General features: G+C 46.0%; 3 long non-coding RNA genes across 3 annotated transcripts; 2 read left to right on the forward strand and 1 right to left on the reverse strand.

Moving 5' to 3' along the window:
* Positions 1–1,277: 1,277 nt before the first annotated feature.
* Positions 1,278–3,167, reverse strand: LOC131807721 (uncharacterized). Its single transcript, XR_009344583.1, has 3 exons — positions 2,961–3,167; positions 2,706–2,869; positions 1,278–1,500 (listed from the first exon to the last, which is right to left on the reverse strand). It is a non-coding gene; the product is annotated as an uncharacterized LOC131807721 (long non-coding RNA).
* Positions 3,168–20,166: 16,999 nt separating this feature from the next.
* LOC131807705 (uncharacterized) lies at positions 20,167–25,477 on the forward strand. The gene is made up of 3 exons (XR_009344580.1): positions 20,167–21,369; positions 21,553–21,636; positions 22,005–25,477. It is a non-coding gene; the product is annotated as an uncharacterized LOC131807705 (long non-coding RNA).
* A 188-nt stretch (positions 25,478–25,665) lies between these two features.
* Positions 25,666–43,370, forward strand: LOC131807706 (uncharacterized). Its single transcript, XR_009344581.1, has 3 exons — positions 25,666–29,704; positions 30,556–30,648; positions 33,783–43,370. It is a non-coding gene; the product is annotated as an uncharacterized LOC131807706 (long non-coding RNA).
* Positions 43,371–72,089: the final 28,719 nt, after the last annotated feature.

Below are 72,089 nucleotides of genomic sequence, written 5' to 3' on the forward strand. Positions count from 1 at the left end.
TGTGTGTGTGTGTGTTCAAGATCTCATTTCATTCAATGCAAATGCTGAAAAAAAATCCCACCCTTTTTGGTAACCCTCTTTTTTGGCAATTCTTCATTTTTATTTCCTGAGATGCCAGAAGCCTCATCAACTAGGCACCACCCGGGCCTCTCTCTGCTTCTGTGCGGTCCTGGGCCCTCTCCCTGTTTAGTGTCTGCATTCTTCCAGATAGATCCCCAACCTGCCTCCTGCCTGGGGGCACGCAGCTCTCTGGAAGATGGAGAGAGGGAGAGTCTTGTAAGGCACAAGCTCTAACAGGAGGAAAGGGTTGTGCAACGAGCTTACAAAATTTTCCTTTTGCATCTCTAGGCGGCTCAGCTCTGTCCCCAGTTGCACGCTGTCTTGGGGGTGACTTGGCAAGGAGCATTATCGCTACGAGCAAAACAAGTTCCAGGCTTCTGCCCCTTATGGCGAAATCCCCGCTCACTCAATGGGCAGCCACGAGAAAGGGGTACCTGGGGATACCGAGGTCATGGGACTCCGGGGCCACAGCCCCCACGCCCGAGCCTTACACAGAGGCTCATTAAGGACAGAGGTCTGGGAGTAGGTGCTTGTCATAAACTTAACATGCAAGCCAGGAGCCATCTCAAAGGGAGGGGGAAGAACTATTAGCCAACCAGTGACTCAGAGGGAGAGAGTGGGTTTCCACTTCTGTATAAAAACTAATGATTAAAGAAATGCTTTGAACTCATCACAGATACCAATATTTGGTAGCATGGACTGATCCCAGATTATGCCATAAATGCTTCTTCAATAGCAATTAGAATAGATTATGTTTCCCCTTGGAAAAAGCATCAACCGCTGAAGCAGACCGATTCCTTAAAATCAAAGTCTACCCTTGAGCATAGATGAGAGGAAGCACTTGAGTCTTGGATTAGAGGATTTTTCTCCTGCAAAGTGTGGTCATTAACCAAGATGAGTATTTACCTGTCTACTTAGAGTTCACATCGGAAGAGGGTTGACGTCATAGCCAAGACTACCTGTGTGGCAAGTGACAGCGACATAAATCAACTTGGTTTAAGAATTACAAAGGGGGGCACCTGGGTGGCTCAGTGGGTTAACACGCTCTGTCTTCAGCTCAGGTCATGGTCTCAGGATCCTGGGATCAAGCCCTGCATGGAGCTCTCTGCTCAGCAGGGAGCCTGCTTCCCCCTCTCTCTCTGCCTGCCTCTCTGCCTACTTGTGATCTCTCTCTCTCTATGAAATCTTAAAAAAAAAAAAAAAAAGAAGAAGAAGAATTACAAAGGAAATTATCATCTTATGTAATCGAAGCATCCAAATTTACTGCTGACTTCAGGCATAGCTGGATCCGGGGTGTAATGCAGTTAGCAGGAGCACACCGTTCTCCATTTCTTGGCTTTCTTTTCCTTTATGTTGGCATTATTTCCAGGTACGCTCTCTCCATATGAGTACAGTGAAGCTGTCATCTGTAGCTTCAGGCGGAGATGAATCTCACGGACTCTGAGGCCAAAGGAAACACACATACACACAAACACTGTTTTTCCCTTTGGTCCTAACAAAAGTCCCAGGTACGAATGCCACTGACTATGCTTGGGGTCCATACGCAACCTAGAATGCATTCTAGGATTATAAACCAGGCTGCCGTGACAGCTCTTCTCTACGTTTCCCTAGGCATTCGTGTCAGGTCATTCTGGAACACAGAGATGACTATTACTTTGAACACCAGGTACACTAGTTGGTGTACATTTACGCACCCTGAAAAAAACATGAATTTGTAGACCGTGTTTCCGCACTAGGGAATAAGAGGGTTCTCCCTCCTAAGGAAGGAGCAGGCATGCCCTCCCAGCTCAAGCTCTTTGGAGAACTGACAGGCATTGCCAGCATCGCCAGCATGATTGTTTTTCTCTCTCTCCTGTTACCCCTGGCCACGCCTGGGACTGCGGAGTTGGGTGTCATGTAAATTCAATGTGCAAATGAGACACTGGTGAGAAAAATTGAGAGGAGAGGCAAAAAAGAGAAAAGTCCTGAGTGAGCTCCAAAGTCACCCCCCACCGCCACCCCAGTCGCTGGGCCTCACATGGTGGGAGGAGTGAATCCACATTCCCGGCCCCTCCCTCCCCAGCCCCACCCCCCAGCCTGTGGGAGGGCGGCCCTCCCTGAGTTGCGAGGAGAGTGTCGACCTATAGAGACCTCAGCCAGGAACAGGGAGCCCAAATGGCCTTTACACTCTGCCCCTTTTCTTCCTTTAGAAGGAAATCTGCCCTGACGTGGGTTCTCCGTCTCCATAAATCACAGGCCACGAGTTGAGGCCTGGAGAAAAATCTTAACACTGGCTAATATGACCAGCAATAACAAAATTTCTTGGAACTTACAAAAAAAAAAGTTTTTTATGGCTTCCCATTTTGATTCTTGCCCCTTTTTCCTTTTAGCCTCAAATGAATTTTTGTAAGCAATAACACATACAACTTCTAAAAAGCAGACAGTGAAGCATTTCTCAAGATTTTGCCCAGTCTATTTTTTTTTTTTTTTTTTACATCTCCAAGAGTCAGAATAGCCTTGCAAAGTTAGGCTGTTCCTCCAAAGCAAATCCCACATCTCTTCACCCTGAGTCAGACGCAGGCTGAACCCCTGCCCTCCTTCTAGTTACGGGCTTTCTGACCCAACGCAAGGCACGGCTTCAAAATCGCTGTGGAATTTGAACTCACAGACATTCGTCCTGACTCCGCCGCTCTGAGCTCTGCTCTGCCATCAGGACCCAGGCATCTCCTTCTCTCGTTTCCCCAGAATCTGCCTGGGAGTGTCCGGGGGAAGGTTGTCACCAACAGACTTGCAATAAAAGTAATTGAATAAATGGAGAGCGCGTCTATGTCTGGAATTAGATTTTTGCGAGAGTAAAGAGATCAAATGAGCTGAGGGGCAGGGAGAAGGCGGGTGAATCCAATCTGACCATGTCCACTTACTTGAATTTCACTCCTCGGGGACTCATCGCTACTAACAATGGCCCTTTTAGCTATGGAACACAGAATGACTAACCTTTTTCTAGCCCGTCAGTGAGAACTACCACCATAGACTGGTGAGTATTTCCGTACAAAATCCACTTGGAAAGGATATTGTTTCAAGCCTGGACAAAGCTTATATTGTCGCGTTCCAGGTCCAGTTATTTTAGGCAAGGAAGGGGGATTTCCACTGCTCCCTGTAATCAGTCGTGAGCGCTCCGCTCTGAGTAACCACTTCCTTGTAATCTGTCAGAGCCTGAGATATTTAAAAGGGGGGGAAAAATCCCCTGATATTATGCATGAAATTCCTAGCCAAGAAAGCCACTATAGGAACAAGCCATGAGCTCACGCAGGAGCAAAGATGTGACCTCATTCAGTGGAGGGAATGCCAAAAAGTTGATTCTAAAAGGAAGGAATGAAACGGGTTAATGCAAGTTCTCGGGTAGGATACAGAACTAGCAGCCGTTCAATGTCAGTGTTAATGGTGTAAATAGGTCTCATTTACGGCAAACCTGATGTGTGCTAGGCACTAGTTCACCCGAAACATTGTCACACGGGTCTTCTGTGTAAGTGTATAGTGTTTCAAGGGTTTTTATTTTTTTAAGAGACAGTTCATGTATATTATATGCGTAATAGGACAGGTGGTAACAGATATGGCAAAAATCCGAAGTCACACACTGGACAGGGAGCCCACCAGAACACGCTGCTTCTTGAAAAACAAAAACCAAAAAACCAGAAACAAAAATGAAACAAACAAAACACACCACCACAACAACGTGAAAAAGAAAATTAAAAAAAAAAAAGTTACCCTGTAGTAAACATTCATTTGTACTAAGTATTTTATAAACATTAACTCTAATCCTCACAAAACCCCTCTGAATTAAGACACAGTCCCACTCCCATTTTATAGATAAGGAAACTAAAAGCTGAGGGCGGCTGAGTCATCGGCTCAGGGTCCCATGAGCCAAGTGGCAGAGCCAGAATCGGACGCCACTCCCACAAGAGGCCAAAACCCCCGGCAGGTGCTAACCGTAACGTTAGGGCCACCGTGCCAAGCCCAGCACTGGGGCATCTGCATGAGGCCAATCACTCCTCTGGGCAAAGGAAATGCCACAGGTCACCGGGAAAGCAGCCATTTCCTGCGCCTACAGAATGAGAACATCACCGCCAAGGTCCTCGCCATTCCTGGGCTCAGCCTCTAAGCTAAACACTTTGTCCCTGGAGTGACAGATGATGACGTAGCCAGCTTGGCCCTGCCCTCCTCCCTCATTCTAGAAGCCAGCGACCCTTCCTGGGTGGCTTAGGGCATGACCTCAGAACACAGAGACTTCTGCATAACCTGAGCTCCTCACCCTTCATGAGGACAGTCAGTAACCCACTGTCCCGAGTGTGCAAGGCCGGCCCCTTGGCTACAGGTAAGGCTGACGCTGTGGTACCATAGATGTTCCAGAGCTCCCCGTGGGGTCAGGCCAAAGCTGGACTCCGCTGAAGAAAAAGCTCCACATAGCGTCCTCCCTGCCCTGTTTCCCCGCTCCCCCTCTCCTGGCTGCTTTCCCTGGCTAAACCATGGACCCCCGACCCTCGTGCCCACTCCTGCTCTGAGACACCCTACAAGACAGTCCCCCACGAGGTGCCAAGGCACGGGCACTGGGATCCCACACCCACCATGTGTGTAGGCGACGTATTAAATGAAATGAATGGAGGCGCCTGGGTGGCTCCGTCCGTCAAGCGTCTGCCTTCAGCTCAGCTCAAGATTCCCGGGTCCCGGGATCGAGGCCCTCATCGTGCTCCCTGCTCACTGGGGAAGCCTGCTTCTCCCTCTGCCTCTGCTTCTCCCCCTGCTTGTGCTCTCTCTTTCTCTCTCTCTGACGAATTAATAAATAAAATCTGAATAAATAAATAAAATGTACTTCAGGAGATGGTGGCTTTTGGAGGAAACATTTACACAAACATAAATACCAGGGGATAAAGACCTTAGCAAAATTATTTTTTCTTCTCCTGCACTGATTACAAAACTTCTGTGTGCCTAGGCCCACACTCAACGTTATTCAGGCATTGTTCTATTGTATTCTGAGAACAAATTCATAAGGTACATACTCCAATTAACTGCTTTTCGGGGTCAGGAAAAGCGGTGTTGGAAAAAGTCAATTAACTTGCCTGGGGTTAAACGGCCTGTAGGGGGTTCGAACCCACATCTCCTATTTCTTAACGCTGCTTCAGGGGTCAGCAAGTCACAATCCCTGAGCACTGTCTGGTTTTGTAAATAAAGTTTTATTGAAACACAGCTGTGCACTTTATTTACGCACTGTGAATGACTACTTTTGGCCAACAAAGGCGGAGCTCAAACAAGCTTTGTTGAGCTTTGAGCTCAACAAAGGCGGAGCTCAAAGGCTGTAGGGCCACACAGCCAAAAACATTTATGATTTGTCTCTTCACAGGAAAAAAAAAAAAAAAAAACGAGCTTTTTGTTGGTGCTGGGCTGGTGTTCAGTCTCAGATAAAAATGTGAGTCTTCTTCCCTTCAAATCCAGGTTCTCCACTCAACTGCGACTTACAGCAGGCGCTGTGTGCACTCATTCACCTCCTGAGGAAGGGAGACTCTTACCGGTTCTGCTAAGTTCTCATGCAACACCCTCCTGAGAACAAAATCCCATTATCTGATGGGCCGGCATTCCCTTGCTGGTTTACCTACTAACTCTTGTAAAGGAATTCTATCATTTCCTTGACAGATTATTCTTCTTGAGAATCACAGGGAAGTTTCCTCTGGAGATTTCACTGTGGAATTCGCATTGTTCAAGTAGATCTCATTACCCTGTGAAGCCCTGCCCCTCACCAGAAGTTCCTCTCTTCCCCTTTTATTTACTGAATGTCCATGCTTGGAAATGGTGATACCCCACCCCCACCTTCCAGGGGTTTCTACAGCATGGCTTTCAGACCCTGAGCTCTTTTCCCTTTTCCCATAAGTCAGTCACTTCTTAATTATGTTTTGCCATTCAGTCTTTGAATGGTATCCAATCGGTTTGCATTCTGGGATGATTAAAATACAATGAGTACCATGGGACTGACTGAGAGGAAGTACGTCTGATCCACTCATGCTCAAATAGCAAGTAGAAGTTGAACCCAATCAACTATATTCTCCACTTTCTGAAGGCCTCTTCCAGTTACAGAATTTTCTAGAAGTGTTATTGCTAGCTTGAACTAGCTCTGTTATTCAACACCTTAAGACGCCTGACTTTTAAATGTAAACGCTTACACCAAGTACGACTGGGACAACCTTTCTGCAAAGAAATTTCACCATGTACGTCAAAGCTGACTTTTAAGTGTGTACCCCTTTGATTCAATCTCCTCGCCTCTAGAATGAACCCCAAGCCTTAGAATCTAATGGAATAATCAGACATGTGGATGTAAGGCTATCCATCATGGTATTTTTTTTAAAATAACAGGAAAAAATGGGGGGAAATCTATTTTAATAGAAAGGAATGGCTAGGGACACCTGGGTGGCTCAGTCGGTTAAGTGTGTGCCTTCTGCTCAGGTCATGATCCCGGGGTCCTGGGATCAAGCCCCACAACTGGTTCCTTGTTCAGTGGGGAGCCTGCTTTTCCTTCTCCCTCTGCCTGCCGCTCCCCTCGGATAAATAAATAAATCTTAAAAAAAATAAAAATAAAAAGAAAGAAATAGCTAAAAAAAATGTATACCTCTTTCTCAAAAATGTATTTCAGGCATAATACTCATGTGTTTGAAGAATTTTTGATAGTATCGCAAACTGTTTATGAAGCAGTTTTAAGTAAAAAGCTATATAGTGATAAATACCACATTTTTAAAACACATATATCTGCTCATGCGTATATATTTTATAAATGCAAAGTAAACACTAATTTTTTTATTGTTTTGTTTATTGCTCTATGCCCAGAACCTGGACCAAGGTTTCTCAGTCATGGCCCTATTGACATTTGGGCTTGGGGCATTCTCTGTTGTGGGGTCCTCCACTAGGGAGGACTTCTAGGGAGGACTTCTCCTCAAAAGATGCCAGTAATGCCCCTCCCCCCACCCACTCCCCAGTTATGACCAAAATGTCTCCAGTTACTGCCAAATGTCCCTTGGGTGACAAAATCACCTCTAACTGAGAACCATTAGCCGGGAGCATCTAATAGGTGTTTGATAATATTCTTGAATAATTCAATAAATTAGAAAAGATCCGTAGAAGGGCACCTGGATGGCTCGGTTGGTTAAACTTTTAACTCTTGATTTCGGCTCAGGTCGTGATCTTGAGGTCTTGAGGTCCAGCTCTGGGTCAGGCTTTGAACTCAGTGCGGGAAACTTCTGCTTTCTCTCTCCCTTTCCCTCTGCTCCATCTCCCTTCCCATGCGTGTTTTCTCTCTCTTGCTCTAAAATAAATAAATTAATTTTTTTAAAAAAAGGGTACATGGAAATTTCAGTAGTTATCTTTTATAAACATGATTATTTTTAGTACTTGACTGTGTTTTTCCAAATTTTCTACTATACCATGTGCAGGTCTCATTCATAATCCCTCACCTGCAATTTCAGAATCCACAAGGCTTACTTGATGGTAAATCTGGACTCCTCTGGGTGTATGGGAGGCTCTTAATGATCTCAGATGTTGAGAATTTTCATGGAACTCTCTGAAGTATTAAATGGTTAATTTTATATTCAGTATAAATAAAACACTTCTAAAATCTGAAAAAAAAAAATCTGGCTTGCAAAACGCATCTGGCCCTTAAGCTTTGAGACATTAAGATTTCGAGCCTGGGTTACTTTTACAATCAGCAAACAAACAGAAACATATGAAAATGATCACAACACCCTCTACTCAACAGAATGAAATGAATTAAGGAGGTATTCTTACCTAAACCCTCACCCAAAAAATTCTCTCCACAAAGTAAATGATGGAGAAAAAAGAAGTTATGTGTAGTTGTAGTAATCTTATTTTACAGATGAGGAAACAGATTCTCAGAAGATTTTATACCAAAGGTCCCAGGGCTGGAGCACGCTGGCCATGGACGTTGGTCCCAGGTCTGCGTGGCTGAGCCCATCTGAGCATCACACATGACAGCTTTCTTGTTTCTGGACTCATGGCCCAGCTCCTGGCATAGAGCGGGCATCGATGACGCTTCCAAGATGTCAGTTAGGGGACTGAATGAATCAGCACCTTGCGGAAATGAGGTTAATTTCATAGAAGGTGACAGTCATCTGAATTCCATCTCAAAGAGGAAATAAAGCAAGGTGTGGCTTGGCAGGGGCTAGATAAGACCTGGGGCCGATTGGGCAGTGTTCAGTTGCAGTGGGGAAACCGTCACAGGCGATGACATAAACCGCCACGCCATCTGTCCGATGCCTTTATCGGTTGTGCAGACGCGGGCTCCGCAGCCAGACCCGTTGGGTTCCAATCCAGCTTCACCACTTACCAGTTCCAAGCTAATCAAAGGTTCTGTGCCTCAACATTCTCATTTGTAAAATGGGAACCGTAATAAGACCTCCATCACAAGTCAGCTATGAAGAGGAGATGAATTAACACAGAAAGAGTATTTGGAGGGAGTCTGGTCCGTGCTAAGTGCCAAGTAAATATCCTCCCCTCCTTTCCTCCAGTGCATCTTCTTAAGCATTTGCTATTTTGATTGTTCCCCGCCCCATGGATGGAGGCTAGCCCACAGAGTTGTGCACAGTTTTGTGCCCCAGTCAAGGGTTTGGACTCAGATGGGCTCCGGCTCACATTCCTGCTCTTCCAGGCAGGAGACGGGTAACTGGGCAAAGTCACTTCCTCTCTCTGTGACTTGGTTTCCTCATAGATACAACCTCAATAACAATACATCATTATGGGAACTTCGTGGGAATTAAATGAGATTCTGTATACCCTGCTGGGCTCAGGCATTTCTCAATCATGCTGACTTTTTGTATGAGCAGCCCATCTCAATGGTCAGAAACGGCAAAGCTGAGAGCTTAGGCATCAAGCATCCAAACCTGCAGAATCCTCCATTTCTTCCATGAGAATGACGTCTCCCAAACTATTTGATGCCAACCACAGGAAGGATACAGAATAGCAGGAAGAGGTGTATGGACAAATCATGTATTACTTTTAATAGTCAATGTATCCATTCTTAGTTTCTTTCTATCCCTGGCCAGCAAATCAGTTTTCCATGAACACAGTGACACAAAGTTTCCATTTTATATAAACGTGGTTAAGTATAAGTAGTGGATTGCTTTAAAGAAAAACACGAAGGGAATACTAGACCAGCCAGGGCCAGATGTGGCGCAAAAGGCAAAGTTCATATGTGGACAGCTCTGTGGGACACGTGCTATGCTAGACCACATCTGGTGACTGAACTAGCCCCGCAGGACGCCGAGGGCCTCTTCCAGGGCTGCAGGCAGTGATGGGATGAGTGATTCACCCTTGCGCTCTTTATTACTGAGCCCTGCCTTTCTCCGAGTACACGCTGACCTCGTCCTTCATGGATTTCCTAATCATGAATTAGAACCATGTTATCTACTGTCTCAGGCTCCAGTTTGGAATCCTTCCTAATTTCCCACTTTATATCATTAACTGCTGTGTGTGTGTGTGTGTGTGTGTGTGTGTGTGTGAGAGAGAGAGAGAGAGAGAGAGAGAGAGAGAGATCCTTGTGAACAAAGGTCATACTTTCCCCACTGGTACCACCTGCTTCAGTAATGGACTCGCAGGAGTGGCTCAGTCATGAGAGTTTACCTTGTGTGGTGTGCATCCCTGATTGATGGATGCTCCCAATAGCTTGGTATGGTAGATATAATTCCATGTCGATTTTTACCAATGGGAAAGGTTTATAGAGGTGACAAGGGCCCACGCAGAAGCAGCTAAAACTACAAGTTGAACCCAGATAGCCTAAATGTCAAGCCTAGATCTTCACTATTACACCAGATTGCATCCACTTTAAAAGATGCCATGGGTGGATGGAAGGAAGAAAGGAAGGAAGGAAGGAAGGAAGGAAGGAAGGAACAGGAGAGGCATAAAGAGGCAACAAGACCATCTTTGAGCTACTTATAAAAGTTCCGTGGTTGGGGTTCTCTTATGGGCTGAGCATTGGACAGATGTTCTCTTTAATCCTCATATTATTTATACTGCCCAGGTCTGCTTCCCCATCTATAAAGGGGATAAGGATATCAGTCTACTCCTTCGGGGTGCTAGAAGGATCAAGTGAGACCGTGTGTCCCCTGTGCCTGCTTTCTGGCATTTTCTCCATGTGTGGACCACATGTGGTCAGCATCATTATCCATAGACCTTGTAAATCTCAGAACCAAACTATCAGTCCAGGTCCATTTTACAAGGTGAGGAGGTTGTGAGTTACTGTTGGGCTGGGACATCGGGGAGAGGCGATGGCAGCACAATGGCTCCCTTGAGGCGGTTGCTCTCCTAACCAGAGAGCCTGGGCATCGGTGACCCAGAATGCCAAGGGGCATTGAGAGTAAGGAACTAAGCTTGTTCTCAGCTGATTTTAAAGAGGGAGATGATCCTGGGTTATCCAGGTGGGCTCTATGTCGTGGTAAGGGTCCTTCGAAGGGGGAGAGAGGTCAGGAGAGCAGGCGGGGGGTGGGGGTTGGTCGTGACTGTAGACAAAAGACACAAGGAGCTCCAAGGGCAGTAAGATGGGGAAGAGGGCCTCGAGCCAAAGAAGGAGGCAGCCTCTGAACTGGAAAAGCCCAGCAATGGATTCTCCCCTGGAACCTCCAGAAGGAGCGCAGCCCCACCGACACCTTGGTTTTGGCCCGTTGGGGCCTGGGTTGGACACCTGACCTCCAGCACTGGAAGGTAAGTTGTTACTGTTTAAGACACTCATTTGGAGATAATGTGCCATACCGCAGCCTCGGAAACTCCCAGAGCAAGCACATTCTGACCCTGGACTCGGAATCAAAGGAATTCAAGGGTCTTAACTTGCCTCGTGGAGACAGCTTTCCCTCACTTGCCCTCTAGAGAATAAAACTAGAGACACCTCTGCCTCTGCTTCTCCACCTCCCCCTCTTGTGGGGACCCCTGTGCTCACTCCATGGGTCTACACAGCATGCTGGAGGGAGCAGGCTTCCGGCCGGTCAGACAGACCAGTGGCAGATCCGAGGCCCCAGGGGCTTCCACGGAGAGCAGGTGGAAGCCGTTCCCCGCTGAGTGGACGGTGCTGTCATTTTGTGCAGCCGGGAAATGGCTTTCTGGACTCCAAGCTTCAGGGCTCAGAGGAGGAATGATTGCTGTTACTTCCTTCAGGGGAGAGCTCTGGTTAAAACAGGAAATGAGTCGTCGGGGCACTTCTAACTCACAGACATCAGGGCACCGTGGTTTCTCCTGTTCCTTTGCAAATCGGACTGGGCTCTGGGAGGGCAGGGGAGGCTGACTCCCAGCACCCAGCACCCGGGCATCTACAAAGGGGTCTCTTCCCACTTTTCTTCTGTTCCTCTCTCATTATTTAAATGGCAGCATCATCTACATACAATACAATGATCTTAAGCGTTTAGTTCTGAGTTTTGGCAATGAGAGGCACCCCTGTAATTACCATCCACCCAAAACAAATTAGGGAATAGTTTCATTTTTCCAAAAGTTCCCCTGCCTTGTTCTAGGCAATACCAAGCATCCCCCTCCATCCTGCCCATGAGGCAAGTCCTGATCTGCTTCCAGTCTTGATAGATTAGATTGATTTTTTTTTTTCCCCTAAAGTTTCATCTAAATGGCCCCAGACAGCATGTGCTCGTTTGGGTCAGCTTTCTTCCACTTTGTGTAACTCTGAGATCCATCCACATTGGGTCTATCCATCGTTCATTTCATTTTATTACTGAATAGTATTCCATCATATGGATTTACCTAATTTTAAAAAATCTTTTTTGTTGTTAATGCCCTTTGGGTTGTTTCCAGTTTGTGGCTGTTATGAATAAAGGCGCTGTATACATTCATGTGTACGTCTTTGTATGGACTTTTGTTTTCATTCCTCCTGGGGAATACCTAAAGTAGAATTCTCCCCTTCGGGAATTACAGAACTGAACCACAGTAAAGTCTGGGGTTGCTCCACCAGTACCGATATTGACTCTTTCTTCTTTTTCTTGTTCTTTTTTGTCTCTTCTCAGGTGTGTGAAATTGTTTTTGTTGGTTTTAAATTGAATTTCCCTGTTGACTAATGATGTCAAACACCTTTTCATGTACTCATTGGCCGTTTTTACATCTTTTGTGAACTGAGTCTTTTGCCCATTAAAAAAAAAGAAAAAGTGTGTGTTTATGGGGGGGGGCGTTGTATTTTTTAAAGAGATTTTATTTATTTGTTAGAGAGAGAGAGCACTCACAAGCAGGGGGAGTGGGAGAGGGAGAAGCAGGCTCTCCGCCGAGCAAGGAGCCCAATGTGGAACTCAATCTCGGGACCCTGGGATCCTGACCTGAACTGAAAGCAGACACTTAACCGACTGAGCCACCCAGGCATCCCTGTGTTTATATTTTTATTATTTGAGGGGTTCTTTGTGTATTCTGCCTACTTCTTTATCACATATATGGATGGCAATTTTTTTTTTTTCCCCAATCTGTGGCTTGCCCATTTTCATAGCGGTATCTTTGGATGAGCAGAACTGTAAAATGTTAATATTGTCCAGTTTTCTCATTTTATGCTTAGTACTTTTGGGGTCCTAAGAAACCTTTGTCTAAGCTGAGTTTACAAAAATATCCTTCCAGGTTTTCTAGAAGATTCCCAGCTCCAGCTTTTACATTCAGTTCTCTGTTCCATCTCAAATTTATTTTTGTGTCTGGAGTCGGTGTGGAAGAATGGACCACATGTTGTAGACCATATAGACCACGTTCATGGCCAGTGTTGTAGAGAGAGTAGGGTGAGTGTTCTTACGCTCAGGCTCTAATTCAGGAGTCGGCAAATCTTTTCTTTACATAGAAACAGGCCAGGTAGTGAATATTTTCAGCTTTACAGAACACAGAGCTCCTGATGCAACTTCTTAACTTTGCCTTTATGGTGCAAAAGCAACCACAGACGATATGTAGACACCAAGGCTGGGCGCCAATGGCGGCATTCACTCACAGCGAAGCTTGAATTTCATATGATTTCCACATTTCACGGGACAGTATTCTTCTGATTTCTTAAACCAGTTAAAAAATGTAACAAATCATTTTTAGCTTTTGGGCCATACAAAAACAGACAGCAGCCGGATCTGACCTACAGCCTCAAGCCAGAGTTTGCCAAGTCCTTGGCCACTCAGCAAGGCAAGCGTTCAACAAACAGAAGGACACACTGTGATAACAGCATGAAAGTAAAGATCCGCGTTCTGTGGGAGAGTGAGTGAGAGGCAGTGGATAATCTACTTTGGATGGGATTAAAAGGAATTATAGCTAAACCACAATGAAATACCACTTCACACCCATTAGGATGGCTATTATTTAAAGAAGAAGAAGAAGAAGAAGAAGAAGAATAGAAAAGAAAGAAAAGGAAACAAGTGTTCGTGAAGATGTTGAGAAATTGAAATGTGTGTCCACTGCTATTGGAATGTAAAATGGTGTAGCCTCTTGTGGAAAACGGTAGAAAGTTAAATATAGGATTAACATATGACTCAGCAGTTCCCGTTCTAGGCATCGGCCCAAGGGATTGAAAGCCGGGACTCAGATGCAGGTACATGAATGCCAGCAGCAGCACTACTCACAAGAGCCCGGAGAGGGACACAAACCAAATGTCCATCAGCAGATGACTATCTACACACTGGAATAGTATTCAGGCATAAAAAGGAGAAAGAATGAAACCGATTCACGCTACTACCTGGACGAACCCTGAAAACATTATGCTAAGTGAAATAGGCCAAATACAAAAGGACAAATATTGTACGATTCCACTTATATGAAGGACCCAGAATGGGCAAACTTCTAGAGACAGTGTAGTAGAAATTACCAGACACTCAGAGGAGGAAGGAATGGGCAGTTATTTAATGGGTACAGGTGCTTGAGACGACAAAGTTTTGGAAACAGCTGATAGTTCCAATGCACAACATTGGAAATATACTGAATGCCACTGAATCGTATGCTCAATAATTGTTAAAATGGTAAAATTTTATGTTATATATATTTTACCAAAATAAAAATATCTTTTTAAAAACTTAAAAAGGAATTTTAATGAAAGGTCTTACTATGAGTCTGCCAGACATCACATACTAATTCGTTTAATCCTTATGGCACTGTGAGGTAGGGTCTGGTATTAGCATCATACCCATTTTATAGATGAGAAAACTGAGACACTAAGAGTTTTGACAGCTTGCCCCAAATCACCTCGCTAGCGAATTACAGAACCAGGATTCGAACCCCAGTGGTCTGGCTGTAGGGTCTGTACTTTGAATTACCACCCTACACATGCCTCAAAGACCAGTGGTTCTCAGCCTCTGTTGAGCACTGGAGTTTCCTGGGGAGCACGTTTGAACCCCCAGGTCCAGGCAGCATTGGAACCTCTGAGGGTTGGACAAGGCATCAGTAGCCATAAGAGTTACCCAGCTGCTTCCACCAGGCAGCCAATGTTGAGAAGAACTGCTTCAAAGGGCAAGCTTCTCTTCGGAGATGACATTGCAGCCAGTATGAGCAGGAGTCAGCGGAGGGTGGGGAGGGGCAGAAGGAACATTTCAGCCCATAGATTTTACCGGTTACATATTTTTATTGAACCACATTGGTCTTTTTCCTCTATAAGGACAGTGGCAATGCATCCTAATAGAATAGCAGCTCATATTTGTGCAACCATGAGACTCAGCGCTTCTCCTATGTCACCTCTGTTCATGTTCGTGATAATCGTAGGAAATAAATCCCATCATCCCTTTTTCAAAGACGGGGCAAAAGGAAGGCCCAAGGCCTTATAAGAGTCAGTCACTCACCCAAGGCCACACTAAGAGTCAGTAAGCAGGGCTAAGCGGCAGTGTGGGGGTGCCCAGATCCATGTCTTCCAAGCTTGGTGCTCCAAGCTCCTTCATAGGGAAGATTTCCAAGGGGTTCCCAGACAGAAACAGTGGGAAAGAACGTGTCCTACCCACTTGTGGTTGGTCTGGTTTCGTTTTCTGCACAAATCCACCTGGGGCCAGTCCCCTCTCTCATCCCCACCCCTTCCTAGATGCAGGCCCTCGGTGCTCCTTCCAACACCACCATCACCTGGAGAGAACTCCGAGAAAGAAGCTTGGCAATGCCTCTGCAGAATCTCCCACTGGGGTGGACAGGAAGCCTGCAGCCAGGAGCATCGTGTTGGAGAAATGCAATGTTCTATCAGCTAGAATCCAACAAGGGGATTTACAGCTCCCTCGTCTAGAGAGAAGGTGTGCGTGCGTGCGTGTGCGTGTGCGTGTGCGTGTACGTGTGTGTGTGTGTGTGTGTGTCTAGGTCTGGATTCTGTGGATTATGGCCACCACCAAGAGTAGATCCGAATGGGAAGAGGGAGCGCCGCAGGGGAACACAATACAGAGGAGTCCCAAGATGTTTCCCCGACTCTAGAAAGCCCAAGACCACATTTTGCTGATTCATCACTCCGACTCTAGAACAGAGTCTGGCAGATGGGGTCACTGCCTGTCAAAATTTGTGGAGCAAATGGATACATGCAGAGCGGTCAGAGATGACTCCTTGTAGGAGCAGCCTTTGAACCAAGATCCCTGGCTGAACTTGATGAAGAGAGGATGGAAGGGATGTTCCGAGAGGAAAGAAGAGAAAAATACACGTTTCAAGTTCAAATTAAGCTTTTCTATTATTCTTTGTCACCCGTAACTGATGAGGAAACTGAGATTCAGAAAAGTTTCATTATTTTGACAATTATCGTGCAGCTAGAAAGTACCAGAACTTGGATTTGAACTTGGGCCTCCAGACTTCTCTCCCAGGGGCCCTTCTACTGCACATGAGCAAACAGACAGAGCTCTGTACCTCACTGCTGCACAAGAACCCTAACCATCACTGCCAATGACAAAAGTCACAATAAGAACGGCATTAGGTAACATTTATTAGGAGCCTACTATATGCAAAAGGCAAGTCTGGATGTTCGAAATGCATTATAGCAAGGGATCTGTACCAAAAAACCTGTGCAATGGAATCTATGATCATCCTTGTTTTATAGTTGCAGAAACAAGGTCCAGAGGCATGACGAGCCTCAGTTTCCACAGCTGCTAAGAGGCAGAGTAGAAGTTCGACCTCAGGAGTGTTGGACTCCACCATCAGGCCACTGTTTCCCTGGCCTGGCAGTCAGCTTGTTCCCGGCATCAGGCAACTGGCCTTTGGCTGTCACCAAGTCGATGATAATAGTAATTATGACCTCTTAGGGGCTTGTAACATTTCTATTTTAAGAGAACTTGCACAGTCTTTTGACAAAATGTTCTGTTTTTCCAAACCAGGTGTTTTGATATGATGTTTCCACGAGGGGGGCACTCAACTCCCGAAACCCCTGGCCTTTCTCTGCCTTTTAAGTCTCCACTCCAGGGGAGGCCGAGTGATTTATCTAGCAGGAGAATTGGAGAAGAAGAGGACTGTCCTCTGCTCCTGTGTCCTTATGGAGGAGGGCGTTGTCCTTGAAGCTCACGTTCTCCAGCCCTAAAACTGGAGGGACCCATTCGTCCTGGGGTCAGTATTGGGAAGCCTCTGGCCTAGAGTTAGCAGGACCTATTAACCACAGAAGGTGACTTTTTGGTTCCCATCTGTGCTATCGACTATATCCTCCCCAATCATATGTTGAAACCCAGTCCCAATTTTGTTGTATTAGGAGGTGAGGACTTTGGGAAGGCATGACGGTCCCAAAGATGGACTCCCCATGAATGGAATTAATGTCCTTACGAAAGACACCCAGAGGGACGCCTGGGTGATTCGGTTGGTTGAGCATCTGCCTTTGGCTCTGGCCGTGATCCCACAGTCGTGGGATCGAGTCCTGCATGGGGATCCCTGCTCCGTGAAGAACGAGCTTCTCGCTCTGCCCCTCCCCCTGCGCACATGTGCACGTGCTCTCTCTCTCCCTCAAGAGATAAATAAATAAAATCTTTAAAAAGAAAAGAGAAGAAAAGAAAAAAGAGACCCAGAGACCTCCCTTGCCCTCCTGTCAGGTGAGGACACTCTGAGAAGTCAGCCAGCTGGGAGGGACCCTCTCCAGACAGGGCAGGCACCTGGCCTCCCACGGCCCATCTCCAGAACCAAGAGAAGGAAATTTCCGTGGTGTATAAGCCACCCAGTCTATGGGATTTTTGCTACAGCAGCCGCAATGGACTAAGACAGCTTGCTTATCCATTTGTCTTATTTCTCAGTTGGTTAAGAACTCCGACAGGGAAGATGTCATCTTTGGGACCCCGTCAAAGAGCCCAACACAGGGGGGCTTCTTTGAGTGAGGTATAATGTCTGGTTTATAAGGGGGAGTCATAATTCAGCACTGGGCACGTGTTTTCTCTTTTCCATTGATGTGTGCCATGTTTACTTGCTAAGCACCTACTCTGTGCCTGGCCCTTGGCCATGTACCCAGCACTTGGCCATGTACCCTTTAAGTAAGGATGAGCCATTGAAGGTGGGAGCAAAAGGCCACGGCAAAGGGACTTCTCACTTCCAGCCTTTTCCCAGGAGACTGAACAAGAAGAAGGTAGAGGAAGTGTCAGTGGTTTCTCAAGAGCCTGACATCCCTTTTCCATTCCTTCCGTTGGAACATCCTTGTTTTCCTTTGGGGGATCGGCTGCTTTATGGTGAGCCACGGCAACGGAACTGTCCGTCAGGCACCCTGCCCTCCCCTGGCCAAGAGATGAGTCCATGGTCAAGATTCATCATCAAAGTCTAGATGCGAGAATGGTGACTCTTCCCTGGGAGCAGAAAACACATCGCAACACCACCCCCGACCCACCCACCGAAGAGCGAGTCCTTGAGCACTTTTGCTCCGTAGACGCAGGGGAGTGCTTTAGCTCTCTCTCCCTCTCTCTCCCTCTCTCTCTGCTTCTCTCTTTTCCTTCTTAGTTCTCAATTCCCTCTCCATGAGTTTCTCAACACCAGCCCATTAAATTTTTTTCAGCACAAGTCAGCCAGCCTTGGTTGCCTTTGCAAGAGAAAATACCATCATGACAGCCAACACATGGGCTGCAGGAATGAGAACTTTGTGTTCAATGCCTTGGGGAAATTGAGGTTAAGAGGAGACTTTGAAATTTAGGGTCAAGGAGCCCCTGTGGCTCGCTGATTATGAGCACGGGCTCTTGAGTCAGCCCGTCCTGGATGTAAAACCCAGCTCTGCACTTGTTTGTTATTGACTGATGTGGGACATGTTACCTAACATCCCAAGCCTCGGTCCTCATCTGTGAAGATAGGGGAATAATAGCACCTAGCTCCCAGGGCTGGCCACGTGGTGAAGTACATACTAACCTTTGGCTGTTATTTTAATGATTATTCTTCGAGATTTCTTCTGAGAAGTCATACAAAACAGGAATGCAAATTGCAAAAAAGATGCTGAACAGGAAGGCACTAAAGAAAGCCTTTCTCCAAAGAGGATGTTTATTCCAGAGAGACACGGGGGGACGTTCGACCAGCTGTCTTCCAGGAAACCATCCGCAACCCAGGGCGAGTTCTAAATTTCAAGTGACCTGCCAGTGTCAAAGGATTAGAGAAGAAAACAAGGTTGATGTAAAAATCCAACCACAAACTGCACAAATTCTAAGGTCTCCAAGATTTCATGAGGATCCTGAATTTGGAGATGTTTCCCGTCTCCATCAGGAAAAGAATCAAAATCATCACCCACATTCTGTCGGCTGCTAACTAGGAACTTAATAGTAAATATCAGAAACCAAATACTCAGGCTCTCTAGGATCTTGGAAACAGGAAGATGTAAATAATTAATTTACACTCAGGGCTCAAGGCCTTTGCACTGAAGTTTTTTCTGTTGCTAATGTTTGCGCCAACACCCCTGTCCCCCCTTTTCCCGGTACACCTCAACCTTCTTATGTCAGCTCAAATGTCACCTCCTCCGAGAAGCCCTCCCAGTTCTCTGTAACGGAGCTATACTCTCAGAGTGTTGTCTCCATTTCCTTCCCACCAGCACCAAGTTTGTGACGAGATGTTTCTGTGATTGTTGGATCAGTGGCTTTCCCCCAGTAGACCACAGTTCCATGGGGCAGCGGTCTTGTCTGTTCACATCTGTAGAACAGGGTAGATTGGTTCCAGACCCACAACAGCAACGCTATCTTTTTTCATTTAATGGCTTTGGTAAATTGCTATTAATTAACATTCACCCAACAAGGACTTCAGTCCTTAGCACATGCTATCCAATGATGACCACATTCATTAGTTCAATTCGTTACTAATTAACTAAGAATCTGTACATGTTTACAATCTGCCAGGCAATGACAGGGCAGTGAGGACACAGCCATGACAGAAAGGGGGGCAAGCCCCACCCTCACGGAGCTTACACTATCGTGGGAGGGGGTCATCCGTGAATATGTACCTGGAGGAGACCTAAGTGCTTTCGAGAATGAGTAAGGAGGAGAGAGAGGAGGGCTGGGGCCAGCGGGTAGGGGTGGGGGCGGAGGGCACAGAATTTTAGAGCGAGATGTTGGGAAGGCCTCCCTGAGCAGAGGGGGAACACAGCGTGGGGCATCTGGGAGAGGGGACCATTCCGGAAAGAGAACAGCAGGTGCGGGGAACCTACAGGGGCACGTCGGTGGCTGGTGTGGCCGGAGTGGAGCACACAAGGTGAAGAACAGCAGGTGGTTGCAGGGGTCTGGGGACGGGGGCCAGGGGGAGGGGGTAGGACTTGAGATCAGCTCTGAGATGGGGAGTCACTGGGGAGCTCCGGAAAGAGGGGTGGGTGGCATTTAGGATTAGTTTCAAATAATCCCGCTCTGGAGCTAAATGGAAAACAGCACAGGGACATGTAGGGGGACACTGGCTGGACCCCGGCAGAGAAAGGACGTACGTGGCCATGAGTCACTTCAGTCTCTTCAAGGGCACAGCCACCAGGAGATGCTGATGGCTTTAATGGGGAATGTGAGGGAGAAAGGGGGAGCCGGGGGTGAATGCGGCAGTTTGGGCCTGAGCGACCCAAGGACTGGAGTCTCCCTGAGCAGAGAGGAGGAGGGGGGGAGACTTTGACAAAGCAGCCTGGGGGCCAGCGGGGTGCTGGGCAGCGGGAAGTTCGGGAACCAAGTTTTGTTTGTTTGTTTTTTTAAAGATTTTATTTATTTTATCTGACAGAGAGAGAGATCGCAAGTAGGCAGAGAGGCAGGCAGAGACAGAGGGGGAAGCAGGCTCCCTGCTGAGCAGAGAGCCCGATGCGGGGCTCGATCCCAGGACCCTGGGATCATGACCTGAGCCGAAGGCAGCGGCTTAACCCACTGAGCCACCCAGGCGCCCCGGGAACCAAGTTTTGACACAGGACGTATGAATGTGTTTCCACACATCTGAGTAGAGAGGCCGACAGGACAGACACAGCCCTCGCCCCCTTCGTCCCGGTGAGGGAGACACCAAGGCGCAACCAGGCCAAGGCACAACGTGTGTATTAAAGAGCAACGGGTGCCACAAAGGGAAGGCGATGGTGGTGAGTGGCTCCGAGTCATCGGGGATCGGGGGTGGCCTTTGTGAGGAGATGACGTGAGCGCTAAGACGCACGACGGGGGACCCCGGGAAGGAAGGGGCTTAGAGAGTTTGAGGAGCAGAACGAAGGCCAGGGTGGCTGGGACAGAGTGAGCCCGAGGGAGAAGAGAAGGCATGAAGGGGAGTGGCCGGGGCTTCCCGGTCTGGCTCCAGAAGCTTCCCTTCCTCCCAGCCTGGGTCTGTCTGCACTGCGATGGGAAGCCAGTGGGTGGCTTTCAGGAGGAAGAACAGTGTCGCCTGATTTCCATTTTTTTTTTTTTTTTTTATTTGACAGAGAGAGATCACAAGTAGGCAGAGAGGCAGGCAGGGGGCGGGGGGAAGCAGACTCCTTGCTGAGCAGAGAGCCCGATGCGGGGCTCGATCCCAGGACCCTGGGATCATGACCTGAGCCGAAGGCAGAGGCTTTAGCCTACTGAGCCACCCAGGCGCCCCCTGGTTTCCCATTTTTAAAAGAGTAACTTTGGAGTGTGGGTTCACGTGAGACACACACACACACACACGCACACACACACACAAGTGTAAAAGCCGGAAAGCAGCCGTGGGTCTCTGGGGGTCGGCCCGCATCCTCTAGCACTGGCTGGGAAAGGTGGGCGGAAAGGGAAGAAATCAGAGAGGTCTGGGACAGGTGAGGGACCTAAGTCAGTAAGACACACAGACTGGGTGAGGGGCTCAGAGGAAGTAGAATCCGCGGTGATGCTGACGTTGGTGTGAGGAGCTGGACCGAGGCCGCCAGGGCTCGGAGAGGAGAGACGGGACGGCAGGAGGAGAAGCCAAGTCCGCCTTGGTCACCGGGAGTGTGACACTGACAAGGAGGTAGGAACAGGGAGATGACACTGGATTTACTTTTATTTTATTTTATTTTTAAAGGATTTTATTTATTTATTTGACAGAGAGAGAGCGATCGCAAGGAGGCAGAGACACCTGCAGAGGGGGCGGGAGGGGGGGGGAAGCAGGCTCCCTGCTGAGCAGAGAGCCTGACGTGGGGCTCGATCCCAGGACCCTGAGACCATGACCTGAGCCGAAGGCAGAGGCTTTAACCCACTGAGCCACCCAGGCGCCCCATTGGCTTTACTTTTAAACGTGAGTAAAATATCACGCACAAAACAGTGGGCACGAGGGAAGTATCCAGCGTGATGGGTTTCCCAAAGTGATGTACCAGGTCCTCGGCTCCCCTGAAGGTCTTCGTGCCGCTGCTTGTCACCGTCCCCTCCCACGGTGACCAGCATCCTCACCGGGCACAACGGTAGATGTGTTTTATGGGCAGTTTTAAGCCTACGATTACAAGACAATAATCAGAGGTGAGGATGGGGCACTTGCTCATGTGGCTCACAGAGAAATTCCTCCTGGGTGTCTTCTTTTAGACTACCTGAGACTTTTTTTGGCCTTAAGGCTTCCCTTAGTTGTGTGTGATTCTGAAGTTGGCTTGTTCGTCTTCTCCTTCTTTTCAGGGCGAGGCACGAACGTGGAGTGTGGCCATCTCCTCCCGTCCGGACCCCTCTTCCTGACCTCTGTGAGACGGGCCGAGCTGGCAAACCACAGGACAGGGGCCAGCGGGGATCCCCACTCCCGCCCGCCCCGGCCCCATCCTCCGTGGGGTTGATTTTCCCTGCCCGACCCCAGCACGTGGTTCTTCTTAAGGCCTTGCCCTCAGCTTCTACTTGTCGCCGTGCTCGTTTTCAGGTTGCTGTGAAAACAGCCAACACCGTTCGGACCTGAAAACTAATTTCGTCTCTGTCTCTCTGTCTCTCTGTCTCTCTGTTTCTCTCTCTCTCCCCCCACCTCCCTCCCTCCGTCTCACTCTTGCAGTGATTATTGCGTTTGGAAATAATTCTCCGTACACCACCAGAACCGGCAGAAGGACCGAGGCTGCTCTTAGGACTCCACGGACAGACAGACGGACGCACAGACAGGTGGGAGAGCCACCCTAGCAAGACGCACTCACACTTGCAGAACAAAAGGCTTATCTTTATATTTATCTGTTTTTACTCCTCTGGAGACCCCAGTCCCTAGAGAACTGTTTTCACTTCCTGGGCCCTGCACACAGGTTTTCTCCATGTTAAAGAATAACCTTTGAGTCTCCCACACCCTGTGCCCTGGACTCCGTGGCCACATTTTTACACACACACACACACACACACACACACACATCCCAGGTGGTTTTCTTTCTTAGGTTGTTTACAACCTGCTTTCTAGGTTTTGAGTCTGAGGCTCAGGCCTGATTCTTCGAAGCGTGTTGACGAGCTTCTGCCCTATCAAGAAGTGTCTTTCCTGGTGGAAGTGTTTTCTGTTTGTTTGGGTTTTTTTCTTGTTTTGTAGAGCTTTCTGCTCTTCCCCTGATCTGCTGGGCTTGAGACACAGAAAGGGATCTGTGTGGCAAACGACACAGAAGGACGCGGTGTTTAGAGCCAGACGAAAACAGTCATAACATTAGGACTTTGGGGGTTGGTAAAGAGGAAGACGGTTAGGAAGATGAAGAGGGCACAGAGGCCTAGAACTTGGTCCTGATGTTAAAAGGGTAATCTATAGTTGGGCTCTGACTTCTCAGAGTCTCTGTTTCCTCATTTGAAGAATAGGAATGAAAATAACCACTTCAGAGAGGAAAAGCTAGCACAAGACAAAAGCAGAGAGGGAGGCAAACCGTAAGACGCTCTTAATCGTAAGAAACAGACTGGGGGGTTGTTGCTGAAGGGGTCGGTGGCAGAGGAATGGGGCACGTGGGTGACGGGCAGTAAGGAGGTCACGTGACATGATGAGCTCTGGATGTTCTATGAGACTGATGGAGCTCGGAGCTCTACCTCTGAAACCATTAATACATTATATGCTAATTAATTGAATTTTAATAAATAAAATAAAGAGGTAAAGTAAAATAAAATAAAAATAAACAAAATAACCACTTCAGGAGATATCCCCGAGGCTCACACGAGATCATTTATGTGAAGACTCTGTAGAACGCAATCAGTTCTTCTAAAAAAAAAAAAAACTATAAATATTCATTGAACACACATTTTTTTTTAAAAGATTTTTACTTATTTGACAGAGAGAGAGAGATCACAAGTAGGCAGAGAGGCAGGCAGAGAGAGAGAGGGGGAAGCAAGCTCCCTGCCCAGGAGATAGCCAGATGCGGGGCTCAATCTCAGGACCCTGGGATCATGACCTGAGCGGAAGGCGGAGGCTTAACCCACTGAGCCACCCACGTGCCCCAAATATGCATCTTAAAGAGCTTCACTAATGGTAAAAAAATTCTGTTTCTGTCAAAGTACATTAATAAAAATGCAGTGGCTGCTGTCAGAAAAGTGCATCCCAGTTCAACCACCCACTCAGCCAATAAGCACTAAGGCCTCCTGGGCGCCAGACGTTGGGGACTGTAATAGCGGACCGTCAGGTAGAGGGAGGTGGAGGAGAGACAGACGTTCAACATATAGTTAAGCAAATAAATATCTAAGTACAAACTGCACAAGGGCTGTGGGAGTTTCTCCCAGTGTGTGTGTGTACATAGATGCGTTCAAAAAAATTTGAATAGACAGTAGATTTTGCTAGTAAATTTATGCCTACAGGCATAGAAAACTTTTGGGGAATAATCCATGAGAAATCAGTTACAAGTCTTTCTTTTTGTGATAGGAACCAGGAAAGTAGATAGGGGGATGTCTTTTTAAGCTCTAAGTGTCTATAAAATTTGAAGTCTGGAACTATATGCATGCATTTTTATTACTCTTTGCTTGTATAAATATCAGTGGGTCTCCTATTACCGATAGACTTAGGTCTGATTTGATTTTCTTCATTAGACTGTTCTCTATTCAAAAGCGAAACCTGTTCTTTAAAATGAATAAAAGATTAACTGCTTAGCATATTTAACTTGCCAGGCTAACCCAATTAAATATTAAATAGAATATTATTGTACTTGAGCAGACAAAGGTCACTAACAAGAGTGCAAGAATGCAGCAACCCACACCAAGTCGTTACCGGCCCACGCGTGCCCACAAATTTTGCCTAGTCAATAACACTTTCATTCAGCACATCGTTATTGAGCGCCTACTGGGTACCAGGTATTGTAGATAAAACAAAGCATACATTCCAGTTGGAGGAAACAGACACGAAACAAACAAATCAAGTATGTAGTATACATTGTATATAAGTATATAATAATACAAGTGTCACAAAGAGAAGGTAAAGCAGAGTTGGGTACAGAGGGACCGACAGAGACGGACCGTGCTTTCTGGTTATTTATGGAATACATTTCGTGGTTGCACTCAGCATAGAGAAGGGCCGGGAGACACGTCCGCAGTGACCTGGGTGAGGTGAAGGAGGGATGAGCCACGCAGGCGAAGGAGGGAGGAATGCGCTCTGCCCAGCGGACCAGTAAACGCCCTCAACTGGGAGTCTGGAGTCCAGCAAAGTTTAGCTGTAAGCACGCGTCGGGTATGCTATCCTGTCCACTTGTCAGTAGTGTTCCAAACATCTCATAATTTAAAATTTATTTTTTAAAAAGTAAAAATTAGGGGTGCCTGGGTGGCTCAGTTGTTAAGCATCTGCCTTGGGCTCAGGTCATGATCCCGGGGTCCTGGGATCGAGCCCTGCATGAGCCTCCCTGCTCCACAGGGAGTCTGCTTCTCCCTCTCCCACTCCCCCTGCTTGTGTTTCCTCTCTTGCTCTGTCTCTTCAAATAAATGAATAAAATCTTAAAAAAAAAAAAAAAGTAAAAAGTGAACGCTGATAGTTTTATTATCTTTGTCTATATAAAACTCAATATACCATTCTGGGCATTACATTTCTTTTTGAGATATTTAATAAAAAAGGATCAATGTGAAGTATAACGACCATAGAAACAGAGCTTTATCTATTTTTTTTTTAACATTTCTTCACTTTTCAAGGGGTGCAGGGCAGGCTTATTCTGAAGAACATGTGGGCTCTTGACCTTGGGGTCGTGAGTTCAAACCCTGACTTTGGTGTAGAGGTTACTTAAAAACAAAATCTTAAAAAATAATAAAAAATAAACATATCTTTATATTTCAATACTTTTTTTAAAGATTTTATTTATTTATTTATTTATTTATTTGAAAGAGAGAATGCAAGTGAGCACGAGCAGTGCGAGGGGCAGAGGGAGAGGGAGAAGCAGACTCCCGATGAGGGAGGACCTTGAGATCAGGACCTGAGCCGGAGGCACACACATAACCAACTGAGCCACCCAAGCACTCCGTATTTCAATATGTTTTTATACTTCCTAAAACCGTATCTATTCATAGTTGTTGGTTTTGGTTTTTTTTTTTTTAAGATTTAATTTATTTATTTGACAGAGATCACAAGTAGTCAGAGAGGCAGGCAGAGAGAGAGGGGGAAGCAGGCTCCCCGCTGATCCTGGGCTTGATCCCAGGATCCTGAGATCATGACCTGAGCCGAAGGCAGAGGCTTTAACCCACTGAGCCACCCAGGTGCCCCATTCATAGTTTTTGAAATACATTTTCTATCTATTGTCTTAACAGTGTCTCATGAAATACCCGTGGGGTTTTTTATTGTGGTACACGTCCATTTTTATCCACAGATGTTAAATTAGTAACTATTACTTCCGGGCCATAAGGACAAGGATTCTGGGGCATGTTGTTTTCATCCTACTCTAAGATGTTTGCCAGTAGGAGGGGAAATGCGACAGACGGATGAAACCAGGTGCTACTTAAAGAAAAATCACAAAACATCATGATGGTGCAGATGGCGAGGGCAAGCCCGTCTGATGGCCCGTCTGATGGCCCATCTTGGAAGGCTCCTCCCGCTTGGTCTTCGCCTGTCATAGGGGCCGGCTTTACGTTCTCTCCGAGTCCTTTGATTTATTCTCTTTCCCCTTTCCCGCTCAGATGTTCAGTTCTAACCCTGAATTCTGATGGAAATAGCTACTCTGTCACCAGTCGTTGTTCCTATAACGGGCTGAGCATGAAGTTAATCTTCTCTCTCTTCAAACCGGGTTTCTGTGGGTAGGCTGTTCGAGAACACTGGTTCTCAACCACAGGGGATCCAGGCCCCCCCACCCCTTCCCGGGGACACTTGGCGGTGTTGGGAGACATTTTTGCTTGACGGTGCTGCTGGTGGCTATGGGGTTGGGGCCGGGGATGATACCCAGGACAGCCCCCTTGGGACAGAGAAGGATCCAGCCCAAAATGTCAATGTGCTGACGATAAGAGGCTCGGATCTCCAGAAATTGGAAAAGACCAAAAGGTGAGACAATGAATGGATGGAGGGCACCACTGTCTTCTGATGTCCACACGGTATGTCCCACTTCGGAAGCAACACAGCGACTTTTGTCATAGTTGATGCTGATTCCCTTCCACTGATTATGCTCCATTATCTCTGAAGCCCTTGGGGTGGGACTTAAGCCCGCGTGAAACCCAAGCACAGGACCACAAAATGAAAAATGGAGGCAAATTCAAACATGGGCTGTAACTACCAGAGGACTCCTCCTGCTCTAAGCCTCTTGGAAAAAAAGTCTTCAGATCCTTGGTTTCATTCAACTGACAATAGGTTCATCTGCATACGGCATTCAGCAGCAAAGTAAACTTTTTTTCCTGAGTCTTTTGTTTCCAAATCAAAGGGAAACAAAGAATATCCCGGCTCCATTCAGGCACTTTCAATGACTCTCAAATAAACGTGGGAGCAATTTGGAGCCATTTAACATGTAGAGTGATGAGAAAGCGTACTGATTAACCTTGTAAACATTCTACACAAGTGCAAGGCAACCTTCATAAAGAATATCCAAGTGTCCTTTGAATATAATAGCCCCTTGGCACTTGGAAACGTTCATAGGTCTCTGAAATAGAATAGAGCAGAACAGACTGAAAGAAGGCAATCTTCAAGTCTTCCAGAAACGGCGCCATTAACACATTATTTTTCAGTTTCTTTACGCTCCGAAGCTTAAGGTTTCTCACCCCAAGATCAGCTCCACTTACAAAAAAAGCCCGTTGGGCCCATATTTAACCAACCACCAGAAGGGATTCAAAAGCAGGCTAATTGAACACGGGGGTTTTTGAAATTCTATAATGATAACCCAGGATTTTTCTCGAAAACACCCAACAGCGGCTGGTTGGCAGGAAGCAGGAATTAGACGAGAGAATTGATGGAAACCTGCCCTCCACACTTGGAAAACAAAACAAAACTGCTAGTAAGCGGTGAGCTTTGAAATCACTGCGTGTCCATCATTCCCGGTCACTGCCTTCAGCCTCACGGACACCTGCGCCATCCACCTTTCGGGGATCAGGAAACCCCCCCTGTGTCGGGTCACCCCGTGCCTCCCTTCTAGGTCCCCGTCGCCCTGGGTTCTGTCTGCGTGTTTTGCAGGCCCCTCCTCTGCTCCAAAGACCAACGAGGTCTGTCTCCAGGAAGGGTACTCGGCCAAAAGCGTTCACCACTTAACCGTATTTATCCCTTTCTTAGCCTTTTACCCGCTGGCTTCAGATTTCTCTGTAACAGGCCAGCGATGGCCAACCTCCCCCGAATATCAAGTTCTGAAAGGGGCTGGAGAGCCACACAGGGGAAGAGTTCGTGGGGAGCCCAATGTGGTGTTTTCTGTCTAAATCCTCGGGCCTCCCTCCAGCCTACCAAGGCAAGTGACAGGAAATTAACAGCCATAATCAAAGACTCGAGCCTTTTTCGGTAAGGGGGGACGGAGGAGGGGCTATAGGCATTGTGCCCAGGAGAACCTAGAGAGAGAGAAAACCTCTCTCTGCTCAAATTTCTGAAGTTTGTTGCCAGTGAGTCAGTACATACCTGATCAGGGGGGGAAAAAAAAGGTTGTCTAACCGGTTTGGCTGTTTCAGCCGACTACTACTGGGAGAAGTAAACAGATCCTTAGCCTTTCAATTATGTCTGATTTGGACATTATTTTCCAGTCAATATTTGTCATTTGAGGGCTGTTCCTCAGCGGGCCCTGAATCGGAGAGATGGACACACACAGTCTTGGATGAGCAGACTCCCCGCAACCAGCCAGCAGAAGCTACCCCTCCTCCGGGCAGTCCTCCAGGTGTTCGCCAGAAGGGGCTGGGGGAGGATTTGGTAACACTGAGTCAGGACTTTGCAGGTCTCTTGTCAGACTGCAGCTGAATTGAGAAATGTTCTTCCTTTGCCCTCTGGGCTCCTCCAGTCGGCCGGGATTTCTGCCGATCGCCGCACATTTCAGTGAACTGGACAGGGGTTCTCTCTCTCTCTTCATTCAGGAAGTGGCCCGCTGAGCCCGGCCCGAGCCCCGAGATTCTTTCTGCTCTGATGATATAAACAAATTGCAGAGGAAGTCAAGTCAAACTTTCCCTTGCTTCTTTTGTTCTCCGACTAGCAACTCCGAAAGCAGAGCCAACTTTTTCTTTTTGGATGCCTTTGAAAGATTGCTCTTAACTGACAAGGCAGAAACCCTCATGGGTTTTTTGTTTTGTTTTGTTTTGTTTTTTGTTTTAAACAAAGATCCTCCTAAACTTCTTTTGTTATAAAAAAAAAAAAATCAGAAATTTCCTGGAAATTTCTTTTAAGGCTGTTTTTTTTTTTTTCCTTTTTTTGAGCCTTTCCAACCCAATTGCTCCCTTCACAGCACATAACTCCCTAATTGTTGTTCTTCCCTTCAAATTTCAACCAGGAGAGCAATAATGAGCTTTGCATGGACAATGGCTAAACCTGAATGAGGCTCCTGGTGCCCACATTCAGGGCCAGGGAAAGCTAACAGTCGTGATTCAATAAAGGTGCCAGCCCAAGGCATGGGCCAGACAGAAAGGAGACAACTTATCTGTTGAATCTACAGATACTGCTTGAAAAATCACACATAATTAATCCCTTCTCTGAGTGGAGGCCATTTGAAGCTTTATCACAAGCTTTAAGATTTCATCTCTAGGTTTCACTGACGGCTACGGGAGGGAACATTTTCAAACCAGAGGTCCCTGATTATCCAGACGTGATACCACGCCTGTACTGGTTATCTAATAAGAAGAAGCTTTGTGCTAAATAACTGAAGGAAAACAGAGTAGAGATGCACCAACAAATCTTTGCAGAGTGGCCCTGAGGTGGCTTCCCAGATGGGGCGTTCGGTTACGTTAATTCTGGTGCAAGAAATAAAGACAATGGGACAGCTCCATGGATATCAGTATGCCTACCTCAGTTGTCCTCAGGTCGCCTTCTGTGTACAGAGGTGGGTAGTCAACATTTTTTTTTTTAAGATTTTATTTATTTGAGTGAGAGGGAGAGAGAGAGAGAATAAACTGGGGGATAGGGAGGGAGAAGCAGACTCCCTGCCAAGCAGAGAGTCCGACATGGGGCTGGACGTGGGGCTGGACTTGAGCTCGATCCTGGGAGTGAGCCAAAGGCTCGAGACCTGAGCCAAAGGCAGACACTTAACCAATGGGGCCACCCAGGCGCCGCTTGGGGTAGTCAACTCTCAACACAGCCCTAATTTCTAGTCAAGCATGGTGGAGCTCAAATACAGGCTCACAATATTTACTGAGCCTCTGTGTTCCCTTCTGTAAAATGGGGGTTCGTTTTACCATGACAGTACTCTTACATAGGTCAGAAAAAATACATACTGAGAGAAAGAGAGAGAGAGAGATCTCACTTCACTCAATGTGTGGTGTGTGTTAAGTTCTCAGTGAAAGGTAGTTATGATGATTAAAATTCGTAACACTATGTGAATTCTCCCGGGTCGGGAAAAACTAGCCTTGGCAGAACCTGAACTTTACAGATATTTGCAAAGTTACTCTGCTGTCAGAACATGTTTGCTCAATCATGATCGTCTCCTCCCTCTTTATCTATAAATACACAGACACTGTAGATATTTATAGAGTAATAGGTATATAAAATCATTTGTGCAAGTTGTAACTGACTGTGTAATTATTGAATAAACAGTGGATGAAAGGGAAATGTGAAGTTTTGAAAGCCGGCTTTCATTCGCATTTTATCTTATATTCATTACCGGTGATGGTTTTTGAGACATCCATTTTCCCTTGAGCAGCATCAGATGAGAATGTCATTTCATTTGCACGGCAGGGTAAACAGACAGAAAACCGGAGGCAGCAACTGGCTTGGACACTTCCACAATATGCGGGTCATTGTTGGAAGCTGTGTGTGCCTTCACACCCCGTAAGTCTTTTTGAAGTTTGCCGTAGAACATGTAACACTTACAACGTACCTGACACTATCTCGAGCAAATAGAGCCACCTTGCACTGATGCAATCGCTATACATTTATAGAATTCTACAATTGCCTTCCGCAAGCTTTGTCAAATGCCTACTGTGTGCCAGGCGCTGGGACACAAGGAGGAACTGTTATTGACGCTGGACTGCCTAGTGTGCAGACTCAACACACACTTACAGTCCAGAAAAGCAAGGCCACCAACCACCACAATCCTTCCTTGTCCTCCGGAGGAGACAACCGGATAATTCAGAAAAGTTATTTTAAATTTCAACATACGCATGCTTTTGTCACTGAGAAACTCAACTCAATTTTTTATTCTAGTTTGACTTTTTTTATGTTAATTTTCATGTGGGGGCAGGTCCTGAGAGAATATGGATTATTGTTCAGAAAATACTCCTCCCCCACTCCTGCTTTGGCTAGAATATACTTCCCTGCACCACTGACCTTGGACTTGGCCATGTGATTTTGTTGGCCAATAGGCTGTTAGCAAGCTTGATTCCAGCCGAGCCGGCAGTGCATTCGTGTGGTGGATCACGCCCTTTTGCACTTCCAACATTGCCATGAGGAGTGTAGGTCTATTCAACCAAGGAGGATGAAAAACGCCTGGGGCAGATCTGGCTGTGACCCACAATTGAAAGCCCAGTCCAGCACAGTCTAGATCATCTGAACACCAACCAACTTGCAGAGATGTTTTTGTGGGATTAAGTAATTACTGTTTTAAACCACTGAGTTCAGGAATCATTTGTTACACGGTATTATTGTGGCAATAGTGGACTGATGTAGGCCCCATAATACTTACAGGTCTTTTTTTTTAAAAGATTTGTTTATTTATTTATTTGCCAGACAGAGATCACAAGTAGGCAGAGAGGCAGGTCGAGAGAGAGAGACAGAGACAGAGACAGAGACAGAAAGAGGAGGAAGCAGGCTCCCTGCTGAGCAGAGATCCTGATGCGAGGCTTGATCCCAGGACCTTGGGATCATGACTTGAGCCGAAGGCAGAGGCTTTAACACACTGAGCCACCCAGACGCCCATACTTCCAGGTCTTAATCTGACTATGGGCATACCAATACAGTTACTAAATTGCAGGGGTTGGGGGGTGGGGAGCAAATTTAATTTTAAAAGATCCTTCAAACACTTGCCTTCCTGATTTGACTTTGTTATGTAAATTGAGGTCAATTATAACCTTTCATGCACTAACTGAAATTTGAGGCCCATAATGTTCAAATAAAGCAGCATGTGGTTGAAGAATAAAAGAGGTATAAGGCACTCATTTATTTATTCAGCACTAGATAAAGCCTTTATTTCACAAATGCTTTGTCCAAAGAAATGGTTCCCTCGTTATAGAGATGCTCACTGAGCTCATCGGTATTTACTAGACCTTGGAGAGGCAGTATCCAGTCCAGTGCTCACCATCGGCCAAGCATTGTTCTTAGCGCTTTGCCTACATCAGTTTATTTAACCCTCAATGCTTAATGTCACAGTTACTGTGGTTATCTCCAAATGACAGATAAGAAAAATGAGGACCCAAGAGGGTAAATGACTTCTCCATGCTTCCACGACTTGTAAGTTACATATCTGGGATTCAAACCGAGGCTCTCTGATTTCAGAGCCCTCACGCTTACCCACCATGGTAAGACATATCTAGTTCTTGTTGACAGTTGACGGGGAATGTATTGAGAAAGGACAGCAGGGAGGTTGTTCCGAGGCAATACACAGTGTGGTGTGTATTAGGGACTGACAAATGGCCGATGCTTTAATGAAGTTGAAAGTCAAGTGTGTCTCTTACTCATTGCCATGGGACAGGGGTTAGTCAACAGAGTTTTTGTGAAGTGCTTAATAGTAATTATTTTAGGCGTTTTATAACTATGATGTTATGGTGCAAAAAAATTGTACACGTTAAGTAAACAGAGGAGAATGGTTGTATTCCAATTAGTGTTTATGTGACATTGACATCTGAATTTCCTCATGTCAGTTCTACAAGCAGTAAGTATGTGTGGGAAGACACAAAGGATGTTTCTACTTAGTGTATTTCCAACGGTTCCGGTTGGAACTATTATGGAATATCATGGAAATATGATGATATTTGATGCATCTTGACCTTGGAACTCTGGCAAGTTGTCTGCCAAAAGCGAACATAAGTCATCCTGGTAAGAACAAGAGATGGTTTTCAGTAAAAGTAATGACAAGCTTTTGGGTTATTTCATTGTTGTAGGAGGATTCTCCAGTGAAACAGAAACAGTAGAATATTTGTTTATTTATTTATTATAAGGAATCTGGTTCACACAACTAGGGAGGCTGTGAGGTCTCCTGATTGTCATCTACAAGCTGGAGATCCGGGAGAGCTGGTGTGATTCAGCCTGAGCTCAGAGGCCTGCATCCCAGGAGCACGGGGAGCAGGAAAAGACTGAGGTCCCAGCTCCAGCAGTCAGGCAGGGAGGGTCAAATTCTGCCTTCCTCTGCCTTTCTGTTCTATTCAGGCCCTCCGCGAATTAGATGATGCCCGGCCACACTGGGGAAAGGCAAGGTGCTTTCCTGAATCTGTGGATTCAAATTTCATCTGGAAACACCCTCTCAGACACACCCAGAAATAAAGTTTAACCAAATATCTGAGTACCCAACGATCTAGTCACATTGACATAAAATTAACATAGAGGAGTAAATGTTACATGATCATGGCGGGGTGGGGGAGGGAGGGACCCACGTGCTTGCTAAAATACTGCATTGACAACAGTAACAAACAATGCATGTTCCATCTTTACAAAGGAAAGCAACCCCAAACAGTACAGTCATTCGAGGAGTATTAGAGCCTAATCCCTGCCCAAGAAAGCTTGTATTGTCCTGAAATCTTAAAGAGGGCATATATGAAAGAAAATTAACAGATGTTTCTCCAAATTGGACCTAGTAACTCTAAAAATTTATATCACCTAACTAGAGATGAATAGAGAAGCTAGAAGAAACATTCCAAATTGACAATAATAATAGTATTTTTCAGATCAAAAAGTGTTGTCATTTGTAATATTGTCTTTTATGCAAATTAAGTATTAACTTTTATAACTAACTTTGTATTCCTTTTATTAAGGAAAGCCCCCAAACTGCAAAGCCTGCAATCCTGGAACCAGCTCTGAGTAAGCACCTACTGTATGCACCAAGCATATCTTGAGCACTGAACGGAACAGACAGCCGTGGTTTTAAAATATGTCCCTGAATGCCGTGAGTTCATTGCCACTCCCTTGTTTCAAAAGGCAGAGGCTGTTTCCTTTCGCTTTGAGTGTAGGCTGAACCTGGTGACTTGTTTCTGGGGAGTGGAATATTGTGCAAGTGACATTACGTGGTATTTAAGGCCAGTCATAAAATACATTGCTGTTTCCCTCTCATTCCTTCTGGAAGCCAGCTGCTGTGTTCTGAGAGTGTTCCAGCGCATTATGGAAAAGCCCACACCGTGAGGAATGAAGGCCTCCAGCCCATAGCCACGCATGTGCACCTTCTTAAAAGGAGATAATCCAACTGTATTCAGTCGAGCCTTGAGATGTTGGCAGTTTCGGCCAACATCTTCACTGCTTGTAAGAGGCCCCGTGCCAGAACCATCCCTTCAAACTGTTACCAGTGATTCTTGACCTCAGACACTAGATGAGATAAGAAAGTTGTGAAGTTGTGAAGTTGCTACATTTTGGGGCAATTTGTTACACAGCAGACAATCAATAATATACCGACAAAAGTCCTGGCTTTAGGTCTCTTATGTTCTGAGGTTCATTTAATAGCCATTGAATAAATGTTTTTTGAGACAATGGTGAATGATGGTAAGCTAAAGAAACATATCAAATTATCATTAACTGTTCATTCACTTATCAAATATTTACTGAGCAGCCCCATGTGTTTATCCATGTTCCAGGCATCAAGCTAGAACAATAAACAAGAAAAATGGAACAACCCCCCCCCTCGTGGAGCTTCCAGTCTGGTAGAAAAAAGCAAGTTTTTGCCCTGTGTCTGATACTTACTCACCGCAGTACTCTGAAATCAAGTTTCCCTCTCCCAGATAAGTGTATTATCTCATTAAATTCTCACACCGGTCCCTGCCTCTGCCCCATAACCATGCTACAGCCTTCCCCAGGCTCCCTTGCAACACAGCAATATGACACAATTCAAGCCAGTACAGCAAAGGCAGGAGATCGGGGTCTCAGGAAGTTTTGTGTCTTAGGAAGGAAAAGATGTCCTTAGTTCTACTGTCTTCATTTCCCGACTGGAAAGTGCTGTGGGTTATACATCCTGCAAGCATCAAGTAGGGTTGAGATGGGGACCCCCTCGGGTGGCTCAGCTGGTTAAGCGTCTGCCTTTGGCCATGATCTCTGGGTCCTGGGATTGAGCCCTGCATCAGGCTCCCTGCTCAGTGGGGGGTCTGCTTCTCCCTCCTCCTCTGTCCCTCCCCCCACTTTATGCATTCTCTCTGGAGCTCTCTCTCTCTCTGTCTGTCTCAAATAAGTAAAATCTTAAAAAGAAGAAGGAGATAAATGGAGAGAGCTGCGTAGCTCTGACATTCTTAAACCATTGAAGCATTATAGTAACTGCCTGCCTGCCTCTGGATTTCTTTTTAAGTGAGAGAAAAAAAAAAAAAATAGCCTGTTCATTGAAGTCTCTGTTGGGTTATTGTTGGCTGTTGCTACTTACAAGTTAAGAGCAATCCCAACTGACTCCATGAAATTTAAGTGGAAAACCAAGGTCACTAAGCCAATGAATGGAGCACACAGAAATTAAAACCATATTTTATGAATGCCTGGATCTATATCTTCATCATGATGCTATGTCATCATGGTTTCCACAAGTAAAAAGAAGAAGAAAAAAAGAAACTATAGCAAATGTATTTATCTAGCTTCCCTGATTTTATCCAGAATAACAAGGCTATTCGATATTGTCTTAAACCACAAGACATTAAATCTACATTCCAGTTTTAACAAATATTTAATTGCAGATTTAGGGGAGGTCATGGACAGTACTAAGGAATTCCTTGATATTGACGATATTGTTGGAAATGTGCTAAGCATGGATACATGTCTGAGAGGCGATAATAAAACTAGAGCCCATTCCTTGAGGGTCCCTTCTACAAAATATTGACAGGGCACTTACCATGTGCCTCGTGATTTAGTTCCAGGATCTTACTTGGTGCCTCTGTCACCCAACAAGGTGAGCCCAGGCACCCCATTTTACAGTTCAGAGAGGTTCAGTCGCTGGTGCAGAATGACCCAGCTCAGGGTAGGCTCGGGATTGAGCTCAGCTCTACCACAGGCTGGAGCCTGGACCATTGACTGTCAGGGAGAGCGAGTAGTAAAATGTGTCTGTATGTGAGAATAGAGTAAGTGATCCGAGGTATGGCAGTGGTTAGGATGGTTTAGACATGAAGGAATAAAGTTTGGGAAATGCTCTGGCGGAAGGATACTGGAGTGAAATAAACAGGGGTCCGTTTCTGCTCCAGCCCCGCCTGGATGTGACGTTGGGCAAGTCTCATAATCTCTGGGAGTCTCCATTTCTTACTCTGTAAAATGAGTATAATACCAACGTCCCACTTGTTCTGAGGACCCAGTGGGGCGAAGGCGCTGGACTGCAGGCGGGCTGTGAGGCTGGGCCTGGGAGAATATTCCAGGTTCTCGCTTTGGTCACTGTTCTGCACTTCCTGTATGCAAAGGAGACAGTTTCTTTGTTTAGATCTGGGTATTTCTCAACAATTATGGACACTCCTCCTACTAGAAGAAAAAAAATATATGGTTATCCAGACAGCAAATCCTTTCTGCAAAAGCAATGTCCTGAATTTTGCTAAACGCAATCTAGGTCAGTCTTGCCTGCCCATAGCAAAGTACCAATGGGAAGAGAGCACGGTGAGGGCAGCAGAGTGCTGCCCTGGCTCGCAGCTTCCTCTTGCCTCACCCGACCCCTGCCACTTCTTTCCTTCTTGTTCCCATCAATCTGGTTCTCCCTTCTCAATCATTTTTCTCCAGTTACACTAGCACTTATTTTCATTTTGAGGTAGATCCCTGACCTCTCTGCTCTAGACTAGTTTCCCGGTTTAGAGAAGAAAGGCAAACATAATTGGGGACTTTCCATTTTTCAAGAAAGACGTTAGAAACCATGGCAGACAACGGCTCCCAGCGGTCCCCACCTCTTGGCATCCATATCTCTGGGTAATGCTCTCCCTTCAAGTGGGGGCTGGCCAGCTGACTTCTTAACACATGGAATACTGTGATGGGAAGTCAATTCCACGGTTAGGTGTCAAAGACCATGAGCTCCATCTTGCTAGCAGACTCTCTCTACTGCCTTCTCAGTTCTCCCATTCTGACGAAGCCAGTCGCCATGCTGGAAAGCCCAGGGGCAAGGAAATGCCCGCGGTCTCTGACCAACAGCAAGAAAAGAGCTGAAATCCTCCATCCAGCAACTCTTGAGGAACCACATCTTACCGAGAGCTGCATGAGCTTGGACGCTCCCGCTGAGCCTTCAGATGAGACCCTGAACTCCCACCTTGAATGCAGGGTCCAGATTCTGACCCACAGAAACTGAGTGTCGTGCAACGAGTTGCTGTATTTCTTGTGCGTGGATAATTTGTTACACAGAAATAGATAACTAATACAGACCCACAGCAACACCTAATAATGAGTAGAGAGGAAAAAAGGAAAGAGCTAGAAGCGAATCTGGCATCTCCTGATTCTGGCCACGTTCTACCACCTCAGACATAGGTACCCTGAGGAAAGGCACTTCTTTTTCCTGCCTTGATTCCTTCTTCTGCCAAATGAGCAGACTGAATTAGGGGTTGTAACTTTTCTGCCATTTTCTCTCCTTTAAAATCTAATGATGTACAACCCTGGGCTCACATTCCAACTTGGCCGCAATCAGAATGAGACAGACGCTGCCCACGTGAGATGGGGCACGGGGTTTCCATTCCTCTCAGTCCTCACCTGAACCACTTTACTCATTTGCATCACCTGCCAGGCCTGGCGGGAGAGCCGGTGGATTCCTGAAGCAAGGGATCCCCAGTACTGGATTACTTATTTGATGAGCAGACTTGCAGACGCCAAGCTGGGAAAAGACATACAAGACACTTACTGGGGAAACTCGTAGGAGAGGAGGATGGGGAGGAAGCCGGAGGAGGCTGGGAGAAGAGGCCGACCACATCCCTCTAGAAAAAGAAGAAAGAACAGGGAGGTGGGAAAGGTCTGAGACTATAAGCCCTTCTCAGAAAGCTTCGCCAAAGCCCCGTGTCTCCCCAAAAGGAGCCTGCTTTCGTATCCCTGTGGCATGCGATCCCAGGTAAGGAGCAACCTTAGGGAACGTGGATTTCGCACAAATGCCGATCCATCCCAGAGCGCAACATCTGGGGACCTCGATCCATCATAGTCCCCGCTGTGGGAGACCCAAAAGGTATGATTTTGGGAATTTCGCAGCCCCTGAGCTTTCTGCTAGTCTAAAAATCCCCCAAGTTTGGACCCGAGGGGCGAATGTGGACCACAGATGCATTTTGATTGGCTCATGGTATTTAAAAACATTAACTACAACGCTGAAACCTCCATCTAAAGAGGAAAATTTTAATATACCGGACATCATCCAATTTAAAACTTATCCTCTGAGAAAGACACTGTTAACAGGAAAAAAAAAAAAAAAAAAAAAAAAAGCAAGTCACATAGTAAATGAAAAGTATTGGCAAATCATATACCTGACAATTCACATATTTGCATCCAGAATGTAAGTTTTAAAACCTCCAAAATTCAGTAATAAGGAAACAAATCACCCAGTATTTTTAAAGTAAACTCTACACACATCCTGGGGCTCGAACTCACAACCCCACGATTTGCATGCTCTACCAACTGAGCCAGCCAGGCCCCCCAAAACCACCCAATATTTTTAAATGGGCGAAAGATTTGAACAGACATGAATAAAAGAATAGATACTCGTGACAAGCAAATGAGAAGAATTTCCAGTATCTTCAGTCTCCACAAGAGCCTCCCCCAACGATTGTGAAAATGGCTAAAACTTTTTAAAAACTGATGAATACCCAGTACAAGACTTCACAGAGCTGTTCTCAGGTTTAAATAAAATAATGTGCGTGCAATGCTGGGCACAGAATGCATCCTCAGTGCGTGTGTCATCAGAAGTTTCAAAAGAAAATTAAGAGCCAGTGTTTTGGAAGAGAAGGCTAGACAGAAAAGAGAAGGACTAAACTTTGAATAAAATGTCAAGGGATAGAAGTTCCTCTCAAAGGAATGAATTTCTCTTGCTGAAAATTTGAGCCACTGCTAGTTCATCGGCCCCACTATTCGACCAGGAGGACAGTGTGAAAATGACTTCGCATTTACCAAACACCTGCTACTCCTCAAGTAATTGACACAGACGCTCACATTGCTAGCCTCGGGTGATAGATGAGGCTCAGAGAGGTCAGCCGCTTTCCCAAGACCACACAGCGAATGAATGGCAGATCCAGAATTCTCAAGAACTTTGTTCTCTTCTCCCTATGCAAGGCAGCCTTCCAAACCGGGAAGAAGGGGAAGCAATCAGGGTTATGTTCCTTCTTCAGGGGACATTTCTACTTCATTTATCAGGCTTGCTGCACACACAAAGTCTACCTCCCACCACCTTCCCACCTTCTGAGGTCCCTCCATTTTTATTCTTACATCGGGTACCTACCCCGCTCCCATGTTCCATGTTCCATGTTCCTCCCACCTGGTTAAGCCAGTGTCAGCCAGGGTTATCAGCATGCTTCTGCCTTGTACCCGCTTAAGGAAGCCTTGTAGACTTTGCAGACTTTGTATAAAGTTCTCGAACTACCCCCCAGGAGATAATACCACTGATCTACTGCGTATCTGTGTATGTATTGTGACATACACGTGTGCTTTATAACAGGAGTGAGATTTTGCACCCGCTTCCCTCAAGAGCCAGGTTGGCCCCCTTGAGGGAAGTTCTCCTTGGGAACGTGGCTTTGGGGGTGATGACCAAAGCAGCAACAGCAGCACGGTGTGGGGTTGGGCTTGGTTGGTGCCTGTTACTGCTGTAAGAGCTTCATAGGCATTGATGGCAGCAGGTCTCCCTTGCAGGCCGGTCTCAGTTTACCCACAATCAGAGAAGCAGCATAGCTCCTGACTCCTTCTGGGAAGTGGAACACATTTGCCCTTCTATCAGCTCTTCCTCAATCTCTTTCCATCTTCGTCCACTTAAAGCCCGGATGCAGAAGTGATTCTCGGAAAGCCAAAACCACAGGAGGATGTTGCCTTCTTTTCCAGGTGGCAGGATTACTTACTCTTGATCGTCCCAAATTCCCTATTTTCCCAGCTTCTTGAAACTTGTTCTGAATTGTCTCTTCGATTTCAACACAGTCTTTCTTAGTGACTATGTCCAGAGAAGCATTCGGGCTTTGAAAACCTCCTCAACCACCTCTTCTCTAGAAATTACGACAACTACACTTTGTTCAGGTGCCAAGATCGAGTCGTTTCGGGGATGACCAATGTCCTATTTTTGCAACACCTGCCATTTCACATGGGAGACGATGGAGACCCAGGGATGCCCGTTCACTCATCCCCGGTCCCGCGAGGAGAAGGGGTGGCCGGCCCAGACTGCACATCCAGGGCAGACCAGCTCCAAGTACGTGTTGCTAACCACGATGAGAAGCCGGGGCTTAATTTCAGCGTTTCACTTGCCTCAGAGTGGGGAGGAAACAGAAGATGGACATTTTCAAAGAGGGAGGGGGCGTCGACGTGTTTTACACAAGGTCATTCTCCCAGCCACCAGACGATGGTGCTGCGCAGTACCAGACTTTTTTTAGTGGTGCGTCTGACAATGGATTAAGATTTGGCACCCCCAAAAAAGAGAGGGCACCTGGCTGGGTCCATCAGTAGAGCATGTGACTCTTGATCTCGAGACTGTGAGTTCAAGCACCATGTTGGGCACAGAGCTTACCTTAAAAAAAAAAAAAAAAAAAAAAAAGCAGCAGCTTTCTATCCAGTCATTTACTGCTTTTAGTAAGATGTTTCTCTCTTCCTGGGGCACCTGGGTGGCTCAGTGGGTTAAAGCCTCTGCCTTCAGCTCAGGTCATGGTCTCAGGGTCCTGGAATCAAGCCCCGCATCGGGCTTTCTGCTCAGCAGGGAGTCTGCTTCCTCCTCTCTTTCTGCCTGTTTCTCTGCCTGTTCATGATCTCTGTCTGTCAAATAAATAAATAAAATCTTTTAAAAAGGGACGCCTGGGTGGCTCAGCTGGTTAAGCGGCTGCCTCCGGCTCAGGTCATGATCCCAGCATCCTGGGATCAAGTCCCACATCGGGCTCCTTGCTCAGCCGGGAGCCTGCTTCTCCCTCTGCCTCTGCCTACCACTCTGTCTGCTTGTGCTCACTCTCGCTCCTCTCTCTCTCTGACAAATACATAAATAAAATCTTTAAAAAAAAAAAAAGATGTTTCTCTCTTCCTTCTCAATTCCTATATTATAAAATGATTCTCTCGGGGCACCTGGGTGGCTCAGTGGGTTAAGCCTCTGCCTTCGGCTTAGGTCATGATCTCAGGGTCCTGGGATTGAGCCCCGAGTCGGGCTCTCTGCTCAGCGGGGAGCCTGCTTCCCCCTGCCTCTCTGCCTACTTGTGATCTCTCTGTCAAATAAATAAAAAGTCTTTTAAAAAAATAATAAAATAAAATGATTCTCTCAAGGGAGAAACCTCCCAGTACAGACAAGGCTCCAAGAAGAAGAGCTCACCCTCTTACACTTTGCCAGAGGTTTCCAGACTCATGAATCGCTTTTTCTAGGTTGCCCCAATGTGCTTTCCGCATAATGTTCTCCAGCCCAATGTACATGGTATTAACCTTGAGTAGCTTCCTGTGTTCTTCTAGAATTCAGTGCACATTCTTTCAGTTTCTCTTTGTACTTGAGGAAGGAAAAAACGTACTTCTACAATGAAGTCTGCGTTGTTTCTCTATCACGTGCACAATGTGTCTTCCTCTCCACGCTTTATACGAATGTCTCCTCTCTCCATCCCAGCTTCTGGTAAGTGTCCCATTCCCAGCTTCTGGGTAAGAAAGGGGATCCCACAGAAATGAAGTGACAGGTCTGGACACGCAACCGGGTACTGCAAAAGCAGAATTCAGTTCGCCTTCTGCTGGCCCATGGGCTCTTCAGTAACACCATTTTCCCACATGTGGCCCGTCTACCCGTCAAAACTTTCTCTTTCAGGCACCTTTGAAACCTCCAGCAAAAGCCCCAAACTTCCATTTCTAACCCAATAAATGCCCCCCCCCAATTATTCTTTTTCTACTTGACATTTTCAGTCAATCACTTTTTTTGGTTCTTCGGACTGGCAGGCAGACTTCCGGTTTCTGGTGAAGCACCCAGAGGCTTAGAAGTCGCCCCTCGGTCCTGCCAACAAGGGGAAAGCTGAAGGAGCTGAGGCGTTAACAGCTCCTCTCAGATCTGCAAGAGAATTGAGGCTGCTGTGAACCACCGCCTCCAGACCTGGAGGGACAGAGGCAGCTAGAGAAAATCACCACCTGCTAGAGCCTCACTTTTGGGGTGGGGGGAATGGTGCCCCGTGTGGGGAAACCTCTGCTGAAACCGGTGAGTGGCCACAGGTGGGGTTTGGACAGAAAATCAAAACCTCCAGGGGTTCCAGTCAGAAGGGACACATCTGCAAGTTTCACCTCCAAGAGCTTCTCCCAGGGAATATCAGAGAAAAGTCCCCCTTGTGCTTCCGGAAGGGGAAGGGAACAGGAACAAGTCTGAAATACCCCAGAGCGTGGTCGTGTTCTTCTGCAGGAGGCCTGCCCTCAGGGGAAGCGAGTTAGCCAGGGCCCAATGTGCTGGCCTTTATCAGCGCTGTTGTAGGGGAAGGAAGACACCAACTCCAGCCCCTTCTAGCCGTCCTGGGCCAGCCACGGGGAGGGGCTGTAGTGAAGTTCACAGGGAGACACAGGCTCAGACGGGGCTGAGACCTGACCCCAGGAGTCAAGGACACTCCCCCCACCTCCCTCCATATCACTAAAGGCCTAATTATAGCAGTTCCTTCTACTTGTCACATTATGTCAGTAAAAAAAATAATAATAAAATAAATAAAGTACAAGGCATATATAAAAAGGAAACAGAAACAAAAAAAAGTTTAGAGAAACAGATCAAGCCTCAGAACCACACTCAGGCCTGGCAGGGCTGTCGGGATGATCAGAGCAGGAATTTAAAACTGTAATTAAGATGCTAAGAGCTCTAATGAATAAAGTAGACAGCGTGTGGGAACAGGTGGGCAGTGGGAGCAGAGAGATGGGTCTTCTAAAGAACCAGGAAGAAATGCTCGTGATAAAACCATGTCACAGGAAGGAAGAATGCTTCTGACTGGCTGGCTTACTAGTAGACTGGAGAGGACAGGATTTCTGAGTTTGATGGTATTTTCCACAGAAACCATGAAAACTGAAAAGCAAGGAGAAAAAAGACTTGGGGGGGGTGGAGAAGCAGAACAGAATATCCAAGGACTGTGGAACAATTAAAAAAGGTGTAACACACAGAGTGGGACCATCAGAGGAGAAGAAAGAAAGGCACAGAGGGGACTTTGAAGCAATAATGACTCCGAATGTCCCCGGCTGATGCCAGACACCAAACCACAGATCCAGAAAGCTCAGGTGGAGGAGGCAGAAAGGAACGTCCCCGCCCCCAACCCGCCCCCAAAACTACCTCTAGGCATATCCTCTTTAAATTGAAGAAAGTCCAATAGGAAGAGAAAATCCCGAAAGAAGTCAGAGGGAAAACCCCTTTCATACAAGGGGGCAAAGAGGTTAACAACATCTGACTCGGGGCACCTGGGTGGCTCAGTGGGTTAAAGCCTCTGCCTTCAGCTCAGGTCATGATCTCAGGGTCCTGGGATTGAGCCCCGCATCAGGCTCTCTGCTCAGCGGGGGTCTGCTTCTCCCCTTTCTCTCTCTCTCTGCCTGCTTCTCTGCCTACTTGTGATCTCTGTCTGTCAAATAAATAAATAAAACCTTTAAAAAAAAGAAAGAAAGAAAGAAAGAAAAAACTTAAAAAAAAAAAAAAAAACCCAACATCTGACTCCTCAGAAGCCAAGCACGCACAGAGCAGAGTAGAATGAAGTAGATTTCCTTCCAAGGGGAAGGAAAAATTAAAAAATAATTTTTTTTAAGTCATCAAACAAAATTGAGAGGATTTGTTACCAATAGATCTGCCTTGCAAGAAATACTAAAAGAGGACACCTGGGTGGCTCAGTCGAGTAAACATCTGCCTTTGGCTCAGGTCGTGATCCCAGGATCCTGGGATCGAGTCCCGCCTTGGGCTCCCAGCAGGAGAGAGTCTGCTTCTCCCTCTCCCTCTGCTGCTCCCCCTTCTCGTGCACACACACACACACACACACTCTCTCTCTCTCTCTCTTCCTTGTTCTCCCTCAAATAAAGAAAATCTTTTAAAAAAAGAAATGTTAAAAGATATTCTTCCACTTTGGATGAAGGTGGGAAAAAGGCACAAACTTGTGATTCCACGATAAACAGGTGCTTAGGGATGTGAGGACAGCAGGGCGTCCGTCGTTAGCGGCCGTGCGGTGTATTCGAGTTCGAACATTGGTAAGAGAGTAGATGCGAAGAGTTCTCATCGGAAGAAAAAAGTTCTTCTTCCCTTTATTTTGGTGTTAGACGAAAGGGTGGAAGTTAACAAACTTACTGTCATCATTTCATAACATATGAAAGTCAAATCATTAATCTGTATACCCCAATAAAACTGGAAAAAAAGTCCTTTACAGAGAAGGAAAATAATACAAGTGAGAAGCTGGAATTTGTATAAAGAAAAGCAGAGTATCAGAGATGGAAACAGTGAAAGTAAAATAAAAATTGATTTTTTTTTAATTCTTCAGTGATCTCACAGATGACAGCGTACTCAAAATAATAATCGCAACAATTGGGGCACCTGGGTGGCTCAGTTGGTTAAAGCCTCTGCCTTCAGCTCAGGTTATAGTCTCAGGGTCCTGGGATCGAGCCCCGCATCAGGCTCTCTGCTCAGCGGGGAGCCTGTTTCCCTCTCTCTCTCTGCCTGCCTCTCTGCCTACTTGTGATCTTTGTCTGTCAAAATAAATAAATAAAATCTTAAAAAAATAATAATCGCAACAATGTATTCAATTACATGTTCTTGTGTGTACATATGTATGCTTATGAGTAAGGGAAAAGGCAGCAATGACACAAGGAATGAGGGTTTTGTTAGCACAGTTGACCCTTGAACAACATGAGGGTCAAGACTCCAGCCCATTCAGCGAGACACCTCCAAAACTTAACTATTTCTGATTCACCCAAAATATAACTATTAATAGCCCACTGTTAACCACAGGCCTTGCCAATAACACACAGTCAGTTAGCACATATTTTGTATCTTCTGTGCATTATATGCTGCTTTGTTACAATAAAGTATGCTAGAGAAAAGCAATTTATTAAGAAAATCATCAGGAAAATACGTTTGCAGTACTGTACTCTGTTGATCAAAAAATGCGTAACAGTTCAAACCTGTGTTGTTCAAGGTCAACGGTCCCTATCTGTGACAAGGCACAGTGTCATTTGAAAGTCAACTCGTATCCATTGTAAAGGTGTATGCGTATGTCTAGAAATGTGTTTTGCAAATTCTGGGCCAATTGCTAAAGGAAGGACCACAGCCACCCAGCCACAGGGGTGTGCAGCCTGGGAAAACACTACCCTCCTCAGAACGAGAAAGAAATGGGGCTCCAGACCCAGGCTGGATGTGTAGGGCTGGGGGCAGCTGTGCTTGCTCAGGCCTCTCAGCCGGAAAGAAATGAGACTTTTACTTCCTCAAGCAGCTGCACCTGGTGCCCTTGGCCTTCCCTCCAGCTGCAGAGCGGGGCCAGCCAGCAAGTCGGCACCCCAGTCGCTTTCTGACCTCTGGGACCTTCTGCAGAACGGTAGCGGCTTGCTGTTGACTTACCTGTTGACTTCGATGCCAACAGCTTCTTCAAGCTGGATTTCGAAGATGGAGGCCGTGGGTGTCTGACTTTTCACCCATGTGTCCCCATGCCTGACACAGTGCTTGGTTCAGTTTTACAAGAGTGAAGACAGGTGCAGGCAAGAGGAGGGGGAGGCAGGAGAAGGGAGGGAGAAAGGAGCAACTTTGAATGATGGCGGCAGCACGCGGCCCACGAGGAAGTGAGAAAAACATTCAATAAGGAGCTCCTGGAAAAAATTCTTGGACTCAGAAGTCCAGCCTCATTCCCGCCCACCCCTGGTGTGTAAACTCCAGGAAGAAGACAAGCAGCTTGTAGCGAAGGAGCCCTACTCAGTCAACCCCGCTGCTGGGCTCCTTTCAACACCTCCCTCCTCCAAAATGGAGCTAATTTAAAAATCAAAAGACAATAAGTTGAAGTTCATTTTTCTGACTTTCTTTTTTTTTTTTTTCCAGACTTTTCTTTAAGAAAGGCATCACTGAGGGGCTCCTGGGTGGCTCAGTCAGTTAAGCAAGGGATGTGTGATCTTTTTAAAAAATGGTATGAACCATTGCTCATTAGGCCGCTCAAGAACTGATTTAAAGGAGAGAACATAAAACTAAGAGGAGCAACACCAAGTAGAGATGGGACTTGAACGAGTCCATTTGGAGGGGCGTGTGGGCGGAGTCACCATGGGATCCCGTACTGACTTTTCCCAGCAAAATTAGTGCAGCAGTAGAATAAAAGTCCAAGGTGACCTTTTTTGCATTTAGGCATTCTTAAAGAAGTAGGCAAGAGGAAAATGCTGGGAAAAAGAGAAAACAAAGACACTGCAGCATGTCGCAAACATCTAATATACAAACCTTGGGGTAAGTAGTGGTGGTCTTTATCATTTTAATATTCATATGCTATTTCATTGGCTATTCACTGTGTACTTTGCATGTGCTTAGCCAATATAACAAAGTCACTAATTGCCTGGAGATTATATCCTAGAGCTACACTTTCCAATACGTCAGGCAAAAGACTGACGCGGCCACAGAGAACCTGAAAGGGGGTTCATCAGATTGAGATGCGCTGTGAATGTAAAAGAGACACCAGATTTTGAAGACTTGGTCTGAAAAATGATTATAAAACTATCTCATTAACAATCATTTTAAGGGACGCCTGGGTGGCTCTGCTGGTTAAATGGCTGCCTACAGCTCAGGTCATGATCCCAGGGTCCTGGGATCGAGTCCCATGTTGGGCTCCCTACTCAGCGGGAAGCCTGCTTCTCCTTCTCACTTTGCCTGCTGCTCCCTCTGCTTGTGCTCAATCTCTGTCTCCGGCAAATGAATAAATAAAATCTTTTAAAGAAAAAAGAAAACTCACAATCATTTCATAGTGATCTGACATTGATGTGATAATGCCACATAGGGTTTAAAAAAACATACTATGATAATTAACTTCATTTGTTTCTTTTTACCTTTTTGATGGGGTTCCCAAAAAATGTTTCATTTCACATGTGGCTTGCATTGTATTTCTACTGGGTGGTGCTGTTCTAGAAGTTTCTATGCTAGTAGATAAAGACCTCTGTATCAATATAATACTTCTTATTGATGAATGCTTTGAAGGAAAACAAAGCAGGGCAAGAAAGTGGGGAGAGATGGGAGGGGCCCCTGGCAGGGTTTCACAGAAGTTGTTCATGGGAGGTCTTTCTGAGGAAGTAAAATTTGATTATCCTCAGAAGTAGATAAATCTTGATTTCTAAAAAAAACTGCTTAGAGCTTGTTCCTTCATTTCCCTGTCGGCCAACATATTGCCTGAGCACTCATAGGGAAACTGTGGGAGTAAAAACGGTTGAAATACATTGTACTTCCTTGTGTGATCATCTTCTGGACTTAGGAGCCAGGAATAATGGTTTTCTCCTATAAACAGTCAGCAAATGATCAGAGAACAATCTTATTTAGGCACAAGTCATAAAGATCTTGCAAATAGATTTTCCCTTCCCTGCAGCCATTTGCAACCATATCATCCATTTTTATTTAATTCTGATAAAACCCATGTCCAGTGGTGGGGGTCTGGGGCGGGAACACAGCAGAGCTCCATGTCCCTCGGGGTCTAGTCCAGTTCCGAACAATAATTGTGTTTCCTGGATCTACAGGATAAATGCACCATCGTGGCGATTCTGCTTAAAAATGAGCGGAGACTCTTTACACATCTCCCATAGTAAGAACATCGCTCTTGCTGGAACAGGGTAACTTGAGCACCTCTCCAAAGTCGAGTATAAAAACTTAAGCCCAGATTAGAGAGTTCTGCCCCGGGGAAATGAAAGTAAACAAAAATTGAAGCAGGGGAGCTGTTGAAACGATAAAATGTAGTTGAACTTTGATCATCGGGAAGCCCTTAAAATGTCAGGTGTGCTCAGTCAGAGAGCTGTTTATTAGGTGGTGGATTCCATCAGAGACAGTTGCCACGGGGTCACGGCATTTTAATTAAACTTGACAATACACACAATGTTTGATAGTAGAACAATGAGATTTTGTACACGATTCAAGGGCTGTAATTAGTAAATTCAAATCCAATACAATAAATCATTTCGGTGCTTTTGCTTTCATATCTAGGGAGCCCTAGGTACACTGCAGATCACACTGTGTTGTTGACACAAAGCCCACACACTAAAACCTTGATGTAGACCAGATCCCTAAGCTGTGGGAAACGGGGCCGTGTCTACCACTTGGGAAAGAATTCTACTGTATTTGTTTTATTCCTAGATCTTGGCCGTACTTGAATCAAAGACTCTGTCTCTTCTTATCTCCCGAAAGAGAAGAAAAGGAAGGACAAAGAGCATTTCCTTTATTCTCTAAAATTATTTCCAGTTATTCCCAGAGATTCTAAAAAAAAAAAAAAAAAATTCAAGGGTGGCCAGTGGCTTAATGGTCAGCTCCTGAGACTGACTCATGCCTATGAGACATTATTTAGGGAGGCATTACCTAAGGGAGCCCTGGGAAAGAATTTTGTTCTAGTTACTAATATGTTATGCTTTTATAAAAATAAGGTTGTGGCCAGAGTTCTCAGATAGTCTTGAATAAGAGGAATGATTCGGGTTATTATGTCTGTTTGTTGTCATCTCAAAACCAAAAAGCAGTCGGAATGGCCAGCTCCACGCTCCGTGGGTGGACAGCCATGGATGCTCAAGGATGTATTTCAAGAAGCAGAAGTGACTCCTTCCTGTCCCCCATTCCACACACACTGACTCCCAATTCATGCGTCTGCAGAGGTCCCCACACAGAGGATTGGCTCTGGGGTCCTCAGCCCTCCGGTCAAAATGGCAATATCAGTAAAGGACCCAGAAACAAACATTCAGAGAAGAAGGCATAGCCAAATTTTTTAGGACGGAAATGGGTCCTTAGGACATAACAAAACAGAAACTATTAGAAGAGGTAGAGACGACCCTAGGAATAAGCCCAGCTTGGAAGCCATCCTTCAGCTTCCGTGCTTCCTTAATTTCCAGCTGTAGAAATATGCCGAGGGGGGAAAACCTAATAAGTGTAGGAAGAGTATTATTTTGACTCCCAGGCTGTAGATGGGGGTGGGGAGTGGGAGGGAATGGAGGCCCTCCCTAACTGCAGCAGAAAGACTTCTGCTGTATCCGTTCCCAGACTGTAAACATTCAGAGACTCCTCGCCAAGCACATAATAAAATTTTCCTCCCTCTCTCTCTTTCTCTCCCTCTCTCAATCTCTCTCTGATTTCCTGTAGTTTGTACTATTCACATGTAAATCACGATGAGTATTAGTGTGGTCTCCAACTTCAAAAATGCTGAATTTTCCCAGAAGTATCCAGAGCTTCCTGCTGAGGAGAAAGCACCTTTTAGGAGATATTTTACTGGCTGAGAAATGTATGTGTTCATTTCAGCAACTGTTCTATTTGAAACAAGAATATGAAAAACAATCCAGTGATAGCGATCACAGGAGATGTCACCCAGGAAAAGCCTGTCTCTACAACAGAAAAGGAACAAACACAGAATTCTTAACCGAAAACTCCAAGGAGGGTCTTGCATAATAAATCATGAATCTAATCCAAAAGTCAAACAATGTTTGCTCCAAAAGGTGACACTCCGAAATTTTTCTACAACTGGTTTAAATCAAGAAGCAAATTTTCTCTCTTTCACTTGGGAAGTAAACACTGACTGTTAAGTGTCTTTTAAGAGATGAATCACTTAGCCCCTACATCTGACATGGGATTAGGTCATTGGTTTGTTTCTGGGATATAGTCTACCCTTGACTACAAATGGGCTCCACGATTTGTTCAAACGTTTTCTGGCAATTTCTGATGTGTTCAGACAAAGACCAGAAGCTTAAATCCCACGGAATTAACCGGTTGGGTTATTACCAAGGTGGAATAGAGCCAGAAAGCTGAGAACATACCCACCATGCAGTGTTGGGACATAATATCTGCCTTCATAAGGAGAGTATCATTTCTAGGATTCTCACCCACAGTTAGCTCCGTGAACTGGAAATGTTTCTGCCTTTCCTTCTTCCTTCCTTCCTTTCTTTCTCTCATCAGAAACAGAAGAGATGAGTAATTAGCCAGGTGAGCAATTTCTTTGCCTCTTGGAATATACTAGAAAATAAAAATCACTATCTTCTTTCTTGTAACATTGACATCTTTACTTTAACCAACAAACTGAAAAGAGAGAGAGAGAAAGAGAACAAGAGGAGAAAGAAGGAGGAGAGAAGGAAGAAAAGATGGAAAGAAGGAAATGAAATAACATTATGATGCTTAAGAGTTACAGAAGACAAAACCCAGAAATCACATCTGGACGGACGATCCCCAACAATCAGAAATTGCCCAAAGAGCTTCCATATTGAATTAATTGAAGGGTATGGTGAGGTCCTACCTCCCCTTTGCCTGACACTGACAGTTTACCCAGGGCTCTCACCTACATTATTGATCGGTTTTTCTGGTATCATTAACCATCTTTCACATTGGAGAAGCCAAAGATAAAAAAGATTAAATAATTAAAGGAAGATCCCACACCTAGCATAAGAGTGAGCCAAAATAAATCTTGCTCTTTTAGACTTAGCTTACAGCTCTCATCATGACACCAGAGGGTTTCTATTTCTTCTGGTTCTGCTCTGACATCGTATACCCCTCATATTGTCCCAGGGGTCCCCCAGTCTTTATGAACCCCTTCCCAAAATTAATCTGTGAGAGTTATGGCACCATACTGCATTGTAACCACTGCAGTGGTTCGTGGTACAGTCACAGATCTCTATGGTAGCTCCACCTCCTACTGCTCTCAGGAAACACCTTGGGATGGGTTGTAGACCTATATGCCTAGTCAGCATCTCTTCCTATAGAAAACCACTCTCCCGCCATAGAAGGTTTTCCCACAGCGCTGACCTTGCCCTCCAGAGAACATTTGGGAACATCTGGAAGCATTTTGAGTCATCACAAGGGGTGGAGGGGGAATGGTACCAGCATCTAGTAGGTAGAGGCAAGGGGTACTGCTAATCTTCCACTGTGCACAGGACAACCCCCACAACAAAGACAGGCAAGGCCCAGTGTATCAGTGTTGCCAAGGATGAGAAACTTTGTTCCATGGGAGTCTTGCTCAAGTACCATGTCCTGCAGGCCCGACCTCTCAACCCAACACCAAGGGTGAGCACGGGACCTAAGCCTGGCCAGGTGGGGGACCCCTCCACACAGGACTTTTAGCCAGAGATATTGGAAAAAGTGTTCTCTATTCCTTTATGAAATTAAAACATGAAGGCCAACAAAAACTCAGTGTTGCCAAGCTGGTAATAAAGACAGGGAGAGACAACAGAACTGAGGTGGAGACATTGTTTGAATGAAGCCTTACCTCCCTACCTCCCTACCTCTGAAGCTTTTGAGCTAAGCCTATCAATTCGATTTCTGTAGGGGGACTTGTTTAAAGAGGGTTGCTTACGCTAGTCTGAGTTGGACTTCTACAACTTCCAAGCAAGGGTTTTGGCTAGTACAGAAGCTGGTGAGTAAGGGTGGTATCATTACAAGAGTACCTTAAATATGTCCTAATAGTTCTAAAAGTGTATCATTTGCCAATTCCACTACTTCCTATTAGTAACAAAGAGCGCTGTGGCCCCTTGGCCAGAAGTAAAATCTCTCCCATGTATTTTTAAAATAAAGGACTACCTACCAGGATCACCCATCTACTGTTTCCTTTAGCTGAACAAGGAAGAGACAAAGCTCACAACCAAATCCAAGACCTAACACTTGAAATAAGGAGTTATAGATGCCAGTTTAATCCCAATGTCAGATTCCCAAGTGTCAAGGTAATCACGTGGTAGGCAACATTACATTCCACAGGAGATGTCTCTGAGTGTTTGACTCATCTGGAACATTAGAAGTCTGGGTGTTATAAGAAAGCTCTTCCAGACAGCATTGCAAGGAACCGCCAATGGGATGGCTAAGAGACCTCTCACACACAGCATGTGGAGAGGGAAATCCATCCAGTAGGAGCAGAACAGACTCTCTTGAGTGGAAGAGGTGTTGCAGAGAGGCCTGGAGCCTGGAGCCACCAGCATGGTACAGAAGAGAATGCCCAGAGAGAACTCCAGAGGTCCGCAAAGGACCCACCTGAGGCTTTCAGCTGAGTACTCATGGCACACACACCAGAAGAAACTTCCTGAGGCTGCAGAAAGAACCATGGCTGGATTTCAGCCAACAGCACTGGCGCTCACATAGTCAGCGTGGACAACCTCACATGGTCAGCCTGGACAACCTCACATGGTCAGACTAGACAACCTCACATAGTCAGCATGGACAACCTCATACAGTCAGACTAGACAACCTCACATAGTCAGCCTAGACAACCTCACATGGTCAGCCTGGACAACCTCAAACCGTCAGCCAGGACAACCTCACAGAGTCAACATGGACAACCTTACACAGTCAGCATGGACAACCTCACATGGTCAGACTATACAACCTCGGGCTACGCAGGGCCCTTGGAGGGGTCTTGCCTCTGTGGTGTGACAAATGACAACTGGATGCGAAGTGCAGCTCTGGTCCCGCCTAACTAATCTTAAAAGCAAGACCTGAGAGGATCAAACCTTTTCTGGATAACTGAACTCACAGCCTCACGGAGCCTCGTGACTTGAGCAGGACACCAGTGGAGAAGGCTTCTCATCCTTAGCAGCACTGAACAGAGCTTGAGCATATGAAGAACAAAGCTCGAGAATATCCACAGAAACATGAAAACATCCTGCAGCAAAGTAAAATGCACATCTGGCAAACAATAAGAAAAAAAATTAGTAGGCATGCAGAAAATGGAGGAAAATATGACCCAGCCGTTGCCCGAGGGGCAGGAGACCAGCCCAGGAGGCCCAGAGAACCATGAGAAATAAGAATCCATTGATGTTTTAAACTACAAGTCTGGGGATGGTTTGCTAAACGACAAATAACTGAAAGGGAAAAAAAGCATCTTCTGTCACCTGGATGGTTAGACTAGCCTCCAGACTGCTTTTCCTGATTCCGGTCTTCCCTCCCATAAATACCTCAATAGGACTCGGTGAGATTTTGTGATCTAAACCAGGTCATGGAAATCTTGTGCTCTCAGCCCTCCCACGGCTCATCATTTCCCTCAGGGTAGATACGAAATCCCTACAACAACCTAGAAGGCTCTCCACGGTCTGCCTCTACCTCTTCACCGCCCCTCCCCCCAACACACACACACACACACACACACACACACACTCACACATACACACCTGCTGCCTGTTTAACCCCATCTCCAGGCTCCCCCTCTGGCTCCTCTGGACCGCCTGACTCCAAACACTTGAGTCTCATTCCCGTTCTTGGAACACGCCCCGCAGCTGGGGCCTCTTCGGGGATGCTCTTCACAGGGGCTACACACCACTGTCTAAAGGTTTCCTTCTAGGGAGCCTCTCTGATGGCCCTTAGAAACAGGGGCCTTTCTCCTGTCCTCGCTAGCAGCCCCCTCCCCTCCAAATACTCCAATGCTCTAGGGGACACCGTACCCACCCAACGTGCAATATGTTTTTCTTATTCATTTGTTTGTCCCCGAGGACAAGGGCTTTATTAATTTGGAATCTTCCTATATATATCTATCTCCCTAGCACCCACAACAGTCTATGCACTGTAGTAGGAAATAAATCAAAATATTTGCTGGATGGAATGAATGAAGAAGGAAGATGAAAGGAATGTTCGATTGATTGCTAAATGCAGGACAAGATAATGCCAGGCGGAAATTTTCCCATGGAGGTCCATATTCAGAGGTTAGAAGGGCAACATTCTTGGTCAAGTTCGTGGCTTCCCACTGCATCTCATCAGCGGCTCTAAACGGCTTCTTTTTTGTTAGATTTTTGTCTTCTTCCATTTGTATCAACAGCCCTCCTTATCTGCCCACAGCCACTTTTACCAGCAACTGACAAGTAAGAGAGCGTGCTCTCCCGAGGCTGGAGGCAAGATGCCATCTGCAAAGGCTGAAAAAGAAGGAAAGGAAAAGAAAACGCACCTCTGCACCTCCGATGACCACCAAACTCAACCAAACCAAACAAAGCCAAGCAGAAATTTACACATGGACGATAGGGCGGTACACACAAGTTTCCAGGGTGCTCAACTATTTTAGGTCTCTATCTGGTAGTTGGTTACTCAGGCTTATTCAGTGTGTGAAAATCTATGCATCTATATACCCTCATGATATAGACGCATTTCCAAAGGTATTCATGCATAATAAAAAATTTAAATAAGGTACGCATGGTTCTCTTAATAATCTACTTTTTAGGGGTGCCTAGTTGGCTCAGTGGGTTAAGCCTCTGCCTTCGGCTGAGTTCATGATCCCACGGTCCTGGGATCGAGCCCCGCATCCGGCTCTCTGCTCAGCTGGGAGCCTGCTTCCCCCTCTCTCTCTGCCTGCCTCTCTGCCTACTTGTGATCTCTGTCTGTCAAATAAATAAATAGATAAATAAATAAATAAATCTTTTTTTAATCTACTTTTTAAAATGACTTTATTTTTTTCTTATGTATTTATTTTAAGTAATCTACACCCAACATGGGCCTCGAACTCACAACCTCGAGACCAAGAGTCACATGTTCTGCCGACTAAGCCAGCCAGGCATCCCTGTAAGTGGGTGTTTTTAAAAACCACGCTGGTGGCAAATGGAAAACAACATAAATATTTCACGTTGGAGGAATAATGCATTATCATCCCACCATAAAAGAGAATAGGACATAGCCCTAAGAGCGGGAGTAGTAGAAGTGTATTTTGTGGCACGAAAAGTTGCTCATAATGTATTTGACTAGGACGCGGGGGAAATCCTGTGTACACACAGCCCCGAGAACAATTCTGAAGACACTGCATCGCTATACTGTCAGCAGTTATCTCTGGGTGAGGAGCACAGTATGAATTTTCTTTTCTAGATCTGAGTTCTCACATCCGCTTCTTCCTGACCCTGCTTCGGTCCCTCTGGAGGGGGTTTGACACCCCAGCACACTGGCTCATTCACACAGACAAAGAGGGAAACACCACGGACGCCCATGGAAGATGCTGAGGATGGTCCTAAGCCAGGAAAGCCCTTGGATCCCCTCGTTTAGGGATGAATGCATATCCGCTCGGATGCCTTTGCTCGTTCTCACCCCCACACTTTCACACATCTTGCAGGAGCCCGCCTCCGCTTCCCCAAGGCTTTCCCCATGTGGTTTGCCTATGAGACCGTGGGCACCCATTTAAGTATCCCGCAGCACATCAAATACTTGAAAACCAGAGCAAGCTACCTGTTTGTGCACCTAACAAGACCAAGCGGTGATGAGAGCACCAGAAAAAAAATCTGGGTGCAGCACGAGGTGTTCGAAACTTCGGTTTCTGTGCACCAGCCACTGGGTGAAGGACTTCGAGGATCTGGGTACCATATGGTGAAGCCAGGCGCAATATTAATTAGGAATGTTATTCCTGTTGCCCTAGATCTTTTTTGGCAAGAACTCCAGTGGTAGAGCCAGCACTCACGATGCAGAGTGAGTGATAAAACTATTGGGTATTTGCACAACTCTTGAAAGAGCTTATAAAGCACATGGGCCACGATTTAGGAAAGGAACACGTTCTCAGTTCAATCCCTCGCTCACCCGCCCCGAACCTTCTCATGGAACACGGAGGCACAGGCGTGCTGCCTTTGGGTGCTCCATTCAGTGAAAGTCACACAGGTTTGCCCAGGACTTCGGCAAGTGTGAACAGAGCTCATCTGTGCCGGGCACCTACGTTAGCTATTAACGGTAGAGTTGGGGTCACAAGACGTGGCTGGCTGCCTTCATGTGGTTCACAGGCCAGGGCAGGGAGAAGGGACCAGGCAGAAGAAGCGGATCTTGTCTTTCAGTTAAGGAGCACAGAGAGGGAAGGCAGCAAAAGCCACCAAGAAAGAGGCTTTCATCCAAAGCACAGAAGTGTCCCCTCTGGGTCCCAGGAAGGCCACATGGGCTGCGGTGCGGGGAACAGACTGGGGAACGCAGTAGCAGCTCAGCGGTGTGTACATTGCGATAGGATATTTGGGTCTTTTTAAATATATAAATATAAATGTCTGTCAACATAAATGCCAAATGTTCACAGTAGAGTGCTATCCGTTGTTTATTTTTGTCTTTTTAAAACTTAATTATATTTTCTGATTTTTTTAGAATAAACACGAATTTTTTATAGAATTGGGGGGAAAATATCTGGACTATTCTTAGTGGGATTGGGAGCTGGAATTGGGCATTGTTGGGAGGAATGGTAGGCTCCTCTAGGACAGTCTGCCTCCTCTATTACGGTTTTATGACATCATGTTCTCAGAAGTTTAAGGGGGTCCCTGGAGTTGCACACAAACCTAAGAACGCCCCCAGGTCAGCCTGTGAGGCCAATGGCATTTCCTATGTGGTACCTTTTTTTTTTTTTTTAAAGATTTTATTTATTTATTTGACAGAGAGAGATCACAAGTAGGCAGAGAGAGAGGAGGAAGCAGGCTCCCTGCTGAGCAGAGAGCCCGATGCGGGCCTCGATCCCAGGACCCTGAGATCATGACCTGAGCCAAAGGCAGCGGCTTAACCCACTGAGCCACCCAGGCGCCCTCCTATGTGGTACCTTAACTTGGCTCAAAAGCTCTGCTGTTGGATTATTGTTCCCATAAACTGATGGAGAACCTGAGGCTCAGGAAGGTCAAGTCCATGTCCCGGTCGCCGGACGTCCCCTCCCTTATTCCACAAGTTTGCATTAAAAGTGACTGACATTTATCTCGTCTTTTTGTCTTTTTGTCAACCTGGGCTCCATCCCACCTTCTTGCCTCCATCTACCTCAGAGTGTGTGTGTGTGTGTGTGTGTGTCTGTGTGTGTGTGTGTGTGATGTGAACTCACTTTTTACTTGTCATGTCCCATTGGGATTTAGAAAGTCAATAGACGCTGCTGGGCACCCTGGGAACAGGTTTGCATCCCAGTCCTGCCTCAGAGCCTCAGTTTCCCCTGAAGGTCCGGGCCCTACAGCGCTTGGGGGAGGATTGTGCGCTGTGAGATGTAGGAAGCCCTTCTCTGGCACTTAACTCTCATCCATCATCATCATCATCATCATCATCATCATTATTATTATTCCCCCACCAAAGAAAAGGTTCCAAAGAAAATTTTGATCGTAGACCCGTTGAAATGAAAAGAATTCATACCATTTGACCCAGGAAATCCAGAATTAGAAATCGGCGGATATACTCCAATAGAACCAAAATTCAACAGGGACGACCAGAAGGACCATAATGATGGTTAAAATGTAGGAAGGTTTTCACCCCAGTAGGCCAACAGCTGCTTCCCCAAGCTGGTCAATCCTTGGTGTCTCCCCAGAACCTTCCAGAGGGTCCCAGGGATCGGCAACTAAAGGGTTAACCCGGGCTTCACAGGGGACCCTCAGGACCCTGCTCCCACCCCCACCGACTGCCAGCTGCCTTCTGATTGGTGAGAGCCAGACTCTGGCCCCTGCCTCCAGCTGCCTTTTCACAAATTCAAGGGTGTTTCCATGTTTCTTTTGCTTCGTGCGCACAAATCGGGAAGTAACCTAAATGCTTCGTGAAATCAATGAGGACGTGTCCCTCCTACTTGGCCATGAGGCAGCCTTATGAAAAGGAATGAGTTGGCTCTTCTGGGTAGAAAGTAAAGGCCGCCGGGTCGTGCGTTCGGCCCCAAACGTGTGTATTGTGTAATTCCATTTGTGCAAAGCACATCGAGCGGACAGTTACGGATGAGTATGTCTACGTAAAACATGCAGTGTGCTTCGAATAACGGCACTCAACTGGCATCGTTTATTATTATTCAGAAAAACTAAGTATCCAGGGAAGGAAGACCGCATCTTCTAACTTGATGCTACACATGGAAAATTTGAATCCATCCCCCTCTGCATGTGTGCTGCGCTTACCCACGTCAGGGCAGTCGTTGATCTGTAGAACCCGTTTGTGTTCAGGAGACGCTGTGGGCACTTGTGTCTTCCAGGCAGGGAAGCTGGGGTGCGGGTGGAAAGTGTTCAGACAACGGCTGGGTCTCACCTTCACACTTTGTCCTGTTGAACATTGTTGGCCCCGAGTCCATATCGCCATTATTATTACATTATTGTTGCTGTTGTTTTGCAAAGGACAGACTCAGAACAGACCACCGCCGGGGAACAACAATGAGGCAGAGAGGATGAGTGGGACCTGGGATGCGCCAGGAGGCACAGGGTTAAGCCCCCTTCCGGGCCCGCCTGCTGCCACTGCCTGCCGTCCTGCAATTAGGCTAATGAAGCAGCGGTTTCACAAGTAGGATGGAAATGTAATTGGCAGCGGACACCTGAGCTCTCAGAGGTGGATGCTCGCAGGCTTCCGGATGGGTGGAGGCCCCGGCTCACTGCCCAGAGACGCCCAAGCAGGGGCTCATCGGTGAGGGCTCGCTTTCCAGACTTCAGAGAAGGTTTGGAGCGCGCTGGCCCCCTCCTTGTGCTTTCAAAGGGTTCCAGTCATGGATGAATCAGTCCAGAAAGGAGTGAAAAAGAAAGTAGGAACTCTCCATTCGTTTGATTTTCTAAAGAGGGGGTTTCCCTACTCATCGAGTAAAAAGGGGGGATCTCTAGTGAAGGAATAGATACGATTGGGTTCTTTCAGGATGAGAAGACCGGCACTAAGCTTTGGGGATGGAAGGGCGAGCCCCCCCAGGGGCTGCGGATGGTGGGAATGAGGCCGCCCCGCTGATTTAAGCTGTCCTACCACAACCTCTAACCTTTGCTGAGTGCCTACGAGGTGCCAGGCCGTGATCTGAGGCTTTGCCTCCATTAATTCCTTCACCCAAACCTCCCAAGGAGCCCCACACTACCTTATTTCACGGAGTCTCCGGTATCTATTTTTGGCTTTGTAACTAGACTTGGCAAACAAAAATACGAGACTCTGATTAAATGGCAATGGTGCACAATTGTTTAGTATAGATGTGCTCAAAGTCGTGGGTCCCAAGTGGGATAAACTAATCCTAAAACATTTATTTTTTTTTATCTGCAATTCAAATGTAATTGGATGTCCTCTGTTTTATCTGGCCGCTCAGAACGTTCCTAAAGTCCACATAACTCTTAGAATCAATGGGCTCCTTATAACTGGTCACAATTTTTTTCTTTCTTAGTGGTTTACAAAATAATGTTGCATTTCAGTGACTTCTTTGATTGACTGAAATGTGATATTATTATCCCCATTGGACAGAGGGGCAGACTGAGGCTCCCGGGAGTTAATTAACTCCCCCAAGGGACAAACTTCCCAAAGCCAATGGCACAGTCAGGATTTGAACACAGGCTCTAGATGGAGAGGCAGGCAGAGAGAGAGAGGGAAGCAGGCTCCCTGCTGAGCAGAGAGCCCGGTGCGGGACTAGATCCCAGGACCCTGAGATCATGACCTGAGCCGAAGGCAGTGGCTTAACCCACTGAGCCACCCAGGCGCCCAGCAACTGTGTTTCTAATTAAGGAGCCACTAGGAGCTGAATCTTAAAAAGCAGTTAACACTGGATCACGAGGAGCCCCTTTGTTTACGTTTCTGATTTCTTTCTACTCAAAATTATATAAAGCGATGTTGAATCTGTATCTTTGGCTTCTTGGCATGGAGAGTTGGGTTTCAAGTTCAAGTCAGAGGTTACAGTCTTGACTTTAAGAGCTTCTCCGTCATTCGGACATGAAGTCGGTGAGGAGTGCTTGCAGCGCTAGGACCCGCAAGTCAGTCCAGAGGATATAAGGGGCGTGGGCCACGCTGCCCCAACTTTAGTCCCCAAGGGATGGTGGTTAAGGAAACAAGTTTTTAAATCATCCGTCAACACCTGTGCTCAAACCCGAGCGTTTACTCATCCGACAAATATTTCCTGAGGCCTCCTCTAAGCCAGGCACAGTTCTAGAACTAGAAACATGGCAGAGAGACAAACAGGAGAAAAAGGTCCTCATAGAGTTGAACCTTAGAGTGATAAAAACAGAAAATGAAAAACCAAATTATACAGAATGTTAGAAGATGATAAAACGGAGAAAAATAAAGCAAGCAAGGGAGAGAAATAGGAAAGTGATGAGAAGTGGTGATTTTAAATAGGCAGGGGGTCCTGGAGAGATCTCAGTGTGAATCTCTATGAAGATCTTAGAGGAGAACATCCCCTGCAGAGTGAGTGCAAAGGCCCTGAGACCCACAGGTGTTTGTGCTATCTGAGGATGCCACTGAAGCAGCTCTAGGGCAATGGAAAGGAAGGGGACACCTGCAGGCCTTCACAGACTTTGGCTTCTGCCCTGAAGGCAATGGAATGTTTGCCAACCTATGTATGGCTTTAGGCAGGTGTCTTGATCTCTTGAAGCTTTGCAGATGTTTCTTCCTTTAAACAACGGAGCTGCTAATCGGACCCACCTCTTGGAGTAGTTATAGGAAGTAAGGCAGCAGTACAGTGCATATGAGGGGAGGTCCCATGCCACATTGCTGGGCTCACTATTGTACAAATACCCAACTTCTTAGTCCCTGGGCAAGTACACAGTTTTATTCATGTACCCAAGGGAAAGCGAGAAATTGAGATGGTGGTTATAGGTTGGAAAGAATGTTAATATCTTGGCTGATCCATTTGTTTGCGGACTCATTCAGTAAGCATTTCCTAGGTTCCTCCTTGGGTAGGTTCTGTGCTGAGTGCGGGGGGCTTGGGGATGGAAAGACAGCTCTGCAGACTCGGGAGGGTTCCACCTCTAGCTTGGGCTGTGACTGGTGGTCTGTGGGCCGGACTCACCTGGTCCATTCTGGGGTCTTTTTATAATCTAGAACAGTTGCAGCACTGAAAGATAGAAATCTGTCCTCCAAATCCAGATTTCCAGTTCTCTCTCTCTCTTTAGAGTTTTTATTTATTTATTTGACAGACAGAGATCACAAGTAGACAGAGGGGCAGGCAGAGAGCGGGGGGGAGGCAGGCTCCCCGCCTAGCAGAGAGCGCGACATGGGGCTTGATCCCAGGAACCTAGGATCATGACCTGAGCTGAAGGCAGGGGCTTAACCCACTGAGCCACCCAGGGACCCTAGATTTCCAGTTCGCTTAAAAAAATCAAGAGCTCTGGCTACGCTGGGCTCTGGTCCCACATGGCAACCCACAGCTAGACCTGAGCAGCACCCTGGGACCCGGGTCCCACTGTTCCCTCCTGGTCATACCTGGTCCACTGGACTCATTCTTTTTTTTTTTTTTTTTTTTTTTTTTTGACAGAGAGAGATCATAAGCAGGCAGAGGCAGGCAGAGAGAAAGGGGGAAGCAGGCCTCCTGCCGAGCAGAGTCCCCCCCCCCACCCAGTTCGGGGCTCGATCCGAGGACCCCGGGATCATAAAGGCAGAGGCCCAACCCGCCAAACCACCCAGGCACCCCTGGGCTCACTCTTAGAAAATTTTTTTCACCTTCTTTTTCACCAGTGTCCACCAAGATGGACACTGCCCATCTTGGACATCTATTATTCGACCTCCAGGAGACAAGCTGCAGTGGAGGCAGTGATGGCCCTGGCTGGCTTCACGGCGGTGGGATGCAGGAGCTGGGACATGCCAGATCCTGGGTAAGGCTTCAGGACACAGAGGGTTCATGCACCGCCCCTCAAGGCTGCCACAGGCAGGTGATTTCCAAGATGGTACCTTCTGCCAGTGCTACGCTAAGTGGACATCAATTTGCAAATAAAAGCACAAAAAGGAAAACTGTAGGCATTTGAATCACATGGTAAACATGTGCCTAGACTACCTTTCATGAGTTCCCATAAAGCAGGGCAAGGGGAGAAGAGAAAAGGTTTAAATGAAGGCATCTTGGGATCAAGGTTATTTCACCAGCAGGCATAAGCTCTGGAAGGAACCTGCGTTTCCACGCTGAGTCTGGTTCCTGCCTACCTCTTGTGATGGGAATGTCTCACCTCACTGAGTGTGACGCTAGTGTCAAAGGTACAGAACACTTTGATGAGGCGTCCCTGAGATACACCCCCCTCTTCTTCGTCCAGTACTGGCCGGGAGAAAGAATGAAGCTGCATGAGATCAGGGATCAAATGGCCATGGTCACACATGGCGATCTTATCTCTGTGGTCGTATATTGTAAAAGTGTGAATAAACAGGTGCCGTGGGAAGGAGTGTGTGTGCGCGTTGCCTGGAATTCGCACAAGTTAGTATTTGAAGGACCCTCAGCAGGAGCTCACCTGCCAGGGTGGGAGTTAAGCTCTTCAGGTGTACCGGTAGGGATTTTTTGCTGGAAAAATGAGTAGTGTCCAAGCAACCGTTGGTTAGAAATACCATTCGAGTACAACTATCTTTGCACGGCCTAAGAATACAGCAGACCCCCCTGTTCCTACTTCGAGAGCTGTGCTAGATATATTTATTTCCTTTGTTTTGTATATAATTTAATTGTAAGTTTGTAGAACTTAATTTTCAATAATGGGCATGTTGAACAACCGGCTTACAAAATTCCTGAAAATTTGGCAGTCCATCCTCATCAGCTTATATGCACAGCCCGGCTGAGCACAGCTGGAGCCTGGATTTCCGACCTCTTTGTTGCCTACTTAGCACCTACCCACCTTCCTTCGGGTCTCAGCCAAGAACTACTTGGTCAGGGAATTCTCCATGCTTTCTGCCACAGGCCCCATCACACTAAGCTAATTATACATGTGATTATTGTTCTATTGTTCTTGACCCTTTATAATGTCAGTTCCGTGAAAGCAGAGTTCTGGTCTACCCTGTCTCCCATGCCGTCGGTAGGGCCTGGTACACAGTAGGTGCCCAAATATTGTTTGTTTAAGGAATGAATGACTGAATGAGATATTTACACGATGGCATTCTCAGCCTTTTACATGTGCAAGTTTTGTCGATACTGTAGAGAAATTACATAAAATTTTGTGCCCAAAGAGTGAATCATTTATTAAATAAATGGCCTGCTTCATAGCTCTTTACAAGAGCTCAATCTTTTTATGTACCACAAACCCTGTTGGGAGTCTAGGAATGCCTGTGACCCCCTTCTCAGAATTGTTTTGATATATATAAAGAATGTATAGGCTTGCAAAGAAAACCAATTATATTAAAGTGTAGTTATCAAAAATATTTAACAAATGAGTGATATCGTAATATATGTGCTTTTTTATTAACACACTAAATGACAAGACCCAGTAGGAAGTCTAATTTAGACTGTAATTTAAAAACAGCAATAACTATCAAAGATATTATCTATAACACTGATATGATATGAAATCATCTGGCTTCCACTGGTGACAAAGTTTGAAGTACTGCTAATACTATGTGCTTTGCCTACCTTCCAAGTGAGACAAATAACATGGTTCAGGTTATTGTGTATGTGTGTGCGTATGTGTTTATGGTGAATTCTATCCAAGAATGCTTGGGAGGGCCCACAGACCCCAGCTTAAGGATTCCCGTGGAGAAACCAATGAGCTCAAGGCCTCAAGGAGATTCAGATCAAAGATCTCCCCACCAGAAAGAGGCCGTCCAGATGAAGAGCCAGGATTTGGAGTCAGACATTCAGAATCGATTGCTGTGTCTGCTTTTTACAGGCTGTGTGACTGTAGACAGGTTCCTTAACTACTCTGAGCCCAAGTGCCCTCATCTGGGAAATGAGTCTAATGGCAGCCACCTCCCAGGAATTTTCTTTAAATTTAAATACAGTTGACACACAATAATGTTACGTTAGTTTCAGGCATGCAACCTAGTGATTCAGCGACCCAGTGTTACTCTGTGCTCACCACAGATGCAGCTACTGCTGGTCACCATGTAACACTGTTACAATATGCTTGACTATATTCCCTAGTTGTGTCCTTTGTTCCTGTGACTCATTCATTCCCGAGGAATGTTTTGCTGCGTCAGTGACATCAGTGACGTAGAGCCAAGCGTGGCATGTAACTGACACTCTGAAGACAATAGCTGCTATTTTTATACGACTCTGCCAGTTCTTTTGGACCTGGACGCCTCAGTGCTTTTGGCAGAATCAAAGTGGCTCATTGGTGACTTGAGATCCTACTCCAGTGACGACTAGGCTTGAAAACCAAACATGGACACAGAACAGAGGACCCATTTATCCCAACTGGATTCTTCAAAGAGGACTTTGAGCTTCTTAGCAGAAAAGTGCTTTGATTGGCATTCGTGTTGCTGAACAGCCCAAGAGAAACACACACGAGCGAGGGAACCTCCTGTCCCAGCGGGTGTGCACTGCCGCGCTATTATGATAAGAACTAAGTGAGATAATATTTTATTATAAGGATTAAGAGAAGGAACATAAAGTCACCCCTCCAGTGACTTCCATCCCACTTAAAATGAAACCCAAAGTCCTTATCACGGCTTCTGATGTCTTTCCTAATCCGGGCATGCTCCAACTTAATCCTCTGTCCTGCCTCTGTCTGTCCCTTCCCTTCGCCTCAGGCAGTGGCCTTCCTGCTGTTCCTCGCACACCCAGCTTCCTCCTGCTCTGGACTTTGCGCTTCCTGTTCTCTCTGCCTGGGATTCTCTTCCCCAGAGACATCCTGATCCTGCCCAGCCTCTGTGCCAATGGCTTCTCCTCAGAAAGGCCTTCCCTTATCACACCACCGGAAAGAGCTTCTCCGCCTACCAATGTCTATCCCTGGACTCCGCTGTACCTTTTTTCCCAACAGCATTTTCACTACCTGATATTATAGTCTATATGAATACATTTAGTTAAGCAACTCAATTGTTTGCTTGATTTCTCCATTTATTTATAAAAGAAGCAGGTGCTTGGTTTTAATCAGCAGCCCTTGACCCCTGTGCCCTGAAGAACGCCTGGCACAGCCCATGGGCTAGTCAGTACCTTCTGGAAGAAATGAAAACATCATACACAGCTACAGGGCCCTCAGAGCTCAGGAAATTGCCGTGCATCCTTGTGGCTACTCCCCCGCCCTGTTTGGTCTGCCCGTTCGTGAGGGATGATTGTTAAATTTTCTGGAATTTCTCAAGTGGGATGAGAACAACCTTTAAAAAATTAAATTTGGGGGCACCTGGGTGGCTCAGTGGGTTAAAGCCTCTAACTTCAGCTCAGGTCATGGTCCCAGGGTCCTGGGATCGAGCCCCGCATCGGGCTCCCTGCTCAGCAGAGAGCCTGCTTCCTCCTCTCTCTCTCTCTGCCTGCCTCTGTGCCTACTTGTAATCTGTCTGTCAAACAAATAAATAAAATTTAAAAAAATTAAATTTGACAAACTTAGAGTTAAATACATGACGTGAAACACCAAGGATATGCTAAGTGAAATCAGCCAAACAGAAAAGAACACATGTGTGATGCCATTTTTACGAGGCACCTAGGATAGGCAAATTCATAGAGACAGAAAGAATCAGGGTTCGCAGGGACTGGGAGGAGGGAGGAAGAAACAGAGGTTCCTGTCTGATGTATACAGAGTTTCTTTTGGGATGATGAAGAGAATTTTGGAAATAGTGGCGAGGGCTATGTGACGCAGTAAATGTACTTAAAGCCACTGACTTGTATATTTTTAACCACTAAAATGATCATTTTAATATATATTTACCACAATTGCAACCTCAAACAAAGAAATAAATACTCAAAATTCATCACTTTCTGATGATTTTCCTATATCATGCTCCCAAGATTACTTACGTGGATGGTGGAAAATACGATGTGATCGTGTCAGTTCGCATCTCCTCCCAATGTCATGGTCAGTGGCTAAAGCCCAGCCGGCATGAGGAGGACCACCGGTGCCCAGTTGAGCCTCGTCAAGCCCTAGAATCAGGATGGAAATAAGTTATTCTTTAAAGCCACTAACTTTTTTTTTTTAAGATTTTATTTATTTATTTGACAGACATTGCGAGAGAGGGAACACAAGCAGGGAGAGCGGGAGAGAGAGAAACAGGCTTCCCGCTGAGCAAGGAGCCTGATGCGGGGCTCAGTCCCAGGACCCCGAGATCATGACCTGAGTTGAAGGCAGATGCTTAACGGACTGAGCCACCCAGGCGTCCCTAAGCCACTAAATTCGATGTTGTTCTTATTGTGATAACAACAACAACTGCTTACCTTTAAGCTTCTCTATGAAAAAATAATAATAATAATTTCCTATCACATTTAAACTATTAAACTTGCTGTTTTCCTCGCATCCAAACTGGAACCTTATCCGTTTGGGTTGGATGAGGCCGGGTGAGAGCGAGAACAAGCATCACCATTTCCGACTTAGAAACTCAGATTTTAATCCCGAACAGGCTGTGTGACTTTGTCCGTCCTCTGGTTCTCTGGGTATCAGGATCCTCATCTGTGAAAATAAGATTTATTCATTAAAATAAAATTTACTAACTGCCGAATAAAATGTTGGTCATTGCTCAGAGGTTGCCTTTTCTAATGAGGCTTACAATGTAGCAGCATCAAACAATCAAGACAAAGGCCAGTAAAAAAGCCACTGAGAGCGCTCCAGTTGGCTAAGTGGGTGGAGCCTGCAACTCTTGATCTCGGGGTCCTGAGTTCAAGTCCTGCATTGGGCGTTGAGCTTACTATTTAAAAAAAAAAAAAAAAGCCACTGAAATAACACTGGAAAAGTGCATGAAAAAAAACACAGCCAGATGGGGCACCTGGGTGGCTCAGTAGGTTAAGCCTCTGCCTTCACTCAGGTCATGATCTCAGGGTCCTGGGATCGAGCCCCACATCGGGCTCTCTGCTCAGCGGGGAACCTGCTTCCCCCTTTCTCTCTCTGGCCGCCTCTCTGTCTACTTGTGATCTCTCTCTCTCTCTGTCAAAAAAATAAATAAAATCTTAAACAAAACAAAACAAAACAGAACACAGCCAGAGGAAATAAGAGAGTGGTGGGGCAGAAGGAAGGCAGAGGATGGTCTCTTCAGAGAAGGAGGTAATTAATATTCTATTTGAGCAGCACTCTGAATGGAAGCATGCGGTGGCTATGTAAAGACCCGAGAAACAATCTTTCCAGGCAGAAGCAACAGCAAAAGAGCTAAGAACCTTTTCACGGTTAAGAAACAGTGAGAAGCCTAGCGCGGATGGAGCAAAATGAGTAAGAGAGTGGTAATAGATGAATTTGGAGGCGTTTAAGAGCCAGAATTAAGCAAGCTCGAGGAAAGGCTGGTCCACACAGGGCCTTGTATATAGACCACTGTTGACCTTGATCAGTGGTTACCAAACTTTGGGCCATAGGCCCCAGAGATGGTGGAAGTTGGTGAATTTGCAAAGATAGGAGATTATTACGAAGAGCCTATGATTTCGTGTACATGCAAAATAGTATCTGCCAACAAATTAAATGTGGCTTGTATCTTGTATGCCACCAGCTTTTAACTACATTGGCAATGCTATTATAATTTCCCAAAATACAAACCTGCAAAAGTACTTGAGAATTTATAATTGCGCATTTTCCATTATACTTTTCTCCATCAATGAAAATGAAGAGCTTAATTCTATCATCTGACCACGAACTGACTGGTGAAAAAAAAAAAAAAAAGCATTCATATCCCCACCTAGAAGGACAAATCTTGGGAATGTCCAGACACTTCTATTACTAAAGCCATAGATGATTCTGCTACGAGAAAATGAGCGGAGGCAAAAAAAAAAAAGAGCACATGGTGGGTTGTTTTTTTTTGTTTTGTTTTTTTAACCATTGTCATTACTGTGGCAAGAATTTATTGAGTACTTACTATCACTGATGCAACATTGTGTTTTCCTTTCAGTTACTCATCTAATCTCCAAAACTGTTGTGTGAAATAAGCATTCCAATTCCCATTTCACAGATGAGGTAGCTTAAGGTTCAATAATGTTAGCTAAATGGACTGAGTTCCCATGGGTAGTAAATCGGAAAGGAACAGGTGAAGACCTGTCCTAATAGAAATGTGTCAGTTGGGTTGGTGAGAATGCAAGCTGGTGCAACCACTCTGGAAAATGGCATGGAGGTTCCTCAAAAAGTTGAAAATAGAATTATCCTACGACCCAGCAATTGCACTACTGGGTATTTACCCTAAAGATACAAACCTAGTGATCCAAAGGGGCACCTGCACCCGAATGTTTATAGCAGCAATGTCCACAATAGCCAAACTATGAAAAGAACCTAGATGTCCATCACCAGATGAATGGATAAAGAGATGTGGTATATATATACATATATATATATATATATATATATATATGAATACTATGCAGCCATCAAAAGAAATGAAATCTTGCCATTTGTGACAACGTGGATAGAACTAGAGGGTATTAGGCTTAGTGAAATAAGTCAATCAGAGAAAGACAACTATCATATGCTCTCCCTGATATTAGGGAGTGGAGAGGCAACATGGGCGGTTTGGGGGGTAGGAAAGGAATAAATGAAACAAGATGGGATCAGGAGGGAGACAAACCATAAGAGACTCTTTTTTTTTTTTAAAGATTTATTTATTTATTTATTATACAGACAGAGATCACAAGTAGGCAGAGAGGCAGGCAGAGAGAGAGAGAGAAGGAAGCAGGCTCCCTGCTGAGCAGAGAGCCCGATGCGGGACTCGATCCCAGGACCCCGAGATCATGACCTGAGCCGAAGGCAGCAGCTTAACCCACTGAGCCACCCAGGTGCCCCATGAGACTCTTAATCTCACAAAACAAACTGAGGGCTGCCGGAGGGGAGGGGGGTAGGGAGAGGGTGGTGGGGTTATGGATACTGGGGAGGGTATGTGCTATGGGGAGTGCTGTGAAGTGTGTAAACCTGGCGATTCACAGACCTGTACTCCTGGGGCTAATAATACATTATATGTTTATTAAAATATTTTAAATTATAAAAGAAAGCAAAAAAGAAAATAAAAGCTCTGGGCAAAGAAAGAAAGAAAGAAAGAAAGAAAGAAATGTGTCAGTTGGGAATTGGCTATGTGATGTATCATCCTGAAACGCAATGTCTGAAAACAATAAATGATTATTATTGTTTATGGATCTATGGGTTGAGCCAAAGGGTTCTTCTCTCCAAAATCGAGCTCACTTGTGCTTTCGTAGTCACCCAGGAGTTGAGTGGAGAGCGGGCTCTCTCTGCTGCTAGGACATCTGTTGGCTGCAGAGTAGGTCATCCACGATTGCTTCAGCTGGGACAGCTGAGCCCATTCCGTGCACCCCTCATCCCGCAGCGGGCTGTCCCAGGCTTGTGCATGTGGCAGTAGCAGACTTCCACGGATGAAGCCTCCTCCACTTTCTGGAAGACTGCGATTTCCACTGCACTGTGTGGGTCCAACCAACGAACATGACTGATATTCAAGGAGTGGGAGATAGACTCCAGCTCTTAAAGGAAGGCACTACCAAAACGATATTGCCAAGGGTGTGGATATAGGGAGGGGCGAAGAGATGCACCTGTTTCTTTGCAATTGCTCTGCCCAGACAAAGAAAAAAAAAAGCAAGCTATGCCTGATTAGAGACCGGATAATGAGACACACAGTTTGATCAGGAATCTCAAAACCAAGTAAGTTCCAAATTGGAAAACAGGTGGCAGTTCCTGATACATACAAAGAACTCACACCTGCCCTATGACCCAGCAATTCCTTCCCACATACTTCCCCAAGGAAAATAAATAGACACGCCCTCCAGGAAGAGTCACACGGATGCATCCACTCCAGCTGTATTCACCATAGACAAACACTAGAAAAGAAATTATAAAAGTCTTCCAACAGTGAGTGGAGAAACAAAGCCCTGTACATCCATGACCCAGAAATAGTTTTAAAATGAACTTAGAATGAATGAATGAATGAATGAATCTCAAAAACATGATAATATTGAAAGAAGCCAGACACAAGAGTATACACATTTTGTCTGGTCCCATTTCTTTTTTTTTTTTTTTTTTTTAAAGATTCTTATTTATTTATTTGACAGAGAGAGATCACAAGCAGGCAGAGGCAGGCAGAGAGATGGGGAGAAGCAGACCCCTCACTGAGCAGAGAACTTGATGAGGGGCTCGATCCCAGGACCCTGAGATCACAACCTGAGCCGAAGGCAAGGACTTTAACCCCCTGAGCCACCCAGGCATCCCTGTCTGGTCCCATTTCTATGAAGATTTGGAATTGGTACATCTGAGCTCTGGGAATAGAAATCAAAACCACAGGGATGGGCATGTTATTGCTGGAAAGAAGCATAAAGGAGCATACAGGAGGGATGGAAGGTTCTATACCGATTAGGGAGGTGGTTCTAAGGTTGCAGACATTTGTTGAAACTCATAAAACTGTACTTGAAATCCTTGCAATTCACTGTAGGCAAATTGGACCCCGATTAATAATAATAATAATCATAGTAATAATTAATAATAAAGCCAAGCTCCCAAAGGTTTTTGAAGAAAGGTTTGGAAGAACTGACAGGGTTTCACTGTAAACATGATGTTCCCTGAGTCACAGCATTGAAGAAGCATTCTTGCGGGGGGAGAAGCCGTAAGCTTCCTCCATCGTGTCCTCACCTGATCTGGCTGTAACAGAAAGAAGGATAATTCATTTACATTTTCAAGGGACACACAGGAAACATCAACAAAATGTGCTTGTAAGTTCACTGCAGCTAACCGCTAACTGGGGTTATGGGGATTTGAGTCGAGGGAGACCCGCTCTCTTTTCCTGGGAGGTTGCTGGCAGGAGGAGGCTTAGATGCCATCCCGGAGTCCCGGAGTCAGATGGCAGGAAGAAGAGGAAAGATCCACAGGGAGGCTTCTGCAGGACTCAGACCTCACACAGAAAGTTGAGAATCAGGTTCCTGGTATTTATGCTGCCGAAGAGCCAATAATTAGAGAATCACTCAGAATGCGTCCAGGCCTTTGCTCAGGGAGACCCAAAGTATTTCTGAGCTCAGATTCAATGCGAGCAGCGGAAACGAAGCATTCTGTCGGAGAACCACCAAGAGTGGCTCAAGGGGCAAAGCTGGGATCATGGATTGTGGATCTTTGCTTTGGGGCTTCCCCCCCCCCCCATTTGTAACTCATCATCCTGTTGCAGAATGCAACATTTTTTTTTTTCTGTAAAGATAACATAGTCTAAGTTATTTTAAAATCCCTTGGAAACCAACCGAGGCCCTGAGAACAGGCTTTAATAATAGTTGGTGTGTTTTTGAGCAGCCCGTGTGCATTATTTCTGCTCCATTCTCTCCAATCCCGTGACGGAGCGGCTGTTTGCTCCACTTCACACACAAGAGAACCGTGGCTCCGACTTGCTCCCAGCGTGTCCGGTGCTCCCTCTGGATGCTTTCAGTGTTTCGCAAAGTGAGGTTTTGGAGTCGCCTCTAAGGAGATAGTTTACATGTTCTGCTCTCTTTTACAAACAATCTAAAAATAATCTCTCTGTATTCTAACAGAGCATCCTGCTCCCTCCGACTCTTGGGTTTACAATGACTGGCCCCGAGTTATATGGCTTTATTTGTGGGTTGAATGGGAAGAAAAGAGAGACAGGCTGAACGTGTCCAGGAAGGATTTGTGCCCCAGGAAGCCTTTGTTTCTCTCTGGTTCCGAGGGAGAAAAGTGGTGGGCGGGCTGAGCCAGGCTCCGCAGAGTCAGTCCTGCCTACAGGGATTGCGAGATGGGACTTCCTCGCAGCTTTCCATTCACCATATTAAATCACTGCTGCTAATTTGGGTTGAACAGTCTTCAGGGTTTTGTTTGTATTGATTCATAAACTCGCTTTGATCTTTGGGTTTTTTTAAGAACTAGAAATGTAAGTTCTCTGAGGTTGCTGGGCATGTATGTTGTAGAATTAAATATAGATGTTAACATCCTGAGTCTACAGGATTTTTTTTTTTCCTTGAAATCGGTCTGAATAGGCCTCATATTTCGGAACTCTGTCTCTCACCACCGCTGCCCGACTGCTTCCTTTGAAGCGTGTACATTTCTCGTATGTTTCATAAACAAATTTCAAACTCACTAGTCTGCAAAGAAATGTAAATAAAATCCAACTATGATTTCCTCTGTTATATGGGCAAGATAGGTGTGTGTTAAGTTAAAAGCCCTGAGTTTCTTGGAAGAAACAAATATATCCATCCATACAACACCGGTAGAACATAAATCGATACACCCTTTGGTGG

This window comes from Mustela lutreola, chromosome 9, assembly GCF_030435805.1.
Source record: "Mustela lutreola isolate mMusLut2 chromosome 9, mMusLut2.pri, whole genome shotgun sequence".
Lineage (NCBI taxonomy): Eukaryota > Metazoa > Chordata > Mammalia > Carnivora > Mustelidae > Mustela > Mustela lutreola.